Raw genomic sequence first — 60,948 nt, forward strand, 5'->3', positions numbered from 1 at the left:
GAGGAGAAACCCACTGCACATTTAAGCACGTTCACATATACAACAGGTCCCTCAGAGCTGAAAAGTGTGCTGTGGAAAAAGTCAAATCAAAATTAATAGAGTGTAAGCGTATTGATTTCATCACACAACACAACACTAACTTCAAGGAAGAGGGGAAAGAATCAATGAGCCCAATTCTTTCCCAGACACCTGTAGGCAAGAAACCACAGAACAGGAGGCCTCTCTCGACACTGCAGACTTAAAACTGTTTTCAAAGGCAAATTCCTTTACTCCAGAGACCACAGTTGTGTGAGGGGTGTCAATATCCAGCAGAGGATTCTTGGCACCTTCACCAAAATGCCATTTCTGAGATTCCTTAAGGAATCCATGGCAATTATGTTGGTATAAACCCATTAATAAATATGTCAAACAGATAGGTCCACAGAGTCCCATAGCAGGGAAATGGAATATTCCACAGTGGTATTCAAGGCACCCCGATGAGGGCCTATTACATTGCTGAAATGAAGCCCACAAAAATTTGACCTGTGTTATATTTCTCTCTCAGCATCAAGGTGTCCCCTCCCCCCTGAAGTGGCAAACAGACGTGTCTAGCCTGCATGTTTGCACCATATGCAAGCAATTACAGTGGCACATTTCCCTTCTTCAAGATACCTCAATGCAAACCATCATAAAGGGCCTTCTTTATTATGCTCTTGGATGGACCGTCACCCATACCTACTGTGTCACGCTTCATTGCAGTCGCTCAGAGTCATCTATATTCTATTAGTGCAGTGTATTAAGATTTAGCTGAACTGCCTAAACTTAGCTGGATCCCAACAGCTTTTAAGTGGATGAACACAAATATTTATTAAGGTGTCGATTTTCCTCATCGATCCACAAATCTGAAGAGGCTGAATCACTTGAACTCAAATGAAATCCAAGTTTATTTGGGGTTGACTTCTATGACACCGCTTGCTCCAAATGGCAGCTTTCCCCTCACGTACTCTTACCCTTTCCCCCCTGATTCAAGGTACAGACAGGGACGATTAAAACACACTGGTCCATAGCAAAATCCACCCCACCCCCCAAGACATGTAATGCTTTTTATTAAGATCAGTCAAAATAACACAACATGCTGCGGAATCTTCCAGGTTCTCCAGGACTGTTCATCAGGCTAGATGCTAATAAAAAGGGTGGAGGGAGAACCTCTCAGGCCATGGTCTTAAGGCCCCTTCATCAATAGCCTGCCCAGCCTGCTCTCCTGACTTCCATGGGCACAAGGCTGATACCAGTTTGCAGCCTTCACATGCTGGAAACAAGCAGCAACAACCGGAAATGGAAATGTAACAATCAAATGCCTCAAGTATGGTGTCATGGTTACAAGTAGCAGACACATGAAGGCAGCTGGGTGATCTTGGGCCAGTCACAGTTCTCTCAGAGCAGTTCTTGAAAGAGGTCTCTCAGCCCCACCTACCTCACAGGGTGTCTGTTGTGGTGAGAGGAGGGAAAGGAGATTGTAAGCCTCTCTGAGACTCAGAGTGAAGGGCAGGGTATAAATCCAATCTCTTCTTTTTCAATCTAATGCAGGGGTGTCAAACATAAGGCCCAGAGGCCAGAACTGGCCAGTCCAGGGCTTTTATTTGGCCTGCAAGCAACTGGTGCAATGGAGGGAACAGGAGGTGGTAGAGGAGGTTGTGAGTGGGCAGAAGCACTCTGATTGTGGCTTCAGCATGGTGATCAACCTCATTTGCTGTGGTCAAGCAGAACCCCTCTGCTTCAGTGGCAGCCTCACCAGTAAGTTGAGAGCCACTGCAGCCACATTCATGCTGCCTCAGGGTTCCAAGCTGAGGTCACACACCTCTCTGCTCAGCTTGCAGCTCCAGGGATGCCATCCAGGATGGCTATGGAGATCAGCATTTGCTGTGCTTTGGCCCATGGAGGGGTGAGCGTGTATTCTTTGGCAGTTTCTTCCACAGGAAGTGGTGGCAGCTACAAGCATAGCCAGCTTCAAGAGGGAATTGGATCAACACATGGAGCAAAGGTCCATCAGTGGCTATTAGCCACAAGGTATAGATAGAACTCGCTGTCTGGGACAAGTGATGCTCTGTGTTCTTGGTGCTTGGATGGGCCATTGGCCTGATCCAACATGGCTTCTCTTCTGTTCCACATATCAGAGGCCAAGCATGCAACCTAGTGGCCAGGCCTCCCTCCTCTGGTGGCCTTCAGCTATAGGCAGCTGCTGCCTGATCTGTACTGGTCAGTAGGTGGCCTGGGGCCTCTGCCACACATAGGGCCTTGTGTGTGTGGTGCTTACTCCCCCATCAGATGGTCCGGTAGCCTTTGGCCTGGGGTGTTGCATGCAATATGGGATGTTGCATGCAATATGGGGGGTGGTGGCATGGCTTGCTGACAATCTCTTGCTTGAACCCTCAGCCTTGCCCCACCATGCATTGCCTGGCAGCCTTGGGTGGAGGCAGCTGCTGCCACACAGGCATCTCCAGCTTATTGTGTTTTGCTTGGCCTGGGTCCTGGCGGGGGGGGGAGAGGTTAGTTCAATGTCATTCCAGTCCCCTTCCATGGCGGCTCAGGGGCAAGGGGCAACAGCCAGCTGCTTTTTTACTCATAGCACTGGTGGTGGGAGTGAGCTGGGGAATGAGTTTACTCCCTCCTCCAGGCAGTGTGGGGGTGTCTGCCTAGTGCTGTACTCCTGGCTCTCCAGTTTGCCCATGCAAGTTTCCCTCCAGCCTATGGGGCCTTGCAGTGAGGAGACACCAACTCGGAGCTTACCAGCTAATGTCCTTTATAAAGTTTGCATCTCTGGTGCCTGGCATTTCATTTTATGGCACGCACGGCCTGGTCCAACAAAGTGACATTTATGTCAAATCTGGCCCTTGTAACAAATGAGCTTGACACCTCTGTGCCTTCAGATACAAATGGAACACACAGGAACCTTTAAAAGGCAAATGAAAAAAGAAAAGCGAAAATAGTCCATATATTAACAGGGCTGAAAATTCTAATTGATGCACTATCAACATTATCCTACAGTCACATCCAGCTAAAGGCCAAACTAGACTTTTTTTTTTCCAAGAGAAGGCTGGATCTTCAGCTTGAACCTGTAGCTCCTGCCTCCCCACATGGTGGTTTCCTGAGCAGAAATGGCTTTTTGGGGGCTGGGGGATTTCCTCATTTTTGCAGCTGCATGCATAGCGTTCTGTGCACACAGAACAGAAAAAATGGAGGTAATAACTCCCTCCCCAGGGCGATTTTAACTCAGAGAAATGATGCGAGAGAGGGGAGGCAGGAGCCCCACCCAGTTCCAAGCTGGACTGGGCTCCCACTGATATTTAAAAGGACATTTTCTGCGACTGCTGCAAGGCTGTAGGAGGGAAGAAGAAGAGATTGGATTTATATCCCACCCTTCATTAGGAGCCTCAGAGCAGCTTACAATCTCCTTCCCCTCTTCTCCCCACAACAGACACCCTGTGAGGTAGGTGGAGCTGAGAGAGTTCTGACAGAAACCGCTCTTGAGCAGAACAGCTCTTTCAAGAACTGTGGCTGACCCAGGTGCATGTGGAAGAGTGAGGAATCAAACCCAGTTCTCCCAGATGAGAGTCCACGCACTGCACCACTATACCAAACTGACTCTCTGGGAAAGTGAGCTAGGTGACTTAAAAACTATCACATTTGGTTTGGCCCCAAATCTACTGAAGTCAGTGGTTTTAACCAGGAGTGACTCTACTCAGGATCACTGTGAAAGGAAAGTGTCAATGGAAGCCAAATGTTATTAGCATTCTCTAAGTCAGAGGTAACCAACCCCCAGGCCATGGACCAGTACCAATCTGTGGCCTGTTAGCAACCAGGCCGTGAGTTGTATAATTGCTTCATTATATATTGCAATGTAATAATAGAAATAAAGTGCACGATTGTATCATCCTGAAACCATTCCCTTCCCCCTGGTCCGTGGAAAAATTGTTTTCCATGAAACTGGTCCCTGGTGCCAAAAAGGTTGGCGACTGCTGCTCTAGGTGTGCTTCCCAGGTTCTTTCCCCTTCTGTTAAAATGTCCCTTACAAAGTTTCACACGGGCAAAATTGTAAAATTAGATGCTCCTTTTTTTCTTAATGCAGGGCATGGTATTTTAGATCCCCATTTCGGGGAGGGGGGAAGATAAACATCTAAATAATGGATAAGACTATTTTTCTTTATTACTTGTGAAGTCAGACTGTGGATGTGGAAAACAGCATTTTTGTAGTGATGCTAAGTTTCCATTAATGATAGGAATCCATCAATTTTGATGACAAAAGTTTTCCAGCATACTCTTCCTAAGTCATGCCTTCAGTTTATTTTTCCTGCAAATTACAGTGTGGTGTTATCATCTGCTATTATTTGGTGTTCCAAATGGGTAAAAAGGGTGTTTTAAAAATTAAAGCAACTTCTGATGCTGGAAAAATACACAAGTTGTCATTATGCTCTATTGTTCTTTAGGCGGAATGAGGTTTTCTTTCAGCAGACAGACACAAAAGACAACTGAACCCATCCATGACAAGCAGCTTGAAGTCTAGGAAGTGTGCAGATACCACACAAATGGCCAGTGAGGTGTACAGATTAGGAATATTACACAGGGCCCAAAGCTGAGGGTGGTTGGTAAGGACCAGGGCTTTTTTGTCAGAAAAGGCCCAGCACGAACTCATTTGCATATTAGGCCACACACCCTGATGTCACCATTGTTTCACATAGGGCTTTTTTGTAGAAAAAGCCCAGCATGAATTTATTTAATATTAGGCCATGCCCCCTGACACCAAGCCAGCCAGAACTGCGTTCCTGCTAAAAAAAAAAAAAGCCCTGGTAAGGATATGTGTGAAGAAAAACCTGTGGTGCTGTCAATAGGCACAAACAGACATGCAACCTTGTATAGTCCAATGACTGAAATTGGTTTCATTAAAAAAAAGTTCCCTTACATATCTGGGGCCCCTAAATAGCAGCAGATAACAATATCACTGGCCCCTAACCTGGATTGCCTAGGCTAGCCTGAACTTGTCAGATCTTAGAAGCTAAGCAGGACCAGCCCTGGTTATCACTCGGATGGGAGACACCCAAGCAAGTCCAAGGCTGCTATGCAGTGGCGGGCAATGGCCAACCACCTCTGAATAGCTCTTGCCTTGGAAACCCTACAGAGTTGCCATAAATTGGCTACAACTTGAAAGCACTTTTGCCACCACCACTAGTAATATCATGCTGTAAAACATGTAGAGCTGACAGAATAACGTAAGAACATACAGATATAATACAGGCAGAGTTTACCTGGGGAAAAAGTCAACAAGCAAGCATGGCAAAGATTGAGCTGGCAACCAGCACCATGCAAATGAACGGAAACAACATAATCTAAGAAGAAGGAGAGTCAGCTGAGATCGGACAAGGAAGCCTGTGGTTTCTCCAGAAATGCATTTGTATTGTTAAGCTGTGGAACAGTTACAGCATCCTCAAGAACGCTGCAGACTTTGGGGAGTTGAAAAGTAAATCTCCTTAGCAAGTTCTCTTTTGCTCTCTGATTAAGATGGATGGGCTGAAGCTTTTACATATGCAGTGGTTCATTTTCGTTTTCATATATGCTGACAAGTTCATAATAACTCCTTTCTCTTCTCTGGGAGGGTGAGAGGAGGAAGATGCTGTAAAGTACATCATCACACATGCCTCAGCTGCCAAAGGTGACAGTAAATAGGAAGCCCACGGCAGACAGGAACTGGCTAAACATCCTCATCCACCCCCTCCCATTCTTCTGCATAAAAGCAACATCTCTCCATGCAGCAGACAATAAACACAACAGAGCTGGAGGGGTGGGGTGGGGTGGGGGGTGGGAATGGCTGTGGTGAAAGAAAGCTAGGCAGCAGTGCCCTTACGTGGAGAAAACCTGATATTGCAGCCCATTAAAACCAAATGAGGAGAGGGAAAGATGAATACATATATCCATCTTATGCAACAAGGAAATCACATCAAGAGAGGACAAGTTGTGGTTCAGAAAGTAAAGCATTCCCCTGCATCAACAGAAATACACACACTCTAGCCTGATTGTTGGGAATATAAAAACCAAACACAACAACCATTTGGTTGGGGTTGCTTTATTGGGCACAGCAGGTCACAGACTCCCATACGATCCGATCAGTCCTGTTAGCAGCAAGATCCAGGGGAGCAGGGCAGAATCCCATCCAAGAGAGAGAAGAACCAAGCCAGAAGCATAGACAAGGCCCTAGGCACAAAAGTCCTTTGTTGCCATTTGCCAAAGCAATGTTTCCTGCTGGTCCATGAAGCAAGAGGCCAAGGGACAGTTCCAAGGAAAGACATCATGCTTGTTCAAGCTGGACTTTAGGCTGTCTACCCCACCTCCTCCGGCCATGATAAAGAGATGCATCAAAAACAGTACCACAAATGGACTGCCAATTTCTCACACAAGGAAATGGATGCTCCAATTAGTCACACGCACATACAAACATACACATAGTCTTTCTCGTTCAAATACACATATGAGCATTACCATCTGTTCAGAGCCTTTTTTCATCTCTTTTTTATAGTGTCACATTTAGGTTTTTTGCCCAAAGTGGCTTTCACACAGATTTCTGTACTCTCTCTCTCTCAGTAGGGAAGTGTGGATGGCCCCATGCTCAGCTCCATCTGGGCACATTCCACCCCATCTTGAAGAGGAGGAATAACCCAGCAGGTGCAGTGGAGGGTTGCTATGGTAAATAAGGTACAGCAGCATCTTGTCCTGTAGAACCCCTTCTGGCTTGATCCCAGCTCCCAAGACAGGAAAAGCAGAGGCTAGCACTGTGATCCCAGGATAGGACAGGAACATTCACTCTCCATTTGAACAAGGGAGCCCAGCCTTACATTCCCCTGTCCCAATCCCCAGACAGTGAGCAGGCCTGAGCCACATTGGGTGAGCAGCTCAGAAATTTCAAGTAGAGGGAAAGGGAGGGCAGGAGAACTGGGGCTGCTCCAGACAGGATAAACAGTCCAGCCAAATTCCTAATGGAAAGCCACAAGGGCCATGTCTCATCAACAGGGGATTTCGGAGGCAACCTACAGAATCCAGAGCAGCCTCTATCTCAGTTTGGCTCCATGTGCCTCTGGTATGCAGGTGCTGCCAGCTCCCTGGCTCCACAGATCACACCAGGGGTGGAGGGATCCCTGAAGAGAATAAATACTATTCACATTGTCACCCACAACTTACATGGTATGCGTGCCACGACTAAGAAGAGAAAGCTGTGGAAGGGCACCAGGCAGCCATTAACCCTGGTAGCATTTGCTCCCCACAAACACACATAGATATACACACCCCCAGCAGCTTGATGGCAAAGCATCCCCCCCAGTGGTGGTGGCTGGGATTGTGGCTTCAGTCCTGCAGAGGGCGCTGTGAGTCTGTGGAAGAGGCCACAGGCCCCGTTCTGGTGTCACCAGTTGGCTTTCACGGCATTGATGTCACTCACTAGATTCTGAGCTAAGCAGATGCCAAAGATCTGAAAGACAAAGCTGAGGATGAGGCATGTGGGAGGAGACATGTTTATGCTCCCCCTCTCTCTCTCACTCACTCACACACACACTTGCAGATGTCAGGGTTAGCCTAGGATCTGGGAGACGCAGATTCAGATCCCCACTCTGCCATGGAAGTCCCTGGGTGACCTTGGGCCTGTCACTCCCTCTCAGCCTAACCCACTTCACAGGGACATTGGTTGGTTTCTTATCTACCTCCCTGTGTGATTGTTGTGAGGATAAAATGCAGACGCGGAGAACAATGTAACCTGCTTTGGGTCTTCATTGGGAAGGCAGACATGATATAAATTAATAAACTGTTAATGAGGCTCCCTACTTGTGATTTTTTTCCACAGATGGTGGGGGCTAAAGTAAAATCCTGACCAACTTTCCCATTTCAATAAAGCAGCAGTTCTAACTAAATAGTAGCAAAACAGAGGAGTCAAAAGGGAGGAATCCAAGCCCTCTAAGTGAAAGAAGCACTAGATAGTCAGCTCCTTTACTGATGTGTGACTGGCTGCCTTCAAATGATCCAGCATACAAACTGTATGGGGAAGAGGAGCCCAATACCATTGATGGATCTGTGCCCAAGAACACCCTATTACACCTGCTGTTAATGTTTAAATCCCACATGGGTAATGTACGATACAGAAAAATTGCAGCCCATATTCAAAAGGCTCAAATAAAACTGGGACCAGGAGGACATAGCCTTTTGATTTCAACACAAGACAATTACAATATTACAATGGAAGGAGAAAGCAAGTCCACGCTAAATACACCACTGATAATCTGTGACTGGATCTCCCATATTTTACAAGTTCTCTAATCAACAGTCATAGGGGAAGCATGGCACATGGGGGTGTGTGTGGAGCTTGAGTCCTTTCCTCCATGTGAATTAACCCCTCCCTCATGCTATGGAAAGCATATTTTCCCCTCTGGGGTAACTAGCACAACCAGAGAACTGATTTATGGCCAGAAAAGGGCAGAGTGGAACGGGTTTGAATCAGTGTTCCCTGTGGCTGTGTATTTAGAGAACTTAAAATATCTGATCATGCATTTCCAAACTCCGATCTAGTTCTGACCCAACCCAGTGCACTGGAAACCATATTTTCTGGCTGAATACTTCCTGTCAGTGAGTACCCAGAAGACGGAGAAACTGCCCCCCCTCCAATATATTTCAGCTTCTGCCTCTTCTTGCTGCTCAGCTAAGGAAAGAGAAAAGCAAGGGAAACAACCCATATGCCCAGTCACCTGTTTCTGAGGTGTTGTTTCTAATGTGCCCTTAAGGCAGGATGATACAGTAAGGAGCCATGCCAAGACCCAGAATGCTGCAGCAGCCCCCACAACAATAACCCATTTTTTACTTATTCCAGAAGGGCAAATGTTGCAGAAAAGCTTCACTGAGCCAGTGAAGCTCACCTTGGAAATAATTCAGGGGTGAAAGACAGACAGAGTAACAAGTTTATCTAAGCAATCTTTGTCTTGCTTGAGATTAATGCAATGCTGAATCCTGGGGTGGTGGGGATCCAGATGTCTTCTAAGTATTCTTACTATGAAAACTGACATCCCATGCCCTGCAAACACATTCCAGCGCAGGTAGCAACAACCTTAACATCTCAGGAAAAAATACCTGGAGCAGGGCAATGCCCACAAAGGTCCCAGCCACCACAATGAGGTTGTCCTGGAGCCATTTCTCGAACTGGACAGCACATCCCTTGGTATGGATGAAGGTCTGCTGCTCCAGCTCCTGCAAAGGGAGAGTGAAAGCAGGTGAGCAGCCCTGGAAACACCAAGGAGGGCTTCCTTCTACAGCTAGGAAAGAACATTTAGGAAATAAAACACTACTAAACTAGACAGTCCCTCTGCATCCAGTGGCCAAAATGCCATCTGTCCCACAGTAGCTTCTATCAAAACTGAACTCCCACCTGGACCCCCAAACTCAACCCTGGAGGTGGCTTAGTTTTTAACTTATTACTTGACATGTAGCCTAATCAAGGACACTAATGGTGCAATCCAAATCAGAGTTACACTCTTCTAAACTTACTGCCCTTGATAGATTGAGAACTCTATGTAGGATTGCACTACTCCTTGTTCTGTCTCCATCCTGCCCTGTCTCATGGCCACACAGCCCAGCCAGCATATCCCCCCGGCTCCTCCCACCACAGCCCCCGGCTCTCACCAACTTAAGGCGGACATCGTAGCCACACTGGGTGTTGAGAACATCCTCCTGGAGAAAGAGCAGACACAAAACTGATCAAGCCATCTTGGGCAACTCAACAGCCACTTCCCTGGAAGAGATTCATAGTTTCTTCTTGGCAGCCCAAATCCTCTCAAACAGCTCAGCCAAACCCCTCTAGCCCTTCAGCCATGGCAGTTCCAGGACACATATTGCTATGCCAGTCCATCTAACACAGTCATTCTGGGATGGGCTGGATCATACATTGATTTGGCCTACTGTGCATAACCTAAATGTGGATAGGTGCTGTCTGGCAATTACTTCAACATGTCTAATTTCAAGCGTATCCTCCAAAGAAGCAGATGCTATTTGAATCCAGCAAAAATATGAAGCTCCACCCCATCCTAAGACTGGTGGTTTCTGAAGTTAATTGTGTGGCTTATTACTCATGCTTTTTGCTTCAATTTCCATTCAAAAGGAACCTCACCGCAGGATCTTTGACACAGCAGGAAAAGGGTACTCCACAGCGCTCCCGACTGGGATTGGAGTCAGTGCAGTTGAAGTAGATATTGAAGTTCCAGTCATTCGGCCCGTGAGCACCACAGCAAGACCACTGCAGAGGGAAACACTGTTAGAATGCATCCAGCCAAAAGTCACATCTTCCAGCAGCACTAACACATACACTAATGGACAGTACAGAACTTGGCCTAACTGGTGAACCTACTTTTCTGGAAAGATCCCATGTAGGAAAAAGTACTACATGGAGCCACAAGGCATTTTGACCTTTTACAAGTCACATGAAGAGAAGTCAGGCTGATTCCCCACTAGCCTTACCTCGCTCTCACTCTCCTCTTCTCCACGGGGCTTCTGTCAGATTTCACACAAGCTGCCCTGGGGCTGCAACTCACTTCGCCTCTTTTGCAGGGCAAACCAGTTTTTAGAGGATCTTGCTTGCTGCGCGAAAGAGGTGGAGTGAGTTGCAGCCTCAGGGCAGCTTGTGCAAAATCCGACAGAAACCCCCGCAGAGAAGAAGAGAGTGAGAGTGGGGTAAGGCTAGTGGGGAATCAGTCACATTGTTCCCATGATGTTTAACAAGCCCTGAAGTTTCATCATCAGGCACCAGATGGCAGGGTTGCCTCTAATTTGGGCCTTTCTCATCCCACAGGACGTCACCAGAGGGAGTTACTACAAGTGTGGGATTACTGGAGTAACAACAGGCAGGTGAAGGGTGCTCCTACAGATGTTATTTGCATACTGGAGCTGTCCCAGGGCTTAGAGCAGTGTGCCTCCCTGCAACCTATTCAGCAGCAGCGCTGCCTTCAGACATTAGTGATACTGGAGAAAATATTCCTTGACGGGACAGAGACCAAGCATTAAAACACACACACACACACTTTTTCAAACCTGACTGATTTTGGAATTCTAAGGATGTAGGACTAGAAAGGATCTTCAGAGACACTTTTGCAATCACCCACTCTCAGAAGGCAAGTTAACACTTACATGCCAGGATTATGATTACAAATCACTCCATCAACACATTTTGCAGAGCACAAGATGGCAGATTCCTGCTCCAAGGATCTTACAATCCAAGGAAGTCAACACAGGGAGGGGGAAGGAAGTGATAAACAGGAAAAGAATATACAGAAAGTTCACAAAGTTGTGCTGGTAAAGGAATAGGGACGGTGGCCTACACTACTGTACTGTACTGTGGCCTGTGCTACCGTATTGATGCCTACCACTGGCAGTATGCTCTGCCCATGTAGCATCATGTTTAAATGTTCTGTTTTAGCTCTGCTTTAGATTTCTCTTGCTTTTAGATTTCTGCAGTCCAAATCCTATTGCACTGTTCATGGGAAGTTCCATCCTGTGTGGGACTTAAGCTATGTAATCCACCTTGAGTCTCAGTGAGAAAGGGAGACTATAAATAACACAAAACAAATTCATTTCAAGTGTGCCTGGCTTAAGTTTACATTCCGTAGGGCAGGGGTTGTCCCAAAAGCCTTTGTGGAAACTATGGGTTTTGGGAAGAGGTGGCATCATGCAGGGGTTCTGGGAGGAGGTGTCTGATGGGAGTAGGAGACCTTTGGACCATTGAGGGTGGTGGAGCTGAAGAAGCTACAGAATGCTGGCTGGAATGCCTCAGGATATGTTGAGGAATGATGCTCAAGCTGCCCTGTGACATGCTGGGGCTTTCTGAACAGGGCGAAGGGCATGGAGCTCAAGGTAATCTGCATAACTCACATATTCCTGAGCAAAGTCAATGAGGTTCTGCAGGTCAATGTCATCACGGTAGGCCTTGACGTTATTGTTGATGAAGAAGTTTAGCTGGTCTTTGATCCAGTCTTTGAAGATGAAGGCCAAGACACCGGCTGTCAGTTCCAGGAAAAATATAAGCCCCAGGAACACTGAGAACTGAGAGGAAATCAGATATAGGGAGAGACCCTGGGTGTCCAAGTAGTCCAAGCGTATCAGTGAAAACCACGGGTCCATTCTGCAGCAGGATAAGAATCACCTTTACACTGACTGGGCATCCACAGCCCATGGGGAAAGTGCATGGATGAAAAAGCTGTGGCATCTCAAAGTCACAGCAATATCAAACATACAACCTGAATAATGACCACTCATCTTGCCCACTTCTTCTGTGAAGAGGCATTCCCTCCACAGCAGTGGAAAGAAATCATTACAGTGTTTACTCTGAGTCTGGCAGGAAAGTCATAAAACAAACTGCAATAGCACCAGGAACAGAATATGTACAGTCCTATCCTGCCCTTCATTCTACATTCCACTCCCCTTGCATCCAAGAATATTAATGTACTTCTTCCATTTTAAGCACTAAATCCTGATTGCCACCCCAAGTTTGCCCTAATCCTTTCTGTGCTGCCAAGGAAAACCCACAATCTTCTATGTGCAGGTGTGGCTCTCCTTTAAACCACTGCCTTAGCCCACCCCACCCCAGCCTAGCAAGGCTGGATTGAAACATTCCTGTCTAAGCCAGCAGTACTATAAGTGAGGGAGTGAGGCTGAAAAAGAGAGCCACTTGTTTAAATCCACAATGAGCTCACAGCTACACTAAGATTCAAACAAGAGACGTCCACCATATATCCACCCTCCAGGAAGAAAGAGACTTACAAACTTGAGGAGGAACGTATTCTCCCTCAAGGCTCCGATGCAGCCCGCGAAGCCCAGCACGAACATCACCCCTCCAACCACAAGGAACAGCCAGACGGGGTCAAAGCCACCCAAGTCTGTGATGGACGACAGATTGGAAAGCACACCCTGTGGACAGAAGGGAGCTGAGGGTGAAGAAGAGGTGACTGAACTCCGTTTGGCAGCCAAAGACCCTTGCAGCTAACGTCTAGCCTCACCCAAAGGACCAGACACCACTGGCCTGACCTGGGCTCGCTGCTCTGAGGCTTCACATGTCACATCTCTACCCTTTTGCTGCTCTCATTCTCTGCTTTCTATTTCTGCCTGGTTGTGTTTCTTCTGCTTCATACATGCTTTCGCTTGCTGCACCGGAATGTGATTATTATGCCCTTAGGTACCTGCTGCTTTTAGTTATGGCTTTATGGATTGATTTAGAAGTTACATTGTTTTACAAGATTGGTGGTTTATTTGGTCTTTTCTTTTTTGTTTTACTGTCATCTGGATCACAAATCTGCCAAACCCCCCCCCCCCCCCAACAATCCAGCCCTCTTCTGATGTTATATGATCATGAGTACACACAGCTATCAGACTGCAGCAGCTCTCAGATGGGAAATGGCTGGCAGCAACAGCTGGAATCAGGAGAGGAGAGGGAACCCCACCCTGGCAGGAGGTAGGGGTGGGAGGCTTCAGGATGCAGCGTATATGGGCATCTCTGCACTTTCTGTATACCAAACTGAGAATGAAGAAAGGGAAAGCAGGGAAAATGCAGCACCACGGATACTGAACAAGTTATATTAGCAGTAAGCTCCCAGTCCTACAACTTTTGCTGCTTACGAGGCCAGGAGCCTGTGACACGTCTTCTCCGCTTACACATGCCTACTACCCTCTACAACCTCTTCTTCAGGTTACGGTTATACATGTAGGTCAGGATGTCACACCTGTCACCCTTCTTGTCTCTTTTAAAATCTACAGAGAATCATGACTATCTCACATCTCGGGTCCTCTCTCTCACTCCCAGAGGCATCCACGCACAGGGTACCCAGCCCCATTTAATAATCAGCCCTCACTTATACAGAGCTATTGGGGCTGGGGCTCAAACACTGTTCCAATCACTGGCTGCCACCATTTATTCATATCCTATAATATAAATATCAACTAAGGTGTTAAATTGTGTGTGTGTGTGAAGTTCTTTCCCCACAAATACGCAGCTCCCAGGGTTAATCAAACAAAAGACTTTTATTTATGATATAAACAGGCTTCGGATTCAGCAGGAGCTCACAGGAGCACAGCTCCTGAACCTTTCTGAGAGTTCCACCTCCTCCTCCCCACCTTGTCCATTGAATAGTAGGTGCAGCTGCATAACAGTCCCTGGATGAGCTCCACCACCTATTTTTCTACAAAACGACCCCTGGATATAAACATACACTGAGAAAAGTAAAGTATACAAAACATTGTTTCATTTCTACTGGTCTCTTGAACTGAAGTCCTATTTCTACAACTAAGATCCCTTGGTTACAATTTAACTATTTTCAGCTTGCTTTAAGCAGCCCTTCTGCAGTTATACTCTTATCGGAACTTCCCTTTTCACAGCACTTAAGCTGTCTACTTTTCTACTTCCAACTCCCTGTCATTTTTCCACCTGTTTTTCAAGTTGCCCCCCTTCAACATTCCGTCAACCCTCACTGGCTGCTCTTAGGGAGAGGCTGAACCTGGTCTGTCCAATTACAGAGCCAAAATAGGTTAGATCTTGTAGTGATAATGATTAATAATTATTATTATCATATGGCACTGTGTGTGGTATAGCCAGAAGATCCAAAGATTGCCTGGCAACCTTAAGTTCTAACTCTTTTAGTGTTATGCACCACTAGGTGGTGGTAAAAGTAAAGGTGCAAACACCAATCATTTCCTACTCTGGGATGATTTTGCTTCATGACGTTTTCATGGCAGACGGGATGGTTTGCCATTGCCTTCCCCAGTCATCTACACTTTACCCCCAGCAAGCTGGGTACTCATTTTCAGGGGTGGAATTCTAGCAGGAACTCCTTTGCATATTAGGCCATACACCCCTGATATGGCCAATCCTCCAAGAGCTTACAAGGCTCTATTTTGTAAGCTCTTGAAGGATTGGCTACATCAGGGGTATGTAATATGCAAAGGAGCTCCTGCTAGAATTCCACCCTTGCTCATTATACCAATCGAGGAAGCATGGAGTAGTTGATGACAAGATGGATCCTGGTCATGCAAGTCTTTTTAAAAAAAAAAAAAAATACTGGTACTGAACTCTTACAACACTTATGTCTTCAAGGTACCTGGGACTTCCCAAAGACTAATATACATCATAGATGCTAGGTGACCCCAATGCTCTGCTACTTCTGCTATGCTCCCACCACCATGGAATGAAGAACACCTCCACCAAACCATTTCCCAGCAAGAACTCCCCCAAGCATTGTACAGAACTTTCTTCAATTAGGTATTATGACCCAGAACTTGTGAGTCAGAAGGCTTGGATTTCTCTTTGTTCACAGGGCAACATTCATTCTGCTGTATGTGCTGTGGTATCCAATGTAAATGTCACTTAGATTAATATTTAGGGGTCAAGAGAAAAGGACAAAAAGAAAACCAGGCAGCCTGCATACATGCCTAATTGACAGAGGGAGGGAAGGGCATGGTAGCCTTCCTGCTGAACCAAACACAACAAGAGTGATGTAATCAAGGAAAAGAGGTGTTGTGAATGGATAAAAGAGCCCATGACAGAAGGGCGTAGGGGTCCAAACAGAAGCAGACATCATTGAACGGCAACACTTTCATATAGGACGAGTTCACATATGCACATGCATAACCTGATTTCACAAGAGTTGATGGCCTGCAGCTGACCCACCTGAAAAGCACAGTACTGGAGGCGATGCAAAGTCATGCGGAAGTTCTGCCTATGGCTGCAGATCTCTGGTGGATGGCTCATTTGCACATGCAAGTCATCTCTAGGTGATGCAGGTTATTGATTTGTATGCACGCTCACTGCACTGCTGATAAAGAATCCTGGCTTGGAAAGCGGTATATGCTGGCACCCCAATCCAAAAGACATTTCACTTGGAAACTGGCTCTGCTGATTACAATGGAACTTACTTCCACTTAGGTGGGTTTCGGATTATTACATGTCTGCATTTTTATGTCCTCGTCCATTTTCTTATATGAGCCTGAACTTCTTCCATCCCAAGAGCTAGTGTTTCTAAGGAATGTTGATCGGGGATGAACTAGTTGGACAGAACAGGATCAGCGGTCTACTTTTTAATGTGCTCCCCCTTAAGACTACTCAAGGCTACATGGAGAACCAGTCATAATGCAGGGCGTTGTTGGGTTCAAGCATCTAATAACCAAACAAGCAGCATTTTCACATGCTATTTGTGAGGGGGGGGGGGGAATCAGCAAACTCACCCATACTTTTGAGTGTTACATTACAAGTACCAACCAGACCATTCCCCTTAAGATGCTTGAGGTCCTGGCAACACTCACCTTTTCTGCCCATGCCCACAGACCAATGGCCAGGAAGGCAGCTCCCAGCAACTGCAAAAGAGGGAAGATCACAGTCAGGCAGGGTGTGGCAAGCAGAAGCCACACAAGACATGATGCCCTACTCATGCTCTAAAGGCATCTTCTGTACAATAAACTTTCCTCACAAACAAAGACTTCTGCCAGGTACTGCACACGCAGATGAGATATTTGACCAATGGTCCTGGTAACATCCTTCATCCTGGGACCTTCCCTCACAGAATCAGAAAGGATCTACCTCTTTAAAGGATATATCTGAGTTTATCTGCATCAGTGTGGTTCAAACCCTGGGGAGAGAACTAACAAGGAGTTAGTATTCCTCTGCCCCTGTCCAGGGTAGTGCAACAATGGGCATCTCCAAAATGCCAACCCCTCTAGCACCGTTTCCACCCACCATCCACCGCATGCAAGTCCTCTCCTAGCACTCCAACTAACTGAAACCTAAAGGTCTGGTCCCATGGCATGATCAGGGGAAGGAGCCTCAGTACATGTCTGACCAACTCTTATCTCAAAAACCCTATGTGAGACAATCCAAAATGAAAAAAGGCATAGTGCGAAGACAGATGGCACTCAATCAACCACTGGGAAAAAGCTGAGGACAGCTATGAATAGTGCTATTCTTAATGACACAATTGGACTAAAACAGAAAGGACATTCAGTTTTTGACATGAATGCAAAAGGAAAGTCCAAAGTTGTTTGACGCATATAATAGGAATACGGAATGTGAGAAGTACGAATCAGGATAAGCTCAAAATTGTAAAATGAGAATGGAACATTTAAACATCACAATCCTAGGAGTGAGCAAACTAAAGTGGACTGGATGAGGGCATTTTCAGTCAGAACATTACAAAATAGTCCTACTCTGGAAATAACAAACACAGAAGAAAAAGAGTTGTTCTAATAGTGAAGCAGGATGTAGCGCAAGTAGTCAGGGGCTATTGTGAGAAAAAGACCCCTAATTCCTGTAATATACAGACATCATAATCACCCGTTTGGTTGCTAGGATGCCTGGAGATTCAACTCACACACATCTGCCAGGGAAGCGTGGGTTTTGTCTACCAGAGTGTAAGAGACTTATGTGAGTATTAATAGCCACAGCGTTGCAGCAGCACTCCATGTTGCTGGAAGAGTGCTAGCCAGGAGGACAGATGGGTTTCCAGCCACTCTGTGCACGCACCATCTTGGCCGTTGCAGTGAAAGAAGTTGCGCCGCCAGGAACTGTCCGGGCAAGCAGCTTCCAGCCTTAACCAGGAAAGCCAGGTTGGTAGGCTAACATCATCAGCAACTATCTTTCTGCAGTGCCAGACTCCATGACAGCGAAGCAAGAGGCTTACGTACTCAACAGCTGTCACTTATGCATAAGGCAATCAAGCTTATCTTAAGTGTGGATCCTGCCAAACTGCCTAAGCTTTTGTCCAACGGAATCCAAGACAAAAGATGGTGCCAGCAGAGGAGTAAAGAAGAGGAAGAACAGCTTCACTCAGGGCCATAGTTATTGTATAAATCGGGTGTCACCTTAGGTATCAGTTTGACTCTCTATTGTCACTTATAGATAAGTTTGATAGCTTGTTAATCACTTCCACCCCAATACCCTCACCCATTCTTTAACCTAATGGTCACCCTGGAGCCTCCCCCTTTTTGCCTATTGTTACCTGGAAGCCCAATCAGGTAACTAGGGCTAGGTCCGCTCATTGGCTGGATATGGGTACTCAATCAGGTGTCCCTAATAAACTAGCCATTGGCCACCGCACAAGTCCAGCCCTTATGGTCATTGTGGAGCCTCCCCTTTTTCTGAGGTCACATACCAGCTGACCACCTGTCATCTGCCCCTGCCCCTCCTATCCCCTAAGGGCTCAAGGTAGACCTTATAACCTCTGGCCCAACTCCCCACAGGGGTGCATCTGACAGTACCCAGTCCTGCTGTTTAGATATGCTCCCGATTCCTGATCAGTTGAGGGTCCCTTCCCCCATCTCCCTAGGTTGTCGCCATTGGAGCCTTCCTCGAAGACTACGATTGGTAATTATCACCCTATTTGTCCATCCTTATGTTACCTCTATATATTTCTCTCTATTTTTATTAGATCTGTATGTATGTTATATGTATCCATTATCTTGTATGTGTGTTCTATATTTTTCTGTAATAAAATCATAATTGTTTTACTTAATTAGTGTCCTCTGTAAATTTAGCAAGAATTTCTAGAAGTTGAATCCTGTATATATAGATTCTTCGTCCTTTTGAGCCAACGTTACCCACCTGTCAATTCCCCAACCTCTTTTGAGGGCATTTTGTCTTACACTATAATACAAAGTTTGAACAAATAATATTAATATGACTTCATGGACATAACCACCAACACAATCATCATTCAAATTTACACCCCAACTACAGATGCTGATGAGGAAGAAATTGAAAGCTTTTATGCAAGTGTCCAGGAAGAAACTGATCACACACCTAAAGATGTGCTTATAATCACAGGTGATTTAAATGCAAAAGTAGGAAATAAAGCAGGATCAAATATTGCTGGAAGATTTGGGCTAGGAGCATAAAATGAAGCAGCTGAGTGACTCACAGAATTCTGTGAAGACAATAATTTGTCCATTGCCAACACATGTTTAAGGCAACCAAACACATGATTATATACATGGACATCATCGGAGGGCCAATACAGAAATAAAATTGATTACATAATTGGAAGCAGAAGGTGGAGAAGCTCTATTCTTTCCACTAAAACAAGACCAGGAGCTGATTATGGTACAGAGCATGCATGCCACTAGGAAAAATTAGAATAAAACAGGAAAAATACTAAATAAGAAGAAGACTGCAGATTTATGCCCTGCCCTTCTCTCTGAATCAGAGTCTCATAGCGGCTTACAATCTCCTTTTTCTTCTTCCCCCACAACAGACGCCCTGTGAGATGGTTGGGCTAAGAGAGCTCTCACAGAAGCTGCCTTTTCAAGGACAACTCCTATGAAAGCTATGGCTGACCCAAGGCCATTCCAGCAGGTGTATGTGGAGGAGTGGGGAATCAAACTCAGTTCTCCCAGATAAGTGTCCTCACACTTAACCACTACACCAAACTGGCTCTCATTCATAATGCAAAAATACAACCTAAGCAACATTCCTGAAGAGTTTAAAGACCATGTAAAAAACATATTTGCATTACTAAGTTCAACTGAGTGCAAACTGGAAGAATCATGGGTAGAAACCAGAGATATTATTAAGGAAGATAATAATGCTAGGAAAAGTTGAACACAACAGGAAAAGAGGAAGACCCAACATGAGATGGATTTGCAAGACCTGAGCAAGGCTGCTAGTGATAGGACATTTTGGAATTTATTAATTCACGGGTCACCACAAATTGGAAGTGAATTGACGGTACTTAACATGTGTGCACACACAGGAGGATGGAATAAGATTCTCACAACAGTGGCTACCTAATTCTGTAGATCATGTTGCAGTTCTGATCCAACCAAGGCCTGCAAGGTTTTAAGATTTCTTGATCCCTCTACTAATGCTGTTTCCCTCTGACCAGAAAGTGAATCAAGGGCAGACTGTCCCCTGATTCTGCCGGTACCCACAGAATCACCACTCCTAGTGACAAGCAAGACTCTTTTAACAAAGGCACAATCCCTCTTTCTTTGATCAAGCTTACAAGGCCAGTGTTTTCCATCCTGACTGCACAATATATCAAATTGAGACGCCATAGTTTTCTAACTCCATCAGCTTGACACAAATGCACACACTCCCTGAACATGGTCCCTATCTAGCCAGCACTGAGAAACAGAAGGCTGAAGACAGGGCGCCTGGAGCCACTAGAAGCCTAGCACAGGGTAGACAATGGTCACTCTGTTCCCACGGTAGGCGTCGGACATTCCAGAAACAGCAGCAGCAGTGATCAGAGTTCTTCCCCTGCCTAAAAATTAAACTTTACCCTCTTTTTATGCCACTTGCTTCTCACCTGGGAGGACATGAGTTGCTGAGATAATGCAACATAATGGTATGGATACCAGCTCCATCAAAAGAGGACACAATGCAATGCCACTGCTAAACAGACTCTGCTGCTTTGGCTGCATCTACCTCAGCTGTGCTATGATGACCCAAGCAAAGGAACAGCATTTCATTATGTCTACCATATTTTTATTCTGCCTTTTCTCCAAAGAGCTCAAAGCAGCTTACATGGTTTTCCCTCCTCCACATTATCCACAGGTCTGCGAGGTAGATTATGCTAAGACAGTGGTTGGGATCAGACAAGCCGGTTGTCACCGTGGCTGATCCAGGTTGAGACTAGGGATGTGCAAAAAAAAAAAAAAATTCGGATTGACACGGATTCGGAAGTATACGGGGGGGGGGGGGAATTCGGAATCCCCGTATACTCCTGAATACCGCATTCGGAATAGCCGCATATACGGTAGATGCACGGCTATTACCGAATATACGGCCCTATTATACCCTATGGGCCACTGAAATCAATGGCAAATAGGGTGTATTTGAAGCCGCATGGAGGGGAGGGGGTTTGAGATAGAGCCCCCAAATTTGCAGGGGACCTGCAGGGGACTCTCCCCTCCAACCCCCCCAAGTCCCAAAAAGATTGGGCCAGGGGATCCCATTCCAGGGGCACCCAAAGAGGGTGCCCCTATTCCATCATTATACCCTATGGGCCATTGAAATCAATGGCAACATAGGGCATAATTAGAGGCTACTGGGGGGCAGGGGGTTTGAGGGAGAGCCCCCAAATTTGCAGGGGACCTGCAGGGGACTCTCCCCTCCAACCCCCCCAAGTCCCAAAAAGATTGGGCCAGGGGGTCCCTGTCTTTGGGCTCCCCAAAAGGCCCATTGCTAACAATGATGGGGAAAGCCCAATTAGCCACTTCCTCACTGTAATTGTCGTGGGGAAAGTGGCTCTGGGGAGCAGGGGGTTTTGAGGAGAGCCCCCCAAACTGCTGTGCAGCTTCAGGGCACTGTCCCACACAAAACCCACAAGGCCAAAAAAAAACTGGACCAGGGGGTCCAATTCCTGGGGCACCCAAAGCCAAACCTAACCACATCAGAGAATCTCTATAGGACCCAAATGCACTACATCCCTCTATCTACTCTATGAACCCTGCAGGGCAGGCCTGGAAGCAATATAAAACCCAGTTGCCAACGTCACTGCCACACAAAACACAATCTGCTCAAGGTCTGCTCTGCAGACCTGGCTGCAGCAAACCCAGATGCCAGCTCTCCAGCCCTGCCCCAAACAACACAGGGAGAGCTGGCCAACCACAACAAACCTGCTGGTTCTGGGTCTCTCACCCAGGTGCCAGCTTCCCTGCCACAGAACACACAATCTACAGATGCCAGCTCTCCAGCCCTGCCCCAAACAACATGGGGAGAGCTGGCCAACCACAACAAACCTGCTGGTTCTGGGTCTCTCACCCAGGTGCCAGCTTCCCTGCTACAGAACACACAATGTACAGATGCCAGCTCTCCAGCCCTGCCCCAAACAACACGGGGAGAGCTGGCCAACCACAACAAACCTGCTGGTTCTGGGTCTCTCACCCAGGTGCCAGCTTCCCTGCCACAGAACACACAATCTACAGATGCCAGCTCTCCAGCCCTGCCCTAAACAACACAGGGAGAGCTGGCCAACCACAACAAACTTGCTGGTTCTGGGTCTCTCACCCAGGTGCCAGCTTCCCTGCCACAGAACACACAATCTACTCTATAAAAACAAGAAAGTGACACAGCCCACACACACCCTCACCAATCCCCACACCAACCAGAGGCAATTTAAAAACAAAACAAAACAAAACCAGCAGAATCACAAAAGGCCAAGTGTTAAAAAAGTGGCCTTTTCACCAACAAGAAAGCTCAGGCCAAATAAGTCAACAACACCCCCCCCTAAAACCAGAACCAGGAAAAGGGGGGAAATGGCCTTTTAAACAATGGAAATTAGGCCAAACAGCACACCCCCCCCCCCCCCAAGAACCCAAAGAAAAGAGTAACAGCAGCAGCACAACACAGCAGCAACAAATCAAACACTGAATACTTTTAGAACAGTAAAAAAATAACTTTTAATAATACAGGAACTTTGCCAACCCCTCCCCCCCAAAAAACCCCTTCACCCTAACCCCAAGAAATCCAAGCCACCCAAATCAGGAGAAGTAAAAGGACACTGCACTTTTAAAAGTCCTCTCACTAAATTAAGATATGGGCAAATTGGCAACCACCCCCACCCCAGGCCCCCTCCCCAAGCAGAAACCCCCAAATAAGCTACCCCACCACCACCACCACCCAAATCTGGATAAGTAAAGGGACTCTAAGTCTTAAAAAAAAGTCCTTTTACCAACAATAAATAAAAACAAGAACCCCAAGAGTGTCTTACCTTGTCTTCTCTAGTCCAGGGAAGTCTGGTAAGGCTGTGTGAGAGAGCTGCAGGCAGCAGCTTAAGCCAAGGGCCAGCCAGCCCTTTGCACAATCTCTCACACACACTGTCACACAGCAGCAATGGAGGAGTCAGTCCAGCCAGGAAGGAAGACTCCTTAAAAAGCCCTTCAAAGCATGCATTTGCAATACATTTTGCAAATGCATGCTTTGGATTGGCTGCTGGGGCTCCTCTTCCCCCTCCCCCCCTCCCTGATCCCAGGGAGAGGCGGGAAGAGGCCACTAAAGGCGCGAAAGTAGGCAAGCAGCTCCTTTGAAGCTGCAGAAGCTACTTTGCCGCCTTTTGAATTGACAGCCGTATACTTACGAATAGCTATTCGTAAGTATACGGCGAGCCGTATTCGGCTGCCGTATAATGGGCGCCTATGGGGATCGGCTGCAGCCTATTCCGCATCCAGCCGAATCAGTGCTGATTCGGCTGTAAATACGGTTCAGCCGAACCGAATGCACATCCCTAGTTGAGACATGCCGTGGTGATCAGACAGCAGAGTGATCACACAGCTGGAAATGCGCAACGGAGGCACAACAAAGACTTTGCCACTGGGAAGTTCCTGGTGGCTATTTAATTCATATGGGAATTGTCCTACAATGAGGTAAGGACAAGCGGGCCATGGGGAACATGTGTGTGTGTGTGTGTGTGATTGCACTCATTAAATCGGGGGGGGGGAGGGGGGTTGGCTATGGTAGGCCACAAAGCCCATCTGATCACAACCAGAAACTGGCCCAAGGTTACCCAGTAAGAACTGAGCAAGAATTTCTGCAATAATCTGTAAGCAACTGCAGTACTGCTGTTCTAACACTGGAACAACTCTTGCTGAAGGCTAGGTGCAGAGAAAATATCTTTTCCCCCAAGACAACGTTATGATAAGGAAGCAAGGAAAGGAAAGGTCTCCTGTGCAAGCACCAGTCGTTTCTGCCTCTGGGGTGACATTGCTTTCACAACGTTTTCACGGCAGACTTTTTACAGGGTGGTTTGCCATTGCCTTCCCCAGTCATCTACACTTTCCCCCCAGCAAGCTGGGTACTCATTTTACCTGAGTCAACCTCGAGCTGGCTACCTGAAAACTCAGGTCGCAGCTTAGGACTGCAGTACTGCAGTTTTAACACTCTGCACCACGGGGCAAAGCCCTCCCTATAGGAAAAGGTAAAAGTGCTAGAAGAATGTCAACATTGTATAAAATACAGTCAGGAAATCCTGCCATTCTCTTTCTGTATTACAAATATACCAAAAATTACAGAATTATTCTCATGCAGAATCAGTTCCTCCAAACTCTACCAAATTTTCAGCAACTTCATTCCAGAAGGCGAAACCCTTGAAACAGCTCTAGCAGACAGAAAATAAAGCAATTACTTTCAGGACAGGCTGGCTGCATCTGGAGCTTGGCACGCCTTTGCTTGTATGCCTTGAACATGCAATGGAGCCAGCAATTAGCAAAGAAAATTCCTGATTAAAATATAAGCCAGACAGTCTTACAGATCAACTGTAACTACAACTCACAAAACTGAATGTGGCAGATTTGGTCATCATTGCCTGCAAGAACCTTGTCCACTCCTTTGGTCCCACTGCAACCTTGGGGGGCGGGGGAAGCATGGGCAACAAAATAAAATTAGCAGCACGTGAAGAGCACTGCTAGAATAGACTAAAGATCTAGCATCCTGTTTCTGCAGACTTGCAATGCCAACTAGATACCTCTGAAAGGCCTACAAGCTTGGAGAGGCCACCAACACACACACACACCAGTAACAGGATATGAGAGGTATAGAGTTTCCTTTTAGCCATCATGGCTAATCCAGACTTTTTTTTAGTAGGAATTCACAGGAATGCAGTTCCAGCTGGCTTGGTGTCGGGGTGTGGCCTAATATGCAAATGAGTTCCTGCTGAGCTGCTTCTTCAAAAAAAGCCCTGTGTGCAACAATGGTGACATTAGGGGGTATGACTTCATATGCAAATGAGTTCCTGCTGGGCTTTTCCTACCAAAAAAGCCCCATGGATAATAGATGGTACTACTACCAGGGCCAGAGCATCCCAGTAGCCCAGGTAGGCAGCCACCTAGGATACTCCCTCCCTGCCACCACACTCACCCTTGCCACCCTCCTCTCTGCTGCCCTCCTCCACCTCACCACCTACCAGAAGTGCTGTGGGCGGGCAGGTGGCAGCAGGGAAGGGACACTAGGGGCAGGGCGGTGGCAGAGCTGCCTGCACTCAGCCTTCTTGGGTCTATGCTTCCAGCAGAAGCACAGATCCAGGAAGGCAGCCCTGCTGCCGCTGCACTCACCCTCACAGGTGCAGGTGTGGGGGTGGGGCCCAGGACCCTAGGGTGCCAAAAACCCTAGCGCCAGCCCTGACTACTACTGACCTATCCTTCATGAATTTGTCTAACCCCATTACAACTGTCTAAATTAGCAGTCATCACCATGTGTCAGCAAATCCTGCAAGTTATTTTGGAGGTTAAAACTCTATGGTACCTATTGTACCATAGATTTTTTACCTCCCAAATGGCTAGAGCATCCGGGAAAACCATAAAATTTCCCAGGAAATGCCTAGATCAGCCCCGCATGGGTGCCATTTTGATGATGTCACTTCCGAGAGACGTCATCGTGCCAGCAACACAGGGGGAGGTTCCCCCCACTGGCCCAGTGCGGGCCGGTGGGTTGAGAACCTCCCGAGCAGGAGATTCCCCACCTGGATCAGGGGCTTGGCAGCCCTATTCTCAACAGAGCCCCATCTGTGGATACTTAAATCTACAAATCAGAGTTGGGGATGGAGAAAGGAGATTTTTCTTCAAACCTGGGGTCCCCCACCCCTAAAAAAAAGGGGCATCAAACAAGGGTGTCCCTTGTCACTTCTTTTTGCTCTATCCCTTGAAACTTCTTGACACCGCAATTAGAGGAAATTTTCAAATCCAGTGTATTAATGCAGGCAACCACGACTTCAAGATCAATACATTTGTTGATGATACAGTGCTGTACTTGGCTTGACCCTGTCAACTCACTTAAAACAGTTATGGAAGAATTAGATACATTTAGCATTGTTTCCAGCCTTAAAATTAACCCCACAAAAACGGAGGTATATCCTATTTATACCCCCCACCATCTAAAACTAAAAATTAAAGGTTTGTATGAGTTCAAATGGGTTGCTGAAAACATCTAGGCCAGGGGTGTCAAATGTCTGGCCCATGGGCCCAGGGTTTTAATCAGGCCCCCAGCTCTTTTTTCTCCCCCTCCCCCTCCCGTCATCACTCTTTGAAGCTCTGAGCCTGCCAAAGTTCCCTGCTCTTTCTGCCTTGTCTTTGCTGGCTGCAACAGGAAGCAAAGCTGCAAAGAAAATACAGAGTGGATTTCAATGGAGTGGAGCTCAGTTTCACTTTTCAGCATTTCTATGGCCAGCTGAAGCTATTGTTTCCTGAAGTTGTGACCCTGCAAATAAAGGGTTCATGCTTTGAGCCAGCTTGTCTCTGCTGTGATCCTTGTGCTTTTTCTTGACATTTAATTTTAAAAATTGCATTGCCAAATCCAACTATTTGCCACCTTCCCATTTTAAACAAAATATTGCAAGTTTTAAAAAATAATATATCTAATTGTGTTTGTCTGTGTCCTTTATAAAGTTTATATCTTTGCTACCTGGCATTACATATTATGACACACATGGCCTAGTCCCCACAAATTCCCATTTATGCCAGATCTGGCCCTTTCAACAAATGAGTTTGATACCACTGATCTAGGAATAGAAATCCCACTGCAATTAGATTATCTTAAAGTAAATTTTGGCAAGCTTCAAAAAGTTGTGAAAGAGCAATTTAATGACTGCTCCAAATTTCACTTTTATTAGCTGGAGAAATTAGATATTATAAAAGTTTTTATCCTTCCTAAGTATCTATTGTTTTTTTTTAAACCATCCTCATATCTATATTCCTAAATCCACTACAAGAGCCTGGCAATCAACATTTAACCACTTTGTATGGAATTCCAAGAGAGCTAGAATCTCTCATACAACACTCTTCAGATCCAACAGGGAAGGCGGTCTGGCATATCCCAGTTTATTATTATACCACAATGCTCTGCCTCTTGACTGTCACAGTTCAGGCAAGTTTTCCCCTCATTTCTTTATTTCCCTTTCTTTCTATTCCTTTCCCCCATTTCTTTGCTTCTTTTAATTACCCTTTCTTCCCCCCTTTCTTATTTCACTTTCTTTCAATTTCTTTCTCCCATTTATTTCCCTTCCCCCCTTTCTCTATTTCCCTTTCTTTCCATTTCTTCTCTCCTTTCTTTCCCTTTCCTTCCATTTCTTTATTTCCATTTATTTCCCTCTTCCCCCATTTCTTTATTACCCTTTCTTCCCGCCATTTCATTTCCCTTTCTTCCCCCATTTCTTTATTTCTCTTTCTTTCCCTTTCTTCCCTCTTTCTCCCTCCCTCCCATTCTCTCTGTGGATCCTGAGTGGTGGGCATTGTGAAGGATGGCTGCTGGGGTAAGTGGGTGCCTTTAAAGATCTGCTGGGAGCAGCTGCAGTTTCCACATGAAGGGAAGGGGAGACGGATGGCAGGGGTGCGGGGTGGGAGCCAGCTACCACCAGTTCAGTTTGCACTTGATTATCCCAGATGGTGTGGCCTAATATGCTAATGAGTTCCTGCTGGGCTTCTTCTACAAAAAAAAGTCGTGGACCTAGGCATTTGCCTAGGGTGGTAGCTGGGGTGTGTGTGTGTGCATATTAGGATCTCCCCACATGACTTCAAATAGAAAAACGATTATTTGCATTAATTTTGCCGGCCTGAATTGTTCTCCCTCGGCAGAGCACTGTTTTTTAAGTTGATAGTTTTGTATGGCTCATGAATGAGGTTATAAATATCCAAATGTCCATTGGCAGAAAAAAGGTTCCCCGCCCCTGTGTTAGAGGCAAGCCTGGCCTCACCCACACTTATATATTTTGGAACAGACTTTCACATTAGGTAGTTCACTCCAAGATGTAATCTTGGAACAAGAAATCAGAGAGACCATCAACAATATCTGATAATCCATTTTTATTAAATTTGTTAAAAGTTTGGGATAGAAATCACAGTAAAATAGCTCCATCAATTTCTTCTATTATGGTGTTTATGGGTCAAAGCTGATTTGAACCCGCAAGACATCAAGAATCATATAAGGCTTTATGTAGACACAACCTAATAAGAATTCTGGACATCACTAAAAATGGAAAATTTCTGGATAAGATCAAAATCAATAGCATTTTGGATGAACCATGACCATGGTTTGCTTATTTACAACTTAAGACACCTTTTAACACAACCTATTTTTTTTTTAAAAAAATAACAAGACCATTTACAGCCTTGCTCAATTACTAAAACAGTCTCCTCTCTTCTATAAGGGCTATATTTCTATGATTTATACAATTTTATTGCAATCGATACATTCGACACCACCCACATGTGTCTCTAGTTGGGACAAGGACTTTACAGACTTTCTTACATTACCAGATTGGAATAATATTTTGAGTCCTTTTTTGTTTCAATCTAAAAATATAACAATATAAAACTAACTTTTCAAGCTTTTAACCAGGTGGTACTTGACGACACACAAGTTGCACCTAATTTATAAAATGGTATCCCCTTTATGTTGGCAACAATGCAGGGAAGTTGGAACCTATTGTCATACATGGTGGACTTGCAAATATGTTCAGAAATTTTGGCAAGTGCTTGCTTGAAACATAAATGTTATTACACACCAATCAATACCTTTAGATCCAAAGTTATTAGTTTTGAACTTATGGAAAGATCATTTCCTAACTACACATAATAAAATATTGATAGAAATTTTATGTGCAGCAGCCCAACACTAGTAATAGTTAAGAAAAGGAAGAATACTAAACCTATTTTGTTTACTGACTGGATTCTAAAAATATGTGACCTCTGCATGTTAGATAAAATAACTGATTCACTATTACAGAAAGACACCGATAGTCATGAATCAAAATTATTTTTGATATGGTTTCCTTTCTTAGAATTTCTTTCTTCTAGAGATGACTTTCGATTGTCCCTAGATATGATACTTGTTTTATAAGTGTTGCATTTAGGATGCTTTGCTGCATATGGTGCTTCGTTTGCTTTTAAGTTTTTTGTTAGCACTTTTGTGCTATTTTTATTTGATGCAGACAATTTTTTATATATTATTTGGATGTAAACAATGTTTTGTATTTTGTTGTTTATTTTATGTTTCAATAAAATGTATTTTATTTCAATAACATTTATTTTACAGCCATAAAAAAACCAAATCCCTAGGGTTTTCCCCAGGGTGGAAGAAAAATCTGAAAAGCTTTTTTTTTTTTTTTTTTAATGGAGGGGTTGAAATCCCCTCCAAAATGAGGAACATGTCTTCACAAGCACAGATCACATAAACTTACCATCAGAAGGGAGGAGGAGTCCGTGTGCCTTGAGAGAGCCTTTCCTCTGGAGGTTGACATGCAGGGAGAAGGAGAAGGAGCTTCTTGCTCCCCACATGGCAGTACTACAGATGGGAAGTGTTGTGTCTTGCATTTCAGTCCCGAAATTACAACACAGTGGATGCTACGGAGGTGACAAGTGGAAGTCCACTGGTCCCCGGATGTAGCTCTGCAAATGCGCTCCGCCAATCAAGATCTGTGGCGGGAAGTTTAACTGGCCAGGATTGGACCTGGCCAGACTGAGGGTTGTTCCGGGGTATGTATATAATCGGGACCCGGCCCTCATTGCCTTGCCTTGCCTTGTGATGTACTCGCTGATAAAGCATGTTGCCTTCAACATGTCTCGTCACTCAGTACATTACAGGAAGAATCAGGAGCCAGCATCACTGTCCTTGATTCAGCCAGCCTGGCATAGATGACCGGATGAGTGGGAAAGCAAGAACCACTGCTGCCCCTCTTACACCAAGCGGCTGGGGGTGGGGAGAGGGCAGGCAGGCTAATGAACAGGAGCTCCCACCCCACCCATGCCATTGCTGTGTATGCCACAGAGGGCTGGCAGAAGAAGGAACAGCCAATACTGCTGCTGCCAAAGCCATAAAGGGGCAGCAATGCAGACAGACGGGCAAGGAAGGAGTCACCAATGCAGCTCCCTCAATGGGAGCTGGTGAGTGGATGAGTAAACTGCGAGAGTAGAGCAGTGGTGTTGCCAGTGAGTAGGCTGCCCAGCAAATGGCTGGCTAGGTGGGCCAGTGAAGGGAGATTGGTTCCCCCCCCTCCCCACTGTCTCACAGGTTCCCACTCATCAGTATATCTAATTCTCAACATGGCCAAATCTGTGGACACAGAAGGTGGAGCAGGACCCTTTCCAGGTCCAACCAGGCAGCAAACACAAGGTGATTTACTATCAGCCACCTGCATAGCTCACCCAGGCTTGTCTGCTTGCTACTGTTCAACAGCTGCCACCCCACAAAAGCCAGTGTGGTATCGTGGTTAGAGTTTGAGAACACAATCTGTGAGACCCAGGTTGGAATCCAAATTCTGCCATGGAAACTCACTGGGTGACTTTGGGCCAGTCACAGAATCATAAAGTTGGAAGGCAACCTCCAGGGTCATGAAGGTTGGACTAGATATAGGAAACTCACAGGTACCTCCCTCCACACTCCCAGTGACCTCTGCTCCATGCTCAGAAGATGGCAAAAAAACCTCCAGGATCCCTAGCCAAACTGACCTGGAGAAAAATTGTGGCCCGAACTCAAAGTGGCGATCAACATTTTCCTGGGCATGTAAGAAAAGGCCATGCGGACTGAACACTGATGGAACCTTTCTTGCTCCCCTTCCCATGATCTGCCTAAGTTCACAGAATCAGCATTGCTGTCAGATGGCCATCTAGCCTCTGTTTAAAAGCCTCCAAAGAAGGAGAGCCCACCACCTCCCAAGGAAGTCTGTTCCACTGAGGAACCACTGTAACTGTCAGGAAATTCTGCCTAATATTTAGCCAAAAACTCTTTTGATTTAATTTCAACCTGATGGTTCTGGTCCACCCTTCTGGGACAACAGAAAACAACTCTGCACCATCCTCTATGACAGCCCTTCAAGTACTTGAAGATGGTGATCATAACATCTCTCATCACTGCCTCTCCAGGCTAAATATACCCAGATCCTTCAACTTTTCCTCATAGGATGTGGTCCTCATAGGATATGGAACAGTCACATGTTCTCAACATTCCTCATAGGATGTGGTCCTCATAGGATATGGAACAGTCACATGTTCTCAACATAACCTACTTCACAGGGTTGTTGTGAGGATAAAATAGAGGAGAGGGGAATTCTGTGAGCTGCTTTGGGTCCCCACTGTGGAGAAAGGAAAAGTATAAAATACGTAAATAAATCATGAGATAAAAGGTAGCTTGATTGATGGGCAAGACTGAGAAAAGGAAGCAGAGAAAGGTGAGGATATGGAGGTTGCCAGGAGGAGGAAGACAGCATATAGGAAAACAGTGGTGAGGAAGATGCAGGGAAAATTAAGGTGCCCCTTCAAGTCCTTGTGGTTCCCCACTGTGCAACTTGCCTCAGCAGCTGCTACTGCTCAAAGAGGCCATAGTTTTCCCATGTAGAGGATGCAAGGAGGAAGAAAGTGGGGAAAGCTGAAGATGGGAAGACAGATAGTGGTAGGTTGGCTGGTGGCTGGGTGGGAGGAAGGAAGGAAGCAGGAAAAAGGTGAGGCTATGGGGGATGCCAGGAAATGGAAAGAGTGGGGGAGGGTTAAATGAGATGCTCCCCTGATAATCTTTGTGGGTCTCCTGCTTCTAATTTTATGAATCTCTATCATTTAGTCACATTTTTTTCTAACTCTCCAAAGCCTCAGTGCTGTAGCCTTTATTCATAAAGAAGATGATTCACCTCTTAATAATTCTGGATGCTCTTTTCTGTACCTTTCCCATTGTACCTTTTTTGAGGTGGGGCAGCCAAAACTATGCACTGTATTCAAAATGTGGCTCTGTCATAGATAAAGGTCTTATTATATTTTATTCTCAAACCCTTTCCTAACCATCTTTGGCCTGGAATTTGCCTTACTCACCAGTGCCACACACTGAGCTGAAGTTTTCATTGAGCTATAGCCCATAATCCTCCCAAGATCTCTTTCCTGATCAGTCACAACTATTCTAGACTTCCTCAACACATAAGTGAAATCAGGATTCACTTCCCCATTGTGCATCATTTCACACTAGGGTTGGGCATCACACTGGTCAAAAAAGATCTGGCCAGCTAGCCTGTCTAATGTTAATCAAATATGGTCAAATAACAGGTCACATATTTTTCCAGCATTAGTTTGATTATGAACAACAGTGACATTTTAATCAGAGCTGTACAATTTCTGGGTACCCACTTTCCCAGACAGACAACTAAACTGTACCTCCTAGTATGAGACTCATAGCTAGGGGATGCTATATGTGGGCAAAATCCAAACCACAGTGCCCTTCCTAGAAGTATGTCAATGCCATCCCCAGTTCTTCTTGCAGGTTTTGGCCATGCTATTGCAATGCAAAGCCACTTGTTGCAATGCAAAGCCACTATCACCCCTAGACACATAGGCACAGCTGGGCAGGCTTCAGGTAGGAACTTTCAGGAGAGGTTGAATGCTTTTGCTGCAGTAGTCATGTATTAAAAGGATGATTGCCCTCAAAGACTGATAACTGGTCAAATAACAGAAACAATTTAGTACCTTTTATTAAGACCAATCAACATAACACAGTGTGTGTGAAAGCTTTGTTCTGGATTCTCCAGAACTCTTCATCAGCCTGGATGTTCTGGAAAATTCAAAAGCTTGCACACTATGTTGTGGTATTTTGGTTGGTCTTAATGAAAGGCACTATTACAAAACTTTTGTTTCTGGATTTTGACATTAATCAATCTGATTACCTATATCTTTGGTCAAGTAGGAAGCAGAGGGCAGGGAGAAACAGACCTCTCTCAAAATGTAGGGACATAAACATAGGGCTCCCTTGAGATTCAGAATCGGGACCAGTGGTATTTTATTTGTTCATAAATTATCTAGACTTAGGGTCAGCACTGAAGTGGACAGCTTTGCAAATGAGACCAAATTCTTCAGGATGAAGAAAACCCAGGTGGACTTCAAGGATCTCTGAAAAATCCTTCCACACTGGGTGAATAGTCAACAGTATGACAAATGAGGTTCCATTATCAAATATTTGACTGTGATCAGTAATAAGAAGACCAGTGACAATATTTGAACAGTTATCAAATACACCTGTAAAGAACTTAAATGTGAAATTGCCAGCCTTCTAATAAAAATATGCAACATCACTAAAATCCATAATCTTACTAAAGAGTTAGAAAGCAGCCAATGTAATGGCAATTTTTTTCAAAAAGCTCTCATTTAAAAAAAAAAACAGACCATTTAGCCCAGTTCCAGCATCTGTTCCTGGTAAATCAGTGGGAAACATAAATAAAGATAAATGAAGCACAGAGAGAAACATGGTTTGCTGAGGAAGAATCAGCATGAATTCTGCAAATAAATGTCTCATCATCCTTTTGAAGTCCTTTGAGTGTGTTAACAAACTTTCGGATAAGTGTAACCAGACATTAACCTCATTGGGCTTCCCAAAAATATCTTACAAACATCTTACAAAGTTCCCTTTTGAAAGTTCTGTGTAAATAAGTGCAAAATGGTGTGTATGTTGGGGAGGGAGGGTGGAATTATTAACGCTACATATGGATGAGACATTGGTACTGGGTCTGTTCCATGGTGTTGGTCACCTTGACAGACAATCTCCATAGGCAACTGGATCAAGGCAGGTTGGCACTGCCACTGCTATTAAATCCTACAGCAGCATTCAACATAGTTGATTATTATTTTTTTATCCACCTCCAGGCTAGACTACTGTAACTCACTTTACACTGGCCTGTCCTTGAGACTGATCCAGAATGTGGCAACATGAGTCCTGATGGGAAAGCCATGGACTGCACATATTTGACTGGTGCTGCACTAGCTGCACTGGCTTCCAGTAGAGCACTGAGTCAAGCGCAAGGTTTTGGTCTTGATCTTCAAGGCCTTGAGTGGTCTGGGACCAATGTATCTGTGGGAATGCCTCCTCCAATACACCCCCAAGAGAGTGTTACACTCCTCAGAAAACATCTGGCTGTCCTCGGCCAGGGCTTTTCAGTCCTGGCCCCAACCTGGTGGAACTGTCTGCCAAACAAACATCAGCGCCTTGTCGGATCTTATACAGTTCTGCAGGACCTGTAAGGCAGAGATATTCCACCAGACATTTGATAGAGGGCAGTGATAGTTTATATCATGGCTGGCACCGTCCCTTGCTCTCCATCCCCTTGATTGATTCAATTCCTCTCCCCCATATCCATGAGGCTCTCACAGACCAGAAAATGGGAGGGAACTGCAAATTTAACCACTTGATTTTAACTTAATGTACTTCGTATTTTGATATTGATTTTATGGTTTTTACAATATTGTGCATTGCCTATAGACCCACAATTGTGGGGATTAGGTGATTCATAAATGCAATACAACAAACAAACTAACTTTGATGGGGTTTGAAATGGTGGTGATTGCCGAGGGACACAGTGAATACAGTGAAAATTCCAGTTTAATACATAGCAGGGTAACAAGTTGAATTCTATGCTAGGGATTATTAAGAAAGTGACTGAAAATAAAGCAGCCAGCATTGAAATGTCCTTGTATAAATTCCTGATGCAGCTGCATTTGAAATACAATGTATAGTTCTGATTGCCATACCTCACAAACAATACAGTACCACTGGAAATATGCAGGAAAAATAAAACAAAAAAATAATCTAATGAACAGCTTCACTGCAAGAAAAAAATAAAGACTTCAGAGCTTTTGAGTTCACAAAAAAGATGACCAGGCTGAGGGGAGGGTGACAGTCTGGAGAAAATAACATACAACATTTTCCCTTCTGCCTCCCAAAATATTATTGTGGGCATCCAAAAAAATTGATGAGCAATAGATTCAGGGGAGACAAAAGGGAGTACCTTGTCACACTATGTATAATGAACCTGTGGAGCATGCTGCCATGGTGTCTATGGGCAAGCACTAGCTGAGATTAAAAGGGAATTGCACACATTTATGGAGGAAAAGCCCAGCAATACCTATTCTCCATGACAGCTGAATGGGACCTCCATGTCTGGTAGCAGCATACTTCTGAATGCCAGTTGCTGGGGGTCAGCAGCAATGCGAATGCTTTGACATCTCAGCCCCTGCTATCAACCTTCTAAGGAAGCTTTTTGGTCACTGTGAGAAACAGGACACTTGACTGGATGGCCCACTGTTCTGCTGCATCAGGCATCTTTTGTATGCCTTTTCTGACATATACAGCAACACTATACCAAAGCATCCTTCTGTGCCTTCTCTATAGCACATATAATTCAAGGAGAGCTGTATCCCAAAAGGTTTCTGAAACACCCACTATGTTTTCATTTAGCACTAAATCCTCCAGCTTTCCTATCTTAGCTTGGAAGCTTCTAGCAGTAGTACATGGCCTACATACAGAGAAACCCTTCATGTGTGATTTTTCTTCTATGACCCTTCAGTTTCCTTAAGCAGTTATAATTTCCTTCTGTGAAGAGATTGTCTACCATATCCCCATTTAGATAACCTGGAACATTTATACTGTCCTCCCTTAAGGGTAAATTGACATCTTGAACCAGATGCTTCCTTGCCATGAGCGGCCATCTCCCAGAAGCCAGTTAAAACTCATCTGCTGCCTTTTGAAACACCAGAAGTGTGGTTCCATTGTGGCTGAAGTGTAACTTGACTCTTCTGTACTTGCTTGCCTTTTCTCAAAATGTTCTTCTGCACCTTATCATATCTCAAATGTTCAGGGGTTTTTTTATAGCAGGAACTCCTTGCATATTAGGTCAAATACTGCTGATGTAGCCAATCCTCCAAGAGTGTACAGGGCTCTAAGTACATGGCCTACAGTAAGTTCCAGAAGAATTGGCTACATCAGAGGTGTGTGGCCTAATATGCAAAGGAGTTCCTGCCACACGCACACACAAAAAGCCCTGCAAACACTCCTCCTGACACTGTTGTCTCATCTGCAATCCCAACCAGCCCTCCATAGTGCAACAGACAACATTTCTGCAAATGTCTTGACAGGCAGTTGGAAAATGATATTTTCCAACACTGTTTCACATGTCACATGTCCACATTTATATGTCCATAACCACTGTACTATCTACCAGCTTACCTATATAGTGCACGATGACCACAACCTTTGTATCAGGCAGGCAGACACAACAGGATCAAAACCCATCTCCCTACATGCTACAATCAAATCTCTTACTACTAAAAGCCTCACACTCCTTGGACTGGTATCCTTGGCATATTGGTTCATAATTGAAAATGGGTCCCTTCTAAAGAACTGTGTCTCCTCTGGATGATACCCTCCTGTACTTAGAGGCTCATTCTCTATGACATCAGATGAACTGTCAGCCTGACAGAAAAATGCTTTCGACACATCCTTGAAGTGCTCATCTATACACTTCTCACCTTTGCCAAGTCACCTATCTTGGTGTCAAGGGGATGAAGTTCTTCACCAAAACCCAGGAGCTTTGGAATGCCCTCCCTCTTGAGGCTTGCTTGGTGCCTACTCCATTTGCATTTAGCCATTAGGCTAAAACACATCTTTTTACTCAGGCTTTTAATTAGAAGCTTAATAATCTGTTCTGTTTTATGGATAGGTTTTACGCTGCAGATTTTCAGTGGCTTGTATTTTTTAATAGCTTGTGTTTTATTATGTAGCTTTTAATTATAAGCCACCTTGAGAAGGACTGTGAAGAGCTGGCATAGATATATTCTGAATAAATAAAATGATTATGCAACATAGGGCAAAATGGAATGCCCAAAGTATTGAAATTCAAAATGTATTGAAGATAAGCAAAATGGAAACATAGCTGCAAGAGAGCTCACAATTTTCATCTGCATTAAAAAAAATCTAAGGTACCGGGACTTGGAAAGATCTCTGTCTCAAACTTTGCGGGTCCCATGCCAGTTATACTACTGGGCCTGATGGCACAACCCAGTATAAGAGATATTCACATGTCCATAATTCCAGGGTCTTTTCACATGGAGCTTTACCCACCATTTGGGAGCCAGCTCACAGCAGTTTTTCTCTTAGCTTCCTCTGTCCTCATTTTCCATTTGTTGTCTTTGTGTGTTTTTCTCATTATTTCTCTGTGTTTTTCTCAAACAACCTTTGATGTGATTTGAGAAAGCACAGAGAAGCCACAGAAAGTCAACAAATGGAAAATGAGAATGTGAAGAAACTTGGAAGAAAAAATGCCATAGGTCAGCATCAAAACAACAGGGGAAACTTCAATCTGATCCACCCAAGAAATGAGCAATACTTTAGGTAGGGCCCAAGAAAGAAGTTTACAGAAAGCACCTTTAATTGGTTCATATACCTTATATATTTACCATTAGGTGGTTGATGGAACTTTAAAACTGGCTTGAACTCCCTTTACTTTCCCTTTTTTCTTTTTAATTATTTGCATGAAAGGCTCAAAATTAACAGATACCCTGTAGTGACAATCCTTGATTCAATACAAACTTAATGATCATTTTGTAATTGTCTTTATTCATGCTTTACTAAGTAACGTATATGTAATATAATGTATACTAAGGATTGTATTTTACTTCAATCTTTAATAAACATCTTACAATTTTTAAAAGGCACCCAAGGAATTCAAAGAGAACAATTCAAAACACTTCTATCCCTATATGATCCATTTCTGGATTGTGCTGCCAGTTCCTCTGTTTAATCAAAACAGAGATGCCTCACCCTAGTCTTTAGCATGCTCAGTCAAGTCCCACAGTTAGCACAAACTCTGGGCTGTTCCAGATGTTCTTATCAGAAGAAACACCTCCTCCCAGCATGTACTGAGATCATCTAAGCAGGCTCTGTTGTGAGTGTCACACCACTTGAGACACTGTAGGCTGGCTGCAGGATCCAGAGCTCTCTCAGGATAGTATTTCAGATGTGGAAGTCCCAGTCCCAGGAAGTTCGCCTACTATCATTTTCAGAAAGAGGTCAGAGATTTTTATTTCAGAAAGCTTTTATGAAGACTTTGTGGACATTTTAACATGAAGAACTGCTGGTTTCAACTCTTGCTTTATGCAATCTTTTATACGTGCTATGGTGAGCATCATGGTTCTTTTATGACATTGGTTTATTGTGGTTAAGTTGCTCAATTTTTACTGTGAACTGCACAGCAATGGAGATGTCTTTCACAGACATCAACATTCACTGTACATTAATAGAGGAACTAAGCCCATCAAGACACACAAGATGATAAGCAGCATCACTGAACCCAGTCTCCCTGGTGACAAAAGACATACATGATAATGTAGTATTATTATTCTGACTTCCAGATGTGATCAGTAACATCTAAATTCTAAAACAATCTTGGCAGCTCTGGACCACCTTGAGATCCCCAGTTCCACTTCAACTCTATCAGCCGCTGTGGTACAGAGATTAAAGTATTGGACTAGGATCTGGGTTCAGATCCTTACTCTGCTATGGAGACTTGCTGGGTGACCCTGGACCAGTCACAGATTCTTAGCCCAACCTACCTCACAGATTGTTGTGAGGATAAAACAGAGGAGATGATGGCAATGTAAGCCCATTTGGATCCCCATGGGGGAGAAAAGTGAGGTATAACTGAAGTACATAAATAAAATTTCCATACAGAAAGCACTATTGTGGATGACTCAACATGTAACGCAGCCCACTTACAGATACACATACAACTCAGTAACTAGCCATACACTTTCCCTCAAGGAACTCAGGGAAGCATACACAGTTCTCCCTCCCACTTTGTCCTTATGATAACCCCTGTGATACAAAGTAGACTTAAAGAGAATGTAATACCATCTGGAAGTATTTACCAGACTGTTTGCCATCTTGTCACTTGTGTCATCTCAGTTTTAATTGCAATTATGTTGTCATTGTTTTTATCTATTTTATTTATCTCTTGCGTAACCTGCCCTGAGCCCCATGTATGGGAGAGGCCGGGATAGAAATTCAATAAAAAATAAATAAATGACCCCATTAACTCCATGGCCAATTGCAGATTTGAATCCAGATCTTCCAACCCTAGCCCACTAACCATAACACTGCCAACTACATGTATATGCAGTGTACAAATAACTGGAACTGGAAGCTATGGTCCACAGTGATAATGTACAAAAACTGTGCAGGAGCCGCATAGTATGAAAAAGTGCTTTCTGTGTCAGAATCCTGTCATGTTTGAAAATGCCTCTGAGTCTGGAAGCATGCATTCTTATTGTTCAAGAAAAAAAAATCAAGTTGCTCAAGCACCCTAGAAAAGGATCTGAATTGGGGGCAACTACCCCATTAAAACAAAACAAAGACGCATAACAAGATATCTGCAGCACTGCTAATTAACACAGCCCCACAGCACCAACTAGTATCTCCCCCCCCCCCCTCCAAGTATTTGCCAGCCCAATGCTGGGGTGAGCACAAGAGAGACAGGGCTATATCAAAGGCTAAAGCAGGTTCAATGTCTACCATAAAACCTTGAAAATTTATGTGATGGTCATTGGCAAAACCCACAAACAGACTCTGGGAGGCTCAGTCCACTGTTAGGATACCAAAAGCACAAGAAACATCCAAATAGGAAAAGGAATGCATTTTTTCAAAGCCCAACTTCCTTTGCCAGGACAAACAAAGGGAGAGGAGCAGCAGGTCAGTATTTCTGAGCACCTTTGTGCTTGTTCACAAAGCGTTTGTTTGGGTTCTGAGTTCTCTCCGAGCATATAATGTTGGCACATATGCATGATTGTGCTGTGTGCATTATTCTACAGAGTGTTTGATTTCACTGTCCTGAGCTCACCCCCTAGTATCAGCGGCCATGGAGAGCAGGTTTGGGGATTCAGCTCTCCCTTAATACACATGAACAGAGAATAAGGCAAATGTAAAAGTGAATGAGGGTCAACAATCACAGTTCTTTTTTGCAAGAAACAATCAAGAGAACCAACCCCACGCACACGCGCGCACACACATGCACAAAGATGCTTCTTAGGTGGGTGGTCTAGAAAAGTAGTTTACATCAACCATCACTGACAGTAGACACCAAAGTAAGCCGTTAACATTTAAAAAAAACCCCCCAAACTTCCATGCACGTCCCTCGAAAGCAGCGGCATCGGGACGCCCGGTCTGCCGACGGTCCGGGTGCAGCCAAGCCGTAGGATTCCACCAGGGGAACAGCCCGCATTTTGTGATGCAGCACAGACCGGGCAAATTCCTGCACCGAACCAGGGAATGGGGAACTTTCGCATCCTCCCCAGCGCCGGCCCCAGAGACCCGAAGACTGCAAGAACGGGGACCCTCGGCTTGCAGGAAGCCTCTCCCTAATGCCAAGTCCTCGCAGGTGCCGCGCCGTCCTCTGCAGGGCCAGCCACCAGAGCAACCTGAAAGCCTTCTTGCCTTAGAATTGTTTTCCCTTCCCTTCTCCCCAGCTCTGCCCTGGCGCAAGGGCCTGAGATTGAAAGGGCACAGCCCCGGCTGTCTTCCGCGACGCGACCCTGAGCCGGGCCCAGCAGCTTGCGGAAAGGATCCGGCCGGTCCAAGTGCTCCTCCCTCCTTTTTCTGCAATCTTCACCCCCGCCAGAGAACAGCAAATACTCCCTCCCACCCCCACCCCGGCACCCAGGCGGGCCGCGTCGCCTTCACTTGCTCACCCACCCAGAAGAGCACATTGGAGGCGAACAGCAGGTACTTGGCGCAGCAGCTGACCTGGGGACCTTGGAAGTGCTGGGCTTTGCCTGGCATGGCGGGCACGGGCCTGGGCGCTGCCCGGCCGGCTCACAGCCCCATGCCGCCCGCCAGCCACCGGCCCAGCAGCGCCGCCACCGCTCCGCCCTATTTAGCCCGCCCCCTAGGGGGAAAGGGTGGCAGTTGCAGCCCACCGAACCAGAAGCCGCGACTGGCTGATGCTGTCGCAGATATACACGTGCACTGGACCGGCACGGTTGGGAAAGTGCATTTGCGATCCCATTTATATAGCACATTTCAGACATTCCAAATACTTTATATGCATTTTCTCATCGATAGGGTAGGATTCAAACTGTCAAACACGACTACGGAACGAATTGCGTAAGAATTAACGCTAACGCTCTGAGAAGAGCAAGAGTGCATTCCCCTCACTAGTAAGCAATCCTACAGTGACTCCCCCATCCACTAGGAGAAATAATTGCTAGATCACATGTTGGCATTACCAGGCACAGCAGAACATCTCCTTTCCCAAAATTAAGTACTAGTGTACATGAGCATGTTTAGATGGCATGCGGCCATAGGGTGCTTGGGTATAGGTGGGTGCAGTTTGCTAGAACGCTATCACAAGAGTCACTGTTACAGCTCTCCATTATCAACTGCAGTCAATTCTTCAAACTGGGGCTGAGGTAGGAAGTGACAAATGGTATCGCCACAAGTGTTTGTGGTCTATTAAGGCAGAGCCAATGATTGGGGGGGGGGGGGGGGAGAAAAGGGCCATTTGGCCTAGGCCTCAAGTTCAAAGGGTGGCTCAGCTTTAGACACTTGTTCATTTGGTGAAAATTGATTAAGGGTGAGGGGTTTTTTTTGGGGGGGGGGATGTCTAGAGTTGTTAAGTCCTATTGGGGGTGGAGCCAGGAGACTTTGGGGTGGAGCCAGGAGCAAGGTTGCAACAAGCATAACTGAACTCCAAAGGGAGTTCTGGCCATCACATTTAAAGGGACCCCACACCTTTTATATGCCTTCCCTCCATTGGAAATAATGAAGGATAGAGGCACCTTCTACGGGGGCTCATAGAATTGGACTCCCTGGTCCAATCCTTTTGAAACCTGGAGAGTATTTGGGGGAGAGGCATTGGATGCTATGCTACAAATTTGGTGCCTCTATATAAAACAGCCCTCCCCCCAGATACCCGTGGATCAATTCTCCATTAAACCCTATGAGAATCTGTCTCCATAGGGAATAATGGAGTGCCCAGCAGACATTTCCCCCCCGCTTTCTGATGACCCTGAATCAGGGGGAGGGCCTCCAAACTGGCTCTCTCATTCTCTCTCACTTCAGGGTCATCAGAAAGCAAGGGGGAGAGGGAAATGACTGCTGGGCACTGCGTTATTCCCTATGGAGACCGAATCCCATAGGGCAGGGGTCCCCAACCCCCGGGCCGTGGACCAGTACCGGTCCATGGCCTGTTTGCAACCACGCTGTGAAGCCTGGCCACCCCCCATGGCACCGGGCGGCCCCACTCCCCCGTCACGGCACCTCCTGCATCCTCCAGGAGGGGAGCCAGTTTGGTGTAGTGGTTAAGTGCTCGGACTCTTAGCTGGGAGAACCGGGTTTGATTCCCCACTTCTCCACTTGCACCTGCTGCAATGGCCTTGGGTCAGCCATAGCTCTGTCAGAGGTTGTCCTTGAAAGGGCAGCTGCTGTGAGAGCCCTCTCCAGCCCCACCCACCTCACAGGATATCTGTTGTGGGGGAAGAAGGTAAAGGAGATTGTGAGCCACTCTGACACTCTTCGGAGTGGAGGGTGGGATATAAATTCAATATCTTCTTCCATTTTTACAATTTTAGGGGCCGGGGAATAGGCGGTGAAGCATCGCCTTCCCCAGCTATTTAAAGACCAGCCCTGCCACTGCTGCTGATCGGCTGGGGGAACTTCTGCAGCAGCAGCGGGCGACCCACTGAAGAAGCGGTGCTGCCCTTGCCTCCTCCAGGAAGGAAGTAAAGAGGAGACTAGGGCAGCACCACTTCTTCAGCAAGTTCCCCACTGCTGCTGTGGCAGTTTCCTCAGCCAATCAGCTGATTGGCATGAGGGGGGGTCAGCCTTTAAAGAGCTGGGGAAGACAGCGCTTCACTGCCCCTTTCCCTGCCTTAAAATTGTAAAAACAGAGGATGCAGGAAGCGCCGCGAGGGAGGGGCAGGGCGGCAAGATTGCATGGCACGAGGGGGGCAGGGGGGCGAGGCTGCATGGCACCATGGGGGCGGGGCCAAATTTGGTGTCCTTACTCTGCCAGCTCTGGGGCTGCAATGGGCGGGCTGACCCTGGTGCCAATCCCCGGTGCAAAAAAGGTTGGGGACCACTGCCATAGGGTATAACAGAGAATTGATCTGCGAGGCTCTGGGGGAGACTGTTTTTTGAGGTAGAGGAACCAAATTTGCAACATAGCAGCCGATGACTCTCCTCAAAACACCCTCCAAGTTTCAAAAAAGATTGGACCAGATGGTCCAATTCTATGAGCCCCAAAAGAAGGTGCCCCTATCCATTATTTCCAATGGAGGGAAGTCATTTAAAAGGTGTAAAAAGGTAAAGGTAATCCCCTGTTCAAGCACCAGTTGTTTTCAACTCTGGGGTGACATTGCTTTCATGACGTTTTCACAGCAGACTTTTTACAGGGTGGTTTGCCATTGACTTCCCCAGTCATCTACACTTTCCCCCCAGCAAGCTGGGTACTCATTTTACCAACCTCAGAAGAATGGAAGGCTGAGTCAACCTGGCGCCGGTTAGCTGAACCAGCTTCCACTGGGATTGAACTCAGGTAATGAGTAGAGGGCTCCAACTGCAGTACTGCAGCTTTACCACTCTGTGCCACTGGGCACTTTTTTACCTTTAAAGGGTGTGCAGTCCCTCTAAATGTGATAGCCAGAACTCCCTTTGCAGTTCAATTATGCTTGTCACACCCTTGCTCCTGGATTCACACCCAAAGTCCCCAGTTATTTCTTGAATTGGACTTGGCAACCCTACCTTTTGAGTACCCCACAGATTTAAAATCAAGTTTGCTCTTTGCAGTGGCTCTGTAATTACCTTCAACAAGGCATGATTTTTTTAAAAAACTGAGAAATTCTATCGGTGTCATGACCTGAACTGACATGCAAGCCTGAAACTAGTTGAAGTTGCTTTACTACTAAATGTTCTGTTCTTGTACTGTACTTCCTGTCTCTTTGTGTGTTTGCATTCAGAAGGCTCTATTATGAGCCATTATCTAACTTTTCCCCAATTCCCATAGTACTAGAACTCAGGGAGACCCAGTGAAGATGGCGGACAAAAGGAATTATTTACTCAACAAGCAACTAAACTCTGGAATTCATTGCCAGTGGACACAGTGACAGCTAGATATATGGATTTATGAAGGACAGGGTGCTTAGTGTTTGCTAGTCTAAAAACAACCTTCCCATTCAAAGGCAGTAAACCTATGAATACCAGTGCCAAGAGGCCATACCAGGAGAAGGCCTTGGCCCTATGTCCTGTTTCTTGGCCCTCCAAGGTAACTGGCTGGCCATGATATAAGACAAGATGTTGGACAAGGTGAACCACTGGTCTGATCCAGCAGAGGTGTTTTTATGCTCATAGAATCTGTGGTGTTTTTCCGCTTTGCTCACATTCAATCCAAACCCACAAACCCCCTCATACAGCTACACATGTGTAAGCATTTAGGCTACACACTTCTTTTTGTATGTTAAAATAGCCCCATGGAGCACTTATTTTTTCCACTGGGGAAACATGTATATATAGGCTGCATGAGTACATATTAACTACATAAGAGTTTCCCCATGGGGCAATAGTGGCTACCTGAAACCATTTTCAGGTTTCTCTGTTTGCATGGCATAGTCCTGATCCAAGCATTCATTTCTGTCTTTCTGAATACAGAACTCCCAGTACATTTCTAGTTGACAAGATTTGTGGTAGATACTGGGGCAGGAGGACAATACACAGGGCAATGTGTCATGTAGTTCATGCCCTTCAAGTAGGGTTGCCAGCCTCCAGGTAGGGCCTGGAGAGCTCCCATTTTTACAGCAGATCTCCAGTCAGCGGAGATCAGCTCCCCTGGAGAAAATGGCCGCTTTGAAGGGCGGATTCTTTAGTATTGTACCATCCTGAGCCCCCTCCCCTCCACAAACCCTGACCTCTCCTGGATCCACCCCCAAAGTCTCTAGGTATTTCCCAACACAGACCTGACAACCCTATGCTTCAAGAAAGATTTGATCATCTGCTTTTTAAAATGGTCTCTTTTTAAAAGGCCTTCTCTATAAAAGCACCCCAATGGTGGAACCAGCTGCCGGAAGAGGTGCGGGCCCTACGGGACCTTGGCCAATTCCGTAGGGCGTGTAAAACCGCCCTCTTCCGGCTAGCCTTTCAGGATGGAGCTTGAAATAAACATCACGCCATCACTAATACTAATAACTGAGATAACAGCCTGTAGAGATTATTTTAGACTGTTTTTAGATTGTTTTAGATTATGAAAAATGTAATGGTAAATTGTAATTTTATTGAATTGTATAACTGTTTTATTGTTCAATGGCTTTGCCATACCTGTAAGCCACCCTGAGCCTGCCTTGGCGGGGAGGGCGGGGTATAAATAAAATTTTATTATTATTATTATTATTATTATTAAATAATGCATTCCATCTTTCTATATACTTTTTTGCCTCTACAGACCATGAACAGTCAATGACAATGTTATTATTCATTATGAAAAAGGACAACCTAGCACGGATGTTTGTTCTAAGCAACAGAAAAGACAAACAGGCACAAGAAGACGCTAGAGGCAAGTAATGCCTGGGTTCCTGTTCCCATCACTATGAGAAGCACAGAGAACAGTGCTTCAGTTGTTAGAACAGATTATTGTCCATATACTTCGGATGCAGGCTGAAGCCTCTGTTCAAGCTAAATCAGGACTCCAAAGCTCCCACAGCTCTTGCCAGCTCCCCTGAACAGGTGTAGTTAGGGAACATACAGCAGGAGTGAGCTGGGCTTCCTCTTCTGTATTCAGCAGTTAGCAGAGGCCCATTAATGGCTGCTATGGTTAAGGCTAAAGACAGCTTTAGGACTGGCATTTATTTCTGCTTATTACCAACCATGGATTCTATTGCATACTTCTCCAGTGACCCAATCAACCCACTTTTTTGTCATGCCCAGGAGATGCTTTGCTTTGAAACTCATCCAGAAGTTCCCAAAGCTCTGGGAACAAAGCTCTTTCCCAGGCAGGAGAGCCACAAAATGCTCAGATTGCTAGCAGAGTTAAGATGAGTTTCCTGCAAGGAGATAACCATTTGCCCAATTTCCAGAAAGGAAACATGAGTTGGTCAATAATCGGGTTGCCAACTCTAGATAGAGAAATCCCTGGAGATTAAGGCAGTGGAACTGGGAAGGGCAGGATTTGGGGACATTCAGAAAGAAGAGTGGGAGCTGAGGGCCTCTGCACTCTACATATACACATGGAGCCATTATTGGTACCCCAATCCACTGTTAAATGTGGCAGGCTATAAATCCAGTTAAGGGCAGCAATCTGAAAACCAGTAGGCAAGAGGGTCAGAACTAGGACAGTGCCCTCTTAGACACACACAAGCCCTTGTCCTATCATGACACATTTAAGCTTGGTCTTAACTCTAAAGGTACGTTCCCTGCAGATGGCTTTATTTATAGCATGCTTCAAGCATGGCTTGCTATATTACTAGCCATGGATATTACCATCCTTCTGCAGGAAAACCCAAGACCATTAGTGATTTAGAGATGTTGCAAGAACCAAATTAAGACTCTGGTGACTTCCAGAAGGAAAGAAGCTTCACTGAATTTCAAGTCATTTCTGTAGCAGCCCATCAGTCATGAAAGGGGTTTCAGACCAGAAGATTGGCCCAGAAATCCCTCCAATCCAGCAACTGTTCTATTCAGTAAAAGTTATCCCAAAGGCATGTTGGAGAAATGTTGCATACCGCCTCCAGCAAGCCAGACACTGCAGCCAACATGATATAAAAATTATGCTTACACTCAAGTTTGCCTTGCATCACTTCCTCCATTCCCCCCCTCCAATACGGATGCTCAGGGATGAATTATCTGTGAATGGAAAAGGTTTCACCTTGTGCTAGAAAATGGGGCAGCAGAAGACACATCTTCTTCTTACCAAAACCAGGATGGAAATTCTTGACTTGTCAGGTGAGAACACAAGTAGTTGGGAGGAAAGCAGGCCTGTAACTATGGAGCATCGGGGGGGGGGGGGTTTGCTGCCCCTGACTTCCAGACAGGTTCCCCCCCCCCCCCCCCGTCTCAGTCTTCCCCATATCTCCCAGTGCCTTCCTGACAGCCCCCAAACCCATGGCCTTCCCTCTGTTGCTGCCCTGGCCACACTTGAGCAGCCACCCCACTCCAGCACCATTTAAATAGCCCACCAATCAGCTGATCACATGGGAGGCCAGCAGTGGCTCCTGCTGCCCCCCACATGTTTTAAGCAGCCCTCCCTCCCCCTTCCTCCTGAGGGGCCATGGAGGCAAAAGCTAAGAGGATGAAGGCCACCCCCTCCGTCCTGGGCAATTTAAATCCCCCAGGAGAGTGCTCAGAGCAGCTGCCAGCCTCCCACATGATTTAAAGGCCCCACTGAACAGTGGCTGTTCCTCATTGGAAATCCTGGTTTCACTTCTGGCAGCCGTGTGTGTGGCTTGGTGAATGAGCCTACCTGGGAGGGATCTCCTCACCTCGGCCCTCTGGCGAAGAATCAATACCCAGCTCCCTTCACCCTGGTTGATCTGGAGCAGCTTGAGCAAGCTTAGGAGGCAGCTTTGCAGACACAAATACACACACTAAAAAGCCCCCAAAACTCAGAAAAACTCCAGGAATGGATTCAGCTTCTCATCAGGAGGTGGTGGCAGCAGCAGCGACAGCGGCGGGGAGGGCTGTTTAAAATGTGCAGGAGGGGCAGCAGAAACATCCACCCCTCCCACAGGGGGAGGGGGTCACTAAGTACCCCCTGATTTTTTCTCATGCCCCCCCAACTTTACAAATTCCGGCTACAGGGCTGGAGGAAAGGAGAAGAGGAGCTCATCTACTACTCAGCAAATTGCTGTCATATAACCCAAGTGTCTAGATGGGGAGGTAAACTAAGCATAACCACACCCCCAAAGTGATCCCTTTCCTAATAAGCCTGCTCAGTACAAAGGAAGCCCCTGCCCCTTCCCACCAACTACATGTCCCCTCCTGTCCTATCTGCAGCGCGTTTGTAGGTCTATCATAGATAACTGTGATGGATATATCTCCCATTGCTTTTCCTTCTCCAGGGACCGTGCACAGGAAACTAGCAGAGTTTAGCTCACAGTAGGCTGTGGGACGCCATCATTGGCTTCCTCCACGTCTCTGCTCACATGATGAAGTTGGCTCAGATAAAAAAGAAATCAAAAAGAAAGGCTTTGTCCAAAGTTTGGGAGATAAGTGGCGGGGCTATCATGAGGGACTATCTGGAACACACACAAGCATGGGTGTAGCAGCAATCAGAGAAAACAAACCCCAAGGGAAAACAGGCCTCACCCCCATGCCCCATCTATAGCCAAACCTGCCAACTAAAAACTTCCTCTTTCATTTTTAATGGTTGGATTAATTTTAATGACAACTATTATTAGTTGTCGGAAAGTTCCCAACTCTTGGCAAAGATGAAAGTATGTGTTAGGCTGCAAATGTTTAGTTTCTCAAGAACAGAGCAAAGTTATATTACCATTCACAATGCCATTCTGTATACCAACCCCACCAATCTCCATCTTCCTTCCATCCAGACCCCCTTCCCAAAGATCCAGCCAACTGCAAGGCTCCGTCTCTGTGGCTCACACCACAAACTTGTTCTTCATGAGGGAGCCACTTTTGGTGGCTGTGTCTGCATGAGCCTGATAGCCAATCACCACTTTGGAAGACAGGCCCAGGTGCTCCTTGTACACACGCCTGCAAACAAACAATATACTGTTGAAATCAGCCTGCCTGTAACAGCCTTTCTTTCCTGTAGCCACCATTAGCACTCCCAGTGAAGCAATACTTTTTTAAAAATGGAAATTTCATTTTTTATGCCAACCCCTCACATTTCAAGCCCCTGTGTTACGTTTCGATCATAGGGATATATTCTGCCTTATGGAAGGTAGCTGACATGAGCCCTCCTAAGCTGCCATGCAGCACTAAATGGAGAACCAAGGAGAGGGAACAGCGTTTTACCCAATATGGGTGACTCCATCTCGATTCTCCGCCTCCCGGGTCCAGATCGCAATCTTGTCCCCCTTAGCACGGATGTTGATGACAGCACCACAGACATCATCACAGTAGTCATCAAACATCTCTCCAATCAGACACAGCAGCTACAGGAGTAAAACAAGAACACAGGAATTACAGGGAGCCACAGAATGCTGTATATACAGGTGCAGTGGGCAAAACCTCTGGCCTTATAGAGACTTTTAAAGCAACTTGTCCTATCCAAAAGGAAGCAAACACCCTTTGGGAAAGAGGGGTTGGTTTCTTCATTTGGAAGGGGAACAGTATACAAAAGTGTCACCCTCCCCCAATATACCCGTATTAAGCTCACTCTCCCCAAAATGTGTAGGGACCTGGCAGCCAGAAAGGCAATAAGACCAGGCCTCTCATCTCACAGTGGTCTGTCAAAAGCAGGCTATCTGGAGCCAGCACAGACTCCATCTTTGAACTAGTCTCTCAGGTGCAGGGGAAGGTGAACCAAAAGGAACTGCTAAGAGCAAGCACATAACACAGGATCTCATGGCCACGGCAATCAACAATGACAGCAAGCCTTGTTTTCCTACTAACCCCATCACCTCTGACTCTGGTAAACTGCACTGTCCCCTTCAAAAATATTTTGGAGGTCTAGCACCTCTCTCCACTCAACATTGAGCCACTGACCCATAGAAACACAAACACTGGCAAACTTCCAAATTTCGGAAGCACAAGTCAAGCATCCCACACATACGCAATTTTAATCTGGCTAATTACACCTGGGCCAGCCCATCCCCAGTCCTCCAAAGCAATATTTAACGTGGCACTCTGCACCCCAGCTTCGTACAACTCTTGAGGTACCTAGAAGAGTGTACTCTCAGATTCTGTCTTGAGCCTCTGATGTGAACCACTGGCCAGCCATGTATCTCCCCCTTCCTTCCTCCACATGAATTCCAGACTTCAGGATCAGATGAATATCACCCTATTACAAACCAACCCTCTTCTTGTCTCTATCTATCACCCCTCTGTTTCTTAGTTCTCTGTGTGTATGCACGCATTGATCTGTGGTCATTATTTTGCATGAATGGTTAGTGCTAATTTATAAATTTATACACAATAAAATTCCATTTATTCAATTAAGGCCTCGTTCTTCTATTGGTATTTCTTGCAATCTGACCCTCGTATGCATAGAGTATAAAGAACCTTTATGCATGTGAACTGCCCTGTGTATCAAGAACCAGACCCAGGCAATTTGGGTAACAAAAGGAAGAACGGCCTGTGAAGAATGATACCATATAGTCTTTCCTTCTCTCCTTAGCAGACTGTCAAATGATACAAGCCACCTTATACCTCATGAGCTACCACTACCTTGGGAAAGAACTACTGAAGGGAGGACTAGAGTGGGAGCTCTTCTGTCTGCTGAAGAGAGAAAGAACAAGCCTTAAAGCCAGCACAAAAACCTGTGATGACCTGTGTGCACACATGCAGCTTACTTACTGTCTCCAACCAGAAATGGTCAAGCTCTGTATGCCGCTGCTGCTTGGCCAGTGCAATAAGCCAACGACCACCCCGTTTGTTCCGGTTATCTTCCCACATAGGCTCAATGCCATCCTGCCAGGAAAGCAACAAGGAGTCCTTGCTGTGTCAACACATGCAACTCACACATATCTCACAGCCTCCACAACTGTGACACAAAGTTCTGAGGCATTCCTATTTCATCATAATGCATCAGACTTCCAGCAGGCCATGCACAGTACCATGGTGCATGGCAAGGCTCTCAGCCAATAAGAAGAGCCTTATGACTGCAGATTGAATAAGCCTTCTCTGCTCAGCATGCCCAGAGGAGACTTGCAGAGAGCAACTGAGCACATGTAGAAGTCACATGATGCCAACTCGGAGATGCCTTACCTTGAAAAGGGAGTAGTCACAGCCTGAGGTCAGCTTGCTGGCCAGCTGGATATGACTGTACAACCTGCAGTCTCATGGAGAAGGAGATGCAGTATGGGGAAAAAATGCATAGTCTATTATTCCCCATGGAGATAGGTACCTTATAAAAGATAGCAGAAATATTTCTAAAGCAGCAACACAAGCTGGAAATATCCTTAAGAGGTGTTCCACAGCAATCAGAAGTACACTGCAGCAAACTCTGGCCCATGTATCAAGTTTGTTTTAAAATATATTGCATGATTCATTATTAGCATATATATGCACAAGTACATGCAAGTGTACAGAGCAGCTTTGAAGTGGAAGTGTTTGTCAGACACACATATTTTGATTTCCATTTGGGTTAGACCCAAGTTGTACTTACATTGCAAATTTATGTTGGTGACCGCTTTGGGTTCCCATCGAGGAGCAAGGCAGGGTGTAAATTATTAAATAAATTATAAGAACTTAACCAACATGCCTTTCCCCAAAGAATCCAGAGAACTGCAGTTTAGCAAAGAATTCTGAATGATGTTTGGTCTCTCTGCCAGGACTACAATCCTCAGAATTCCCTGGATAAAGAGAATGAACATTAAGCTATTCAGAGGCTGAAGTATGGGTCAGCCCCAACAGTACTTTAGGTGGGTGTCAGCATTGAAGGTTCTGTTTCTGAATGCTTCTCTTATGCACTTGATTTTGCTGGAGATCTTATGTATCCAAAGAGTTTGCATGCAGGCCCATTGGTGCCAGATTCTACAGCATTATGTGTGTGTGTGTGGTGGAGACACCTATGCCAACTATTGCAAAGTAATTCCTTTACTCACTGTCAATGATTTTTTTTTTTAAAAAACCCAGTTGGTAGCATGATGTTGACAATACCCTCATTGGAGCATTTCTGAGACTGAGATAATCTAGGAATTTTAAATAATCTCCTTTCTTCTCACTAATGTAGGTATGCTGCCATTTTCACTGAAGAGGATTTTAAAAAGTCTTTCCACAAGGCAGATGCCCCTTCCTCCTACTGAATTTGTGACTGTCAGGTTCAGGAATCCTTACAGTTAAAAAGAAAGAGTGAAATGCACTCACGCCCAAAAGTCTTCCACAGTGTCAAACTTGGTGACAAGTCGCAAGTTCTCCTGCCAAGTCTTGCTCTTGTCATTTTTGAAGAACCACAAGACCCACCTATGAAGGTCAGCAGAAGGCATCATTAAATACCAGCTATAAGCACACAATCCACATGGGCCCTCAAGCTATGTGCAACCATACCTTTGCTCAACATATCAGAAGTCAATGCATTGCCCTTCCTAAGCAGTGGCAAGGAGGTGCTGCTGCTCCATACTCAGTGCCAAGTACAGAGTATGCCAGTGTCTCATGCCTGAGACACTGGCATGTCTGTTTACAAATGAATCAAGGTGAACTTACAGGAAGTGCATGGTAGATTTCAGGCAGCCATTACAACGCAGTGTCTTCTCTGCAGCTCCTCCTCTTAACTGGAGAGGGGATGAGAAAAGATGAAGTTTCCAGGAATATTCTCCATCAGGCACAAGTCACATAGGGATGCTTCTCATGCCAGAAAGGGAAGATTGTCTATGCAGCCAGTACGGTGTAGTGGTTAGAGTGTCAGACTAGGACCTAAGAGACCAAGGTTCAAATCCCCTCTCTGTCATGGAAGCTTGCTGGGTGGCCTTGGGCCATATCAAACATTCAACCTAACCTATTTCACTATAGTAGAAAAGAGCAAGAGTCCAGTAGCACCTAAAAGATTAACAACATTTGTGGCAGGTTATGAACTTTCTTCAGATCACTGCTCACTTCCTCAGATATTTCAGCACAGTGACTCACAAAAGCTCCTACCCTGCCACAAATGTTCTTGGTCTTTAAAGTGCTATAGGACTCTTGCTCTTTTCTACTGCTGCAGACAGACTAACAGGTTACCCAACTTGATCTGCTTCACAAGGTTGAGGGGGGGCAGGGTTGGAGGATAAAACATATCAGGACAATGTAAACGCATTTGTGTCCCCAGTGGAGAAAAAGTGGGGGTATAAATGAAGTTACTTCATAGCCAGTTGAAGGTATTTAATAACCTAAGGACAGATATGCAGGCTGCCTCATCCATGCCACTGGCAGTTGGGAGCAAATATAGCTGCAGTGGAGCTAGCAGCGATGCAGGGCCTCACTCAGATGTAATCCAGGCAACAATGGCCATTTCCAAACAGGTTTTGTGCTTAGGGTTCAGTGTTCCACACTTCCTCACAGCATCCGGGTTTATTTCTGCATATCCTGGGGTTTCCTTGGCTTTTCTCCAATCTTTCCCAAACCTGCTTTGCTGCAAAGTTTTTGGAAAAGATCACAGCAAAGCCAGGTTGGGTGATATGTGGATCTGGGCCTGTGGCTCAGTGGTAGAGCATTTACTCTGCATGCAGTAGATCCCAAGTTCAGTCCCCAGCACCTCCAGTTAAAAAAGGAATGGGCAGTAGGTGATGAGAAGGACCTCCACCTGAGACACTGGAAAGTGGCTGCCAATCTGAGTAGACAATATTGACTTTGATGGACCAAGGGTCTGACTCAGTACACAGCAGCTTCATGTTTCCTGTCCCACACATTATCACATTGCCTCAGTGAAACAGGCCAGAGACTTTTTGAAATGATTGATGGGAATTCACAGATTGTTGTAACATTATATTGATGCCATAATATCTAGTTGCTGATTTTTTAAAAAGCCCTTGGGAATTAGCTGCTACCAGGAGACTGAGGCAGGGACCCCATGGAGAAATAAGAAGAAAATAAAAAGAGAGAGAAATAAGCCACATGGAAGCCCTGTGACCGCTGCACTGTATTTGCACCAGCAGCAAGGAAATTACATAAACCAGTCACCATGTGGAAAGGATCAATGATTGGTGTAGACCTTTACCCACTAAAACCTCAGTACTGCCAGCCACTGGGAGAAAGCCAAGCCCCTGCAGTGCAGCAGTGGTCTCCTCCCTAAGCAGCTTCTAGGGTGGAGAACTGGCCCTGAGGAAGTCTGGTCTCACTAGTTCAGTGGCAAAGCAAGGGCAGTTAGAGGATGAGTGAAGGTTGGTGGATGTTTTTGCATTTCAGATATTGAGAAAACCCTTCCAGGTAAATGCAAAGGGGGATATTTCTCATCAGATATTTCAGGTGGGATTTGTGTACACTGGCAAATGAGATAACCAAAAATGTTACCATCATATTTGAAGACCTAACACTTTTGGAAACAAGTCTATGCAACACATCTGGAATTTATACTAATATCAAGATTTCTTTTTTCCAGCAGTGGTCATTCAAGAGGTGTATATAGCGGAATATCAAGCATTTCTTGAAAGCAAGCAAGGAGTTTCTTGGCAGTATGTATCTGCTGAGTCACACACTCTTCTCTGGTCACATTTGGAAGCACATAATCAGAACACTTCAGGTTAGCAGGAAATATGGCTATTAAACCAGGAATATTAAGACTGCAAAATTGCATTGGGGAGAGGTACAGAATCAGTTTGATTCTCTAAGTAGCAAAATTTGTGGATACTTAAATCCACAGACTGGAGCCCTGAGTACACAAGACAGATATTTCCACTTAGCTGAAAAAGTCCCAGTTTACAAAGCAAAAACTGAAATCTTAAGGGTGGGGGGGAAATGGGCAGTTAACCTCTCTACAGAACATAAGCAGTGCCTGTAGCTTTAAGAAAAAAATGTCCTCAGTGGCCTTTACTGGGCAACCATTCCTATCTATAAGCCTTGATTTCTGTCAGTAAAAGGTAAGATGTGGGGGCAGGGTCCTTTCGGACTTTGAGGGAGGACCTATCAGGGCAGGCCTAGCAGCAGCTACCAAGCAACTTGCATGACTCACCCAGGCCTGACTACTTGCTAATGTTCAACAGTAACCACTCACAAATCCAATGTTGTGCAGTGGTTACAATCTGAGAATGGGATCCAGTTTGAATTCTCACTCTGGCATGGAAGCTCACTGGGTGACTTTGGACCAGTCATGGGTTCTCAGCCTAACCTACTTCACAGGATCGCTGTGTGGACAAAATAGAGAACTCTATAAACTGCTTTGGGTCCCCACTGTGGAGAAAGAAGAAGTATAAATTAAATAAATCAATCATAAATATACCTGAAGATAGGGGGCAGATTAAAGGCAGCTTGATTGGTGGGCAAGACTAAGAGAAGGAAACAGAGAAAGGTGAGGCTATGAAGGTTGCCAGGAGGAAGGAAAGAGGAAATAGTGTGGGAAGGGGGATTCAGGGGGAATTTAAGGTGCTCCTGCAAATCTTTGTGGTTCCCCACTGTGCAACTTGCCTCAGTAGCTGCCACTGCACAAGTAGGCCATAGTTTTCCCATGTAGAAGCTGCAAGGAGGAAGGAAGGGTGGAAAGCTGAAGACAGGGGGCAGACAGCGGTAGGTTGTCTGGTGGGTGGAAAGAAGGAAAATGGACAAATAAAGGATAGGTTGGTGGGTGAGAATTAGAGAAGGAAGCAGGAAAAGGCATGGGGGCTGTCAGGAAGAAAAAGTGTGGGAAAGGGAAGTACAGGGGAAAGTGAGGTACTGCCTGTGAGTTGTTATGGGTTGTGCAACTGGGCCTGGTGGCCAGCACTGTAGAATCCAGCCATAATTTTCCTGGATAAGGGCTGCCAGGGAGTATGAAGAGGACAGCTGAAGATGGGTGGGAGGGGCAGAGAAAAGTAGGTTTGTGGGGAGGGAGAAGGAAGCAGAAAGCTAGGATAGACTATGGGGATTGTCATGGAAGGGGAAAGAGGAGACAGTGGGGGAGGGAAGAGGAGATGCCCTCTGCAAGTCTTTCTGGGTTCCCTCCTTGTGTGAGGTATAAATGCAGTAGAATACCTTCCACTGCTCCATTAGTACCTATTCTGGAGAGGATGTTTCCTGAAGCGTTCCACAGTCACCTTCTCTCTCCTGGCCTTGCATTTTCGCTGCTCTTCTGGTGCACTTGCCTGACATTTGAATGAGTGGATAACAAATATCATGTAAAAACAAGGAACACAAAACAAAAACAAACAGAAGGACTGTCCCTACAGTCACAGCAAGTCAGGGAGGAGAAAACTGGAGGTACTTTACATTTGTGCTGGCACACTTCTTCAATGGCAGAAGAGTGTTATGTATATAAGCTTTCCAACTAGCAAAAAACCCCTAAGCAGAAAGCCTCCAAAACACTCTCCACTGGGGGAAAGCATGTCCTCTCAGAAAAAAGTTAGAGGCCCTCCTTTTTGTTTTCCCTTTGAAAAATGCAGCAACTAAAATTGCACACAGAACTTTATTCCCCTCCCACCCAAAAAGAGCTGGCAGTACTTACAAGACAAAAAAAAATCACACAAGCTTTGCAGCATTTTAGGGGGAGCATAAGTGATTGTGGACTAGCACCTGCTTCCTCAAATATATCAATTCTGCAGGGCCTGTAAAACAGAGTTGTTCCACTGGGCCTACAGTTGAGAGCAGTACCGGGTCCCTAGCCAATAGGCTACAGTTAGAGTCTGACCTTCTCCTCCTGTTCCCTCCTCCCCCACTTAGTTGTTTTGTATAGTACCCCCTGTGTGAATCTTTGCACCATCTGGATCCCCCCCCCAGTCATATTAATTTTTATTGTTTTTATGGTTTTTGAGTAATCATATTTAGAAAGCTTTTAATTGTATATTTATCAGACGTTGTCACCTGCTCTGAGCCAGTTTCTGGGAAAGGGAACTATAGAATAAAAAAAATCTGAGAAAAGGGGGTTCAGTCCATAAGAATTTACACTAAAATAAAAAATGTGCTAGTCAAGTGCTGCAAAGCACTTGTTTTGGCAGCAAAGGGCTGACATAGCTACCCCTCTGGAATTCATACTTTCATTTACTTTGTTTATAGTTGGGCTTTCACACCAAGACTCTGTTGGAAAAGGCAATGTCTAGTGTACAAAGAAGAAGAGATGACCCTGCAAGGGGCTCAAGAAGACAATTCAATAGGATAGTGAGGTCAGCACCTTCTCTCCTGCTGTCATTCCTGGTCTGTCTCCTCTCCAGATTGCTACTCATAGGGCAATTTCCCCCTTCTTCTCAGAAGTGCCACACTCAATCTTACCCTCTCTCTCAGCTAGAGACGTTAGGAACCTGTCTCTGGGTGGGATCAGACAAGCTGACTGCTGCGGTAGTCTCTCAGCCTTTAAAAAGCTGTCCCAGTTAGAGATGCACTGCAGCAATCAGATGGCAACGGCCCAGCAGCCAACACAGGCACGGGCCACACCCATGCTGAGAGGAATGGTCACACTGCTCCTGCACATGCACAGAACACCCATGGTGCACCCGGGCTAATCACACAAACAGAAATGCACCATGGAAGTGCTGCAACAACTTGAAACTGGGAAGTTCCCAGTGGCTATTTTTTAGTCCATACCTGGGCCATCCTACCATGAAGTACTGATGAGCAAGCTGCAGGGATCAGATGTGCATGTGTGATCGTACACATTAAATCCAGGGGTGGGGGTGGCTATGATGGGCCATAAAAACCCATCTGATCACACCCTCCATCTCTCTTTCCTATAAAGTATGTTAATTCCTAAAGAAACCCTTATCTGCTCTTTAATCAGGTTGTGCACCATTGTTATGTTACTCTGCCAATAGACTAAAGGCAGATTTCATGAAAAAGCTGAGATACAATATGAAATGGTGAAATCACATAAAGGGACAGTATATTGTGGCAATGCTCTCAGGAAAAACAGAGCTGCCAAGGAGGCCTCTGCATGCTCAGAATTATTAGGAAAAGGACTGAAAATAAACCAGCCAGTATTACAATGCCCTTGCATAGAGCTATGGTACAGCCTCATTTGGAATACTGTGTGCCATTCTGGTCACTGTGTCTCAACAAGGATATTGCAGAGCCAGAAGACAAAATGTTGGAGCACCTTTCCTATGAGTTAAGTGGGAACATTATAGAGTTTTATAAAATTTTGCATGTGGTAGTTAAGGAGCTTTTTCTCCCTCTCCCATAATACTAGAATTCAGCAGCACCCAATAAAGCTATTGAGTAACAGTTTCAAGACAGACAAAGGGAGGTACTTACTCAACAAGTAGCTAAGACTGTAGAATTCACTGCCAATGAAGGTAGTGATGGTGGGGTTGCCAATCCCCAGTTGGGGGTAGGGTTGCCAGGTTTTACTTGGCTGCCTGTGGGGGAAATCTTGTCCTCTTGCTGGGAGTCTACTTCACATGCGCAGCATGATGACGACACTCAGAAATGCCATCATCACACCGGGCACGTCGCACCGGGGATGCTCTACCTTTTGGGAAAAACCTCCATGGTTATCGAGTTTCTCCCCCAAATGACAGAGCATCCCCTGCGTGATGTGCCTGGTGCAATGACGTCACTTCCAAGTGATGTCATCACACCAGGCACATTTGATGCACTGGTGCTGTTCAGGGTCAGGGGCTCTTCCTGGCAGTAGGCTGGAGGCCCTGAAGTTGGGGGAAACCCTGCCCCCAGAGGGAAGCTGGGAACCCTATGTTGGTTTGGAGACCCTCCTCCTGCTTCAGGGTTATCAGAAAGCAGTAGGGGTGGGGTGGGTTGAATGTCCCCTAGGCACTCCATTGTACCCTGTGGAGACTGGTTCCCATAGGATATAATGTGTGGGCTGTTTTTAGAGGTAGAGGCACCAAATGTTGAGCATAGCATCTGGTGCCTCTCCTCAACCCCCTCCCCCATTTCAAAAAGAGTAGACCAGAGGGGCCAATTCTGAGCCCCTAAAGAAAGTACCCCCATCCTCCATTATTTCCAATGAAAAAAAGGCACTTAAGAGGAGCGCAGGCCAGAACTCACTTCAGTGTTTATTCAGGCTTTTAACAACCTTGTTCCTGGCTCCACCCCACAGTCTCCTGGTTCCACTTCCCCAGTCCCCAGATATTTCCTGAGTTGGACCTGGCAATCTTAAGTGATGGTCACAAACATATAGCTAGCTTTAGAAGGGGGTCAGACAGATTGAGGAAAGAGAGGCCATCAGTGGCTAATAGCCCCAGTGACTGAAAGGAGCCTCCATCTGCAGAAGCAGCAAGCCCCTGAATGCCAATGCTAAGAGGCTGAACAAAGCAGGAGTCAAGTACCTTTAAGACCAACCAATTATTATTTAGAACGTAAGCTTTCATGTGCTCTTAAGCACACTTCATCAGACGAGGAATCCAGCACAGTTTCCTCGTCTGATGAAGTGTGCTTAGGAGTTCTAAATAAAAATTGGTTGGTCATAAAGGTGAAACTTGACTCCTGCTTTGTTCAACTGCTTCAGACCAACACAGCTGCCCGCTTGGATCAATGCTAAGAGGCAACAGCGGGGAGGGCCTCTAGGCCCCTTCTTGTTTGGTCCTCCACAGCAACTGGCTTTCCCAGCATTCTGATACAGATATCTTGCTGCATGTTTAATTTCTAGTAATCTACTATTTCCCTCAATCAGATGCATCATTCCAAGTCACTTCTGTAAAATATTTACACCCCTTCTTTCTCCAAACCAGTTAGGACTCAAGGCAATTTACAACAAAAAGAAGAGCAGCCCCATCACACAGGACAATTAAACACACACACATGGAAAGCCATCCACAGCAAACACTGCATACACTACAAAGGCTGCTGTTGACTCTCCCCCACATTAAATGCCCTGAATAATTCAGCTTTATATGGTTTCTTAAGGACTGCAATGATGGGTACAGACCTTGTTCATTTTTTTAAAGACCATTCCACAGTAAATGCTAAGCCTACACAGCATCCATTTTTCTCACCTGCCTGGAAATTGGTATACACCCCCACCCCCAAGCTGAGGCCTTTGGAGAATATAATTACCAGAAACAATACATGGGATACCTGATTCTGAAAGTGTTCCCCTCCTGCATGGGCTCTTCTGCCTTTAACAATTTAATTGTACACAATAAAATCAGGTGGATGAAGGTCCTCTCCCTCTCGCTCATGCAAAACAATGATAGGAAGGAAGACTGAAAATTGTGGCAATCCTCCTCTAGAGAGAAGGCAGTTTCAACAAGCATAGTTTCTGTTATCAGAGGTGGCCACAAAGGGAAGTTGGCAATCCTCACAGGGAGAGGCTCATTAAACCTAATCCCACCCCCTGCATGCTTGCTCTCCAACCAACCTCAGCAAGATACAGCCCGGGTCAGTGCGTATTTTATATCCTTCCCAGTTTAGCCAATTATTTTCACACATGCATGCTCAGAAGTGCAGCTTGAGAGCAAAAAACAAAAACAACTTTACACTAAAAAAAAATCAGACCTAAAAATTCAGAATAAAAAACAGAACAGCTCTACTAGCCTAACCTTTTCTCTCTCAAGGTCAATAAGACCTCTGAAAGTTTTTTTTTAAGAATTCAGAAAGCCAACAGCTGTGCATTATGGACAATGCTCCCTGTATCCTGTGGAGTCTTGTGAGCTACTGAATAAATTCGTTTGCTCTGGGGCCATCCCTTTTGAGCTAAGGCAAAAATGTGTGAGCCAGAGGCTAAAAAACTGTGAGCTAGCTCACACTAACTCAGGTTAAAAGAAACACTGGTTATGGATTGGTGGGGGAAGAGGAGAAACACTCACCATCTCCACTGTTACCTTCCTGGACAATAAGGACAACAATCCCCACACTGCTTCAGCTCTCCTTTTATCCCAAAGGCCTCCTTCAGAACCACCTTTAACCTGGAAGAAGCCTCACTTATTAAAGCCCCAGGCCCTCCTTTTTCCTTCCCTTCATCTGACTCTCTCTACTGGATAGAGCACAACAGGCCAAAATGGGCTCATAGAAGAAAAACAGACTTGTGGAATGTAGTCAATTTTTGCCATGTTCTTTTTTAAAACAAAAAGAAAGGCTGTCAGATAGATTGTCCTAAAGGATTTGCATAATCTACATATTCAGGGACTGGCCAGGTCTGCAGAAAATGTGACACATTGCCAAAATAAAAAGACTTTCTAATAGCCAGATGAGAACTGCGTTTGGGGAGAAGAAATAGAAAGTTGGTCCTAAATCCTGTTCAAGGAGAAATGGGGGAAGGGAACTGCTCAAGCTTCTTAGTATCCCGGAATCACAGAGATTGGTAGTAGGGATTTCCAAGCTGTGCCCCCCTTCTGTAATTCCTTGTGAGCCCTGCCTTGTCTTAGAACATAAGAAGCACCTGAAAACTAGCTGAGGTTGCCATGAGATAGGGAATGGCCTGTTTTGCAGCTTCTGCCTGTGATTGCATCCTCTATGCTGTGAATGAAATGCCTGTTTTAGGATGACGT

At 45.5% G+C, this 60,948-nt stretch overlaps 2 protein-coding genes across 6 annotated transcripts; both read right to left on the reverse strand.

The window, feature by feature from the left end:
- Window positions 1-6,371: 6,371 nt before the first annotated feature.
- Window positions 6,372-40,667, reverse strand: TSPAN17 (tetraspanin 17). 5 transcript variants are annotated; one of them, XM_060240201.1, is made up of 8 exons: window positions 40,547-40,667; window positions 16,336-16,386; window positions 12,808-12,954; window positions 11,920-12,090; window positions 10,166-10,291; window positions 9,682-9,729; window positions 9,133-9,249; window positions 7,193-7,489 (listed from the first exon to the last, which is right to left on the reverse strand). In XM_060240201.1, the coding sequence occupies exons 1-8, from the start codon at window positions 40,580-40,582 to the stop codon at window positions 7,424-7,426; spliced, it is 762 nt and encodes a 253-aa protein (XP_060096184.1). In that variant the 5' UTR covers window positions 40,583-40,667; the 3' UTR covers window positions 7,193-7,423. The 5 variants fall into 5 exon arrangements, with proteins under 5 accessions (XP_060096187.1, XP_060096185.1, XP_060096183.1 ...); XM_060240199.1 differs by having other exon boundaries at window positions 7,194-7,489; window positions 40,496-40,667; XM_060240204.1 differs by lacking the exon at window positions 11,920-12,090 and having other exon boundaries at window positions 6,372-7,489; window positions 40,496-40,667.
- Window positions 40,668-48,137: 7,470 nt separating this feature from the next.
- EIF4E1B (eukaryotic translation initiation factor 4E family member 1B) lies at window positions 48,138-60,396 on the reverse strand. Its single transcript, XM_060240205.1, has 7 exons — window positions 60,268-60,396; window positions 55,568-55,656; window positions 51,776-51,871; window positions 50,675-50,738; window positions 50,264-50,377; window positions 48,761-48,900; window positions 48,138-48,496 (listed from the first exon to the last, which is right to left on the reverse strand). Exons 1-7 carry the CDS (start codon window positions 60,268-60,270, stop codon window positions 48,382-48,384), a joined length of 621 nt encoding a protein of 206 aa, XP_060096188.1. The 5' UTR covers window positions 60,271-60,396; the 3' UTR covers window positions 48,138-48,381.
- Window positions 60,397-60,948: the final 552 nt, after the last annotated feature.

Source organism: Heteronotia binoei, chromosome 5 (genome assembly GCF_032191835.1).
Source record: "Heteronotia binoei isolate CCM8104 ecotype False Entrance Well chromosome 5, APGP_CSIRO_Hbin_v1, whole genome shotgun sequence".
NCBI classification, from domain to species: Eukaryota; Metazoa; Chordata; class Lepidosauria; order Squamata; family Gekkonidae; genus Heteronotia; species Heteronotia binoei.

What these genes read in the sequence shown, in the direction of transcription:
- TSPAN17 (XM_060240199.1), bottom strand. Translation starts at nt 40,582, where the DNA reads ATGCCAGGCAAAGCCCAGCACTTCCAAGGTCCCCAGGTCAGCTGCTGC. An exon ending in CCTCCAATGTGCTCTTCTGG is followed by an intron (nt 16,387 to 40,495) that starts GTGGGTGAGCAA and finishes CCTCTTTTGCAG; the next exon opens with TTGCTGGGAGCTGCCTTCCT. An exon ending in TGTGGGCATGGGCAGAAAAG is followed by an intron (nt 12,955 to 16,335) that starts GTGAGTGTTGCC and finishes TTCTGTCCACAG; the next exon opens with GGTGTGCTTTCCAATCTGTC.
- EIF4E1B (XM_060240205.1), bottom strand. An exon ending in ACTGTGGAAGACTTTTGGGC is followed by an intron (nt 50,739 to 51,775) that starts GTGAGTGCATTT and finishes ATGAGACTGCAG; the next exon opens with GTTGTACAGTCATATCCAGC. An exon ending in ACCATTTCTGGTTGGAGACA is followed by an intron (nt 48,901 to 50,263) that starts GTAAGTAAGCTG and finishes TTACTCCTGTAG; the next exon opens with CTGCTGTGTCTGATTGGAGA.